The sequence below is a fragment of the Lynx canadensis genome, chromosome A3 (genome assembly GCF_007474595.2).
Source record: "Lynx canadensis isolate LIC74 chromosome A3, mLynCan4.pri.v2, whole genome shotgun sequence".
NCBI lineage: Eukaryota > Metazoa > Chordata > Mammalia > Carnivora > Felidae > Lynx > Lynx canadensis.
Window position 1 is genome coordinate 96,663,137 of NC_044305.1, and position 72,089 is coordinate 96,735,225.

The window sequence follows — 72,089 nt, forward strand, 5'->3', positions numbered from 1 at the left end:
AATGAAGCAACAGAAAGCAAATAAAGAAACTGATCCCATTCACAATTGCACCAAGAAGCATAAAATACCTAGGAATAAATCTAACCAAAGATGTAAAAGATCTGTATGCTGAAAACTATAGAAAGCTTATGAAGGTAATTGAATAAGATATAAAGAAATGGAAAGACATTCCCTGCTCATGGATTGGGAGAATAAATATTGTAAAAATGTCAATACTACCCAAAGCTATCTACACATTCAATGCAATCCCAATCAAAATTGCACCAGCATTCTTCTCAAAACTAGAACAAGCAATTCTAAAATTCATATGGAACCACAAAAGGCCCCGAATAGCCAAAGGAATTTTGAAGAAGAAGACCAAAGCAGGAGGCATCACAATCCCAGACTTTAGCCTCTACTACAAAGCTGTCATCATCAAGAGAGCGTGGTATTGGCACAAAAACAGACACACAGACCAATGGAATAGAATAGAAACCCCAGAACTAGACCCACAAACGTATGGCCAACTATTCTTTGACATAGCAGGAAAGAACATCCAATGGAAAAAAAGACAGTCTCTTTAACAAATGGTGCTGGGAGAACTGGACAGCAACATGCAGAAGGTTGAAACTAGACCACTTTCTCACACCATTCACAAAAATAAATTCAAAATGGATAAAGGACCTGAATGTGAGACAGGAAACCATCAAAACCCTAGAGGAGAAAGCAGGAAAACACCTCTCTGACCTCAGCCGTAGCAATCTCTTACTCGACACATCCCCAAAAGCAAGGGAATTAAAAGCAAAAATTAATTACTGGGACCTTATGAAGATAAACAGCTTTCTGCACAGCAAAGGAAACAACCAACAAAACTAAAAGGCAACCAACAGAATGGGAAAAGATATTTGCAACTGACATATCGGACAAAGGGCTAGTATCCAAAATCTATAAAGAGCTCACCAAACTTCGCACCTGAAAAACAAATAACCCAGTGAAGAAATGGGCAGAAAACATGAATAGACACTTCTCTAAAGAAGACATCCGGATGGCCAACAGTCACATGAAAAGATGCTCAACGTTGCTCCTTATCAGGGAAATACAAATCAAAACCACACTCAGATATCACCTCACCCCGGTCAGAGTGGCCAAAATGAAATCAGGAGACTATAGATGCTGGAGATGATGTGGAGAAACGGGAACCCTCTTGCACTGTTGGTGGGAATGCAAACTGGTGCAGCCACTCTGGAAAACAGTGTGGAGGTTCCTCAGAAAATTAAAAATAGACCTACCCTATGACCCAGCAATAACACTGCTAGGAATTTACCCAAGGGACACAGGAGTAGTGATGCATAGGGGCACTTGTACCCCAATGTTTATAGCAGCACTCTCAACAATAGCCAAATTGTGGAAAGAGCCTAAATGTCCATCAACTGATGAATGGATAAAGAAATTGTGGTTTATATACACAATGGAGTACTACGTGGCAATGAGAAAGAATGAAATATGGCCCTTTGTAGCAACGTGGATGGAACTGGAGAATGTGATGCTAAGTGAAATAAGCCATACAGAGAAAGACAGATACCATATGTTTTCACTCTTATGTGGATCCTGAGAAACTTAACAGAAACCCATGGGGGAGGGGAAGGGAAAAAAAAAAAAGAGGTAAGAGTGGGAGAGAGCCAAAGCATAAGAGACTCTTAAAAACTGAGAACAAACTGAGGGTTGATGGGGGGTGGGAGGGAGGTGAGGGTGGGTGATGGGTATTGAGGAGGGCACCTTTTGGGATGAGCACTGGGTGTAGTATGGAAACCAATTTGACAATAAATTTCATATATTGAAAAAAAATAAATAAAATCATTTATAATGCCATCATTGCCAATTTCTGTATCTCTCTTTCTCCTACTCTTTCTTCAAAAGATTCTAATAACAAGTATCCTTGGTTCTATTCTCCCTTCTACTCTTACCAAATCCATGCTTATAAAATAATCTGTAACTAAATACATAAATAACAGTCTTTGATAATATTTACACTTTACCCAAGATGAAAGTTTGACATGAAATTAAGATAATGTGATGCTGGCATTGTTCACTGAGATTAGAACTATTAGAGGAGCTCAAATGCCTAGAAGTAAGGCTTAGGGCATGTTAATAATGGAAATGCAATTCTAATTTTAACACATTTGTTGCCAGTGAAATTGTATCCATCCATGTGAAGGCATGCTTGCATCCTCCTTCCTTAACACAGGAGCAGGGAGCACACACGTACATCCCATTCTCTCATTATTTTCATCTAGCACACAGTTACTAAAAAATCAAAAATAATATCATGGCCAGAAATGCCTGTTTAAACCTCTAAATCTCAGGGATTCTGAAGAATCAGTATATAGTACTAATCCAGATCTCTTGACTAACAAATGCATGAGTAATGTAAGAACCCTCCCTGTACCCAAATTTAAAATGTGTCATTCACCTTCAGATATTGTTGCTTCTGGAAAGCCTTATATGTAATAATTTGTTTCCTTTGATTTTGTGGTGATGTGACACATAATGTGATTTTGTTTCCAGGAAATCGAGTATCAGGGCAGTGGTGTAGAAAACGGTTCATTTATGTGAAGTAGTTTTTGGCCTTCTTAAATTTTTTTTTTTCAACGATTTTTTATTTATTTTTGGGACAGAGAGAGACAGAGCATGAACGGGGGAGGGGCAGAGAGAGAGGGAGACACAGAATCGGAAACAGGCTCCAGGCTCCGAGCCATCAGCCCAGAGCCTGACGCAGGGCTCGAACTCACAGACCGCGAGATCGTGACCTGGCTGAAGTCGGACGCTTAACCGACTGCGCCACCCAGGCGCCCCTTGGCCTTCTTTATCTAACTCTATTTTCCAGTGTTAAATGCTGACATTATACTTTTGCTTAATGGGCCTCAGAATACCATCCTGGAAGTGATAAGGGACCAAATTTAGCAGGAGAAGGAACTAATGTGAGCTTTGAGGGTGGGGGCGGAGTAAAGTAGTTCCTAAATACTTAAAAAAAATGTCATATCCAAATAAGCATTTAGATAACTTGAACCTAGAGAGAAACCCAAATCCAATAGGCATCCAATCTAGGGACAAGAAAAAAAAATACAGCCTTTGGAGTATAAAAAGTTAGTGGGAGAATCAAGGTCCAACTAAAGAAAACCCTTAGAAAAAAAAGCTCATATAATAAATATAGAGTCTATAGAAAAGAAAAGTCCTACATATTTGGCTGGGTGTAGAGGAGAGCTTCTCCACAATGCTGGGTTACACAATGGAGGGAAACAGGTAAAATAACCTTACTCTCTAAGACACAAGGTTAAAAAGAGCAAGTGGTAAGATTTGGCTTCAGCATGGGATACCCAGGAAAGCCCTCTAGCAGACATTTCTTAAAGTGTTTAATACAGCTGCCCAGGAGTATTTCTAACCAAATACTGCCATACTATGGGCTAATTATCACCCCCTGGTTCCTGAAGTGGAAGGTTAGTCTGCAGGTGCCTGGGTGCCCATTAGACAGGAGAAGGATGAATCTACACTAAGAAAAGAATTTATGCTGACATAGATTTTTCCCCGCACAATCCTTATAAACTAATTTTCTTTACATACCTATTATTATAAAGCATATTTTTGCTCTGTGTAATGAGGGTAACTTAGCTTTAATTAGTGTGTTGAATTTGTAGCTTTTATAATCAGCCTCACATAATTTCACATGGGAGAAAGTTCAAGCATTGCCAGAAGCCTCCCTATATGTTCATCAGGTCAACTAGACTAGACGGACAAGAAGGAAGTTTTGGTTGGCCAACTGCTTCCCTTCCTTTGACAGTGAAGTTCCAGCTACTCAATGGCTAAGAATCATTTCATTTTCATATGGTCACAAAATCACTGGAACATAGAGTTCATTTTTTTTTTTCCTTAAGACTGTAAAGAACATTGCCATTGTTATCTTTGTCATGTCTTAAAGCACTAAATTACCATCTGTTCAAAATGAATTATGGTCAAGAGTGTATAACCCTTAATTTTTCAGGATACACTGATATAACACATTTGGAGAGGAAAATTTTAAGATCGGAGTCACAAAATCTGGGAATATAAAAGATTAAAAGTGGATAGTAAAAAAAGGAAAAAAAACCAGAAATACTGGATTAGATTTGGGGAAAAAGTCTTTTATTAACTTTCTTAGTGGCCATTACTTTGGTTCCAAAACAGTCACTTAGAAGCATAATTTTGTTGGCCTATTGTGAGCCTCTGTTCCCAAATAGTGTGAGTCCAGTGCTCCCTATGGGGAGAGGTGGACCTGAAAAGGAGATGATGAAAAGGTGAATGAAAACAATCTTCTTCACATTTTTAAATTGTTAGTTCTTGCCAGGAGATGGTTTAGGGAGCAGGAATCACTGTGGTTATCATGCCTGAAAATGCTGCTTTCTCTTCCTTCCCCCAGAAACCATATTTATGACCATCTTAATATCTTCTTGCTCCCCTCTCCTCATGTCAGCAAGTTGTATTTTTTGTTCTCCTTCTATAGCACCTCCCATGTATATAAATATATAAATATATATATGTACATATACTACACTCTACAGTAAATAATAGAAATAATAATAATGCAATCTTGTTAACTATTGAACACTTGTTAAATGCCAGGCGCCTTAAGTAATTCACATGCATTATCTTAATCAATTATCACAGAAATACTGGAGTTCTCCATGTTACCAGAAAGGAGAATGAGGCTCAGAACAGTTAAACAATATTGCTCCAAGTCACACAGCAAGAAAGTAGACTGAGGATTTGAACGGAGAAAAACCTGAGCTTTTGAGCACTGCTCAACACCTCTTCTCTCCACGTCACACTTTCTGCAGACACTAGTCCTAGTTTAAACTTTCCTGAAGACTGCCACCTGAACCATGTCAGGTTTCCTTCTCATGGATTGTTCCCACCTACTGAAGGGAGCATAGTAGTGATCTGTATTCTGGGCTCTAGTAGCTGACTGTCTGAGTTTAACATTTTATTAAAGTATATCAAATCTTCTAATGTCCCCTTTACAGGATTTTAAGAGTAACACTGAGTCTTCTTATTGATCCACATATCTGCGATAGATCGTGGTTCATAGTCTTACACACAGTACTCACTGTACAAATATTTATAGGATGAGCTTACCTGAAAAAAGTGAATTTTTTTAAAGATAATTTTGTTTACAAAAACAAGTCTAAGGTTGCCACATTTTTTAATAGTGATGGCATTACTGAGACAAGAGAACTAAACTCTTTGTTAAATGATGTAGAAGAATACAAGTAACAGAGAATGATGTAGTGGAATGATCAAAAAGACATAAAGCAAGGTCTATCTCTACTTTTCTGTGAAGGAATATGCTGTGGTGGAGAACTCAGTAAACCCCCTGTGTTGTAGTAAGTCATCACTCAAACTAGATAGTCTCTGTTGGACTGTCCTATCCTCTCTCACTCTCATTCTAGAGTCTGTACTCATTCGGTCTAGTAAAGGCTTCCAGGATCTTCTAAATCATAAAACCTGTTTTAGGTTTTCCACCTATTTTTTGGGGTTCAGCTGGTAAAGGAGGAATTCTCTTCTCCCATGCTTCCAACCAAACCAGAAATTCTATTCAAGGACCAGGAATCATGGACACAGCCTTGCCTCACAGATGTGTCATGCTGGGCCACCACTGAAATTTTAGACTGAGGAATCCCACATGTACAATCTTGATAATTTACCTCTCTCAACGTGTAAGACAAAAGATTTCTTAAAAAATCTACTTTATAGGCAAGAATGTGTACTTATTACAGGATTATCACAGATAATTGAAAGTATATTAATCTGCAAGGGTAAGTCTGTGGATGTATTTCTAGGGTACGTAAGTCCAGGGTACTGAACTGCCTCAGCTAAAATCACCAGCTACCATTCACAGTCTATATGATACTCAAAACACATTTAATTTCTCTGTTCCTCCATCTGTAATATGAAACAGTAGCACTCATGTGATAAAATTGATTTGAAGATTCATGAGAAATTACTTGTGAGCAACATCTCCAAACATATAAGTAAGCAATAGAATAAGTATCAGATGTTAAGTTTGTTACTATAAAGTACTACCATGTAATTAATCTAAGTGTGGCTCTACACAGACAGAATGAGGCTAAGACACTGCTTCTCATAGTATTTTTTTCTTTTGAAGGATATGAAAAAAACAAAAACAAAAACCCTCTGCCTCCTGTAACTGGTGCTGGTGTAATACACTTGCTAGTTTAAGACTTGTAGAAGAAGGATTAGGAAGAAAGAAAAGATCTAGCTCACAGAGCAGACCCAGGGTGAAATGTGATAGGGGAGAATTTTTTTTTAAGTAATCTCCATGCCCAATGTGGGTCTTGAACTCACAACCTTGAGATCAAGACTCACATGCTCTACTGACTGAGACAGCAGCCAGGTACCCCAGAAAAAATCTTTCATTAAAAAATATTAAGCATTTAAAATGTGCCAGGCTCTATGCAAGATGCTGTGGGATTGTATATTGTATATTGATAACTAAGCCATTCATGCCAGCACGCTCAAGGTACATATTTTCCCTTCTTACAGAAAGACAAGCAAGAAAGTAATCACAACACAATGGTATAAGTACTCTAACATAGGTAAATGCAAGATCTGTAGAAAATGAAGTGCCTAATACTTTCAGGGAAAGTGAGAATGCTTTATAGGTAAGGTGACACTGTCTGTACAAAATGTTAGTCAGGTTGTCAGGCAGACAAAAGAAACCAGCATGTGCAGAGACAACAGGAAGAAAAGGCAAGAGATTGTTATAGATTCAAAAGTAATTTGGTATAACTAATATAAAGTATATGGTGGATGGAATCTAAGGGCTTTTGTAGGAAGAGAGGCTGGAACTTAAAGCTGGGATTTATTATTAGAGATCTTACATGGGAAGCAGTTTGTTTTTAATTATACCTGCAAATTGCAAGAGGCTGCTGTCCTCAGAATTCAGAATTTACTTCTGACAGTGAAGCGTAAGGCATATGAGTGAGGGAAGAGAACAGAGACTGGAGTTCTAGAGCAGCCCTTGTCCAAATGTTGTCCCTCGACCAGAAGTATCCACATCACCTGAAAACTTGTCAGGAATGCATATTCTGGGGCACCTGGGTGGCTCAGTATGTTGAGCGTTGGGCTTCAGCTCAGGTCATGATCTCTCTGTTCCTGGCTTTGAACCTTGCGTTGGGCTCTGTGCTGATAGCTCAGAGCCTGGAGACTGCTTCAGATTCCATGTCTCTCCCTCTCTCTCTCTCTCTCTCTCTCTGCCCCTCCCTGCTCGTGCTCTCTGTCTCTCAAAAATAAATGTTTAAAATTCAAATTCTCAGTCTCTACCCCCAGAAATCCTGAATCAGAAACTCTGGAGTGCAGCCCAGCCACAGGTGTTTGAGCAAGCTCTCTAAAGAATTCAGACATTCACTAGTGTTTGGGAACTATGGTCCTAGATGGATTTGCTGAGAATCATATGCTATTTCCCATAAGCAGAAGCAGTGCAGATGGAGTTTGAGAAATAGTCCTGAGGTTAAAGTGGGTCATAATTGAGTAAGAGCGAGATGTAAGAACAAATTTGGTAGGTAGGGTCAATCAAGTCTATAAAGCTTATTAAGGAGATAGGAATATAGAGTGATGCAATTTGAAGGGACAGGGAAGGAGTCTGAGACACCATACTAGTAAAATATTACAATCAGCATCTTGAGTGTCTGGCAGAAATACCTAACATGAGGGTGTGGGGAGAAACAAGAAAAATAGCTTTATTTACATCCTCGATTTCATCTTATTTTATCTGCATCCCTCATGAGCTTCAGTGAGTTTTGGTATTGGTCTGTATGAAAATAATGATTGTTTTTTTTTAATAGGTAGGGCCAAAGCTGGGGAGAAATTTGTGGAGATACATTATATTCCTTGAAATCTTGGTATATAATAAATATAATTTCCATTCTCTTCCCTACAACACTGCTAAAAACATCCCATCCTCCACCAATTTACACAAGCCCAGATGTTCATGAACTCCACATATTTCATATGGAAGCTCTTTGTTTCTGCCTCTTAAGCCCTTGCCAATTCTCAGTTTGACAGTGTTCTTTTTCCAAGCAATTTGAACCAATTTTATATGTGAAACTTCATGAGACACTTCATCAAATTCGTTGCTTCAGCCCAAATATATAGCATTCAGTGCACACTCTCAGCCACTAATCTTATAATTCTATCTCAGTGAGTTTGACTGGCATGGAGTGCCTTCTCCTCCAGGTCACTTAAACATCCTATGAAACCCTGGGCTCAGGAATAGTGGGTCTCTAAGGTGGGGTCAGGGAAGAAGAGTAGGGTCAGAAACTGGGGACACAGGGGAACCCAGAGTAGTTATAAGGGGAAATAATCCTACTGAAGGCATTTACGGAGTGGAGAGGGACGGAAGAACTCAACATTGCATCCGCAAGGTGGATACAAACAAAGGAAGTGTTTTTATATAGTCAGCCCTAAGTATTATAATAGAAAGCTAATCTCTTGTTTTTATCATTCTCCCTTAAGCTACAAGAAGGCAAGAGACATTTTTTTCCTCCTTCACCATTCTACCCTAAACGGCCAATGAAAATCTTATCACAAATTAGACACTCCTAAGTAATTTGTTTCAATGTATGAATGAATCCACCTCACAGATTACCAGCTCCATCTCCTTCTAGCACTGACATGGTACCTCATATCCATAACATCACTCTGATAAATATATGTCACCTGCTGGATACTTCTGATGACCCACTACCTCACCTGAGGCTGGAAATCTTGCCATTGCATTTGAAAGGTAGAATGAGACAGTTTGTTAAATTTCAAAATATAAGGTGTTCAGCTATCTTCAAATGATATGAGAGAGAACAATAAAGTCTAGAGGATGCCAAGGATATCACATTTCTCCAAAGGGACAGAGAGTAAATGGTTTAATTTTTGCAGTCCATAAGTCTCTGTTGCAACTATGCCATTATGCAATTATAGCACAAAGTATCCATAGATAATATATTTGAAAATGGGCATGGCTGTGCCCCAATAAAATTTTATGTACAAAAACATGTTGGGGGCAGATTTAGCCCCAGGGCTATACTTGGCCTTCTTCAACAAGGATAGTCAAAGTCTTTGTTGCCTAGTCTTTGTTGAGCAGTTCTAACAGTGTAGTAAGATCTGTTGTCAAAATATTGATATCCATGTTCCAAATGAACATCCAAACAAGCAGACTCTTTGAGGCTAAAGTATCAATTGCAAAAATATGAATTCGAAAGCCATACTGCTAGACTTTTACTGTATGTTCTTGGCCAATAGACATACTTTCTTTAGCCTCTGTTTTCCTGTCCTCGAAATACAGAAATACCATGTGCTTTTATTTTAAGGCTCTTATGAAAATAATCCATGTGAAACATGACAGAGACTGGAATAGAGTAAGAACACAGGGCAAGGAGAACTGGAAAAGAAACTGAAACTCAAGATCAAGTGATTTGCTCCAAGTTCCAACACCTTTTTAAAAACATTTTTTTAATGTTTATTTATTTTTGAGAGAGAGAGAGAGAGAGAGAGAAAGAGTGTGAGTGAGGGAGGGGCAGAGAGAGGGAGACACAGAATCTGAAGCAGGCTCCAGGTTCTGGGCTGTCAGCACAGAACCCAGTGTGGGGCTTGAACCCACGAACCACAAGATCATGACCTGAGCGAAGTCAGAAGCTTAACTGACTGAGTCACCCAGGTGCCCCAAGTTCCAATAGCTTTTGACAGATGATGATATTCCACATATCCACCATCATGCTTTTCTATCAAGATATGGTCCTTTCCATACTAGGCAACAATGTCCTGCGGTTTCAGACGTCAGAGAAATGAGTTTACCCTTCTTATGTGACATGTACCAGTACAACTGAATCTATTCCAAAAATACAGCATGCCAATTGATGAAGATACAGATTTAATCACTGAGAACAATGTGCTAGGATAACTGTGCTGTCTTTCTAGCTAATGATCAATGTCAGGCAGCATATTCTTTTGCTTTGTTAACATCTGCTTACATACCGATTAAGAACGTATTTCTGGGTTTCAATCATTTCATGAAAAAAGTTAATGGAACATGAGTGAGGACAAACAAAATTGCTGTCTCACTGCAGCATACAAAGTGCATACATTATTCTGTTCCCGGCATCCTGAGGAGTCAGCATTCACTATTTAGTTCCTTACTAACCCGACTTTCTATGATCTCCTGACAGAGAGGAACTCCAGATTGACATGTGGAAACAGCCCCATGTTGCAGTGTTTACATGGTCATATCATAAAAGGTAAAGTGCAAGTAAATCAGATAGAGCTGCCAATTTGTTGCCAGAGGCAGTTATTACGCTACATGCAAGATTGGAATTAGGGAGAAAAGTCTTGCTGACAAAATGGAAGAAAAGCAACTCTTTTACATAAATTCTTATTAAAACTTTTTAAAAAGTTCTATATAGAATCATCAACTGTTAGAGTTAACAGATATCTGGCCTTAAAGATAACTGCAAAGCAGAAACAAACCGAGAACACAGGTCATATACCTCTAGTCTTATTTCTTTTTCCATTAAAACTATGCTATCACATACATCATACACATCTAGTACACTTGAATATTTGGTGATAAGAATAATTTCAAATATTATTTTCTTTCCACTGAATTATATCCATAAAAACTAAGTAAGTGAATTAAGATTATTTTTTATATGCACAAAATTGTTCAGTATTAAAAAACAAAACAAAACAAAACAAAACACTGTGACTCTAAACATTGCTCTTCATTTCACAACTGAGTTATGTCATGTTCTCTCAGAGCCTTCTACTCCAAGGCTGAGGTATCAGCCTGGACAGAAGATGGAAATTTCCTGCATAGCAAAGAGGTTACTATTAAATTGACTTCTTTGACTGCTTTTAGGTAAATGATAGTTGTGTGTATTTCTTTCTTTATGTCAGCCCTTTATGGTAAGAGAGAGAATACTTAACTTGCAATCTACTTAATGTCACAAAAACCAGGCCATATTTGGCCTCGGTGTTTGTGTCTGCCAGAAGGGAGAAGACCCAAGAAAGGACCTGGAGTGTATGAAGAATCTGCCCTTTTTAGGTCAGAGATTCTGAGGTAAGAAGAAAGGGGGGCTGGCATATATAATGGGATATGTCCTCCTCTCCCTTTTTCCCTTACGTGGTGGGAAAGATGGCTGTGGGAAGTCAGATCCCTGCAGACCAAAGCGCTCAAGTCTTAAAAGAAATCCTGCAAGTAATTACTTCTAAAGAGTTGAGGAGCAGTGGTGAATGCCCTAGGAATGAAATGTCTGCATAGATTAGTCAAACGCCTTATTCCTGGCTTCTCAGAGATCTATGGAGGGCTGGGCCCCAGGAGTTGCAGCTTGCTTTAATGAGTGCCCAGCATAAGGCTTAGCTTCTGGCCCCAGAGGCCAGGGTGCCTATTGTGTAGGGGAAAAAAAAGATTCTACTCTACCCTCTTTGGGTCTCTGGCTGGTCCTAAGAATTAAATTCATAAAAGACAGGTTAATAGGAAAAAAGCATACAAAGTATATAGAATTTTTACACATACATGGGAGTTTTCACAAGAGAATGAAAACCATAAGTGACCAAAGAAGGAAGCTTTTATACCTTTGGGAGAAGAAACAATACATTTGTAAAGAATTGATAAGACAAAGGGGTTTGGGCTACAGAAGTAAATGATGAAAATGCAAATAGGAAAATAAGGATGAGAGTAACAAGGTTTGTGTGTGTAGATTTCTTGGTCCCAAGAACCTCTTCTATTCTCTTGCTACAGGGGGGCATAACTTTCTTTCTTTTTTTTTTCTTTAATTTTTTTAATGTTTATTTCTTTTTGAGAGACAGAGAGAGGCCGGAGGAGTAGAGTGAGGGAGACAGGCTCCCTCTGCATTGACAGCAGAGCCTGACGCAGGGCTCGAACTCACAAACTGCAAAATCATGACCTCATCTGAAGTCTGGCACTTAGCCAACCGACCACCCAGGCGCCCAGGGGCATACCTTTCATGTGGGAGTTTTATCTGCTGCTTTCCGGAAGATGGAGGATCAGAATTTCCTTTTCACAGGTACTATTCTTAAGTGCCTTTGTTTTAAAATAATGAAAATGCCAAAGTGACATATTTTTGGGGTGACATGTTCTGAACTCCTTCAGTGGCACAGCAAACATGAGCAAGTGCTCAGACCAAGTACTCTGGCAATGGTTCCAGCACTTCACCTTGCAATGTTACCTCGACTATCACCTTTGAGAGAGGGCTCTCAACTAATTAGTCCATATGCAACAGATAACAATGAAGATTCACAAAACACTGCATTCAAGTAAGAGCCTCTTCTATTCACAAGCACAAAATGTTAAAAGTCCCTGTATATACCCAGGTCCCATGAAGGGGATTTAAAAAAAAAGGACAGAACTCAGGGATGAGTAAATGTTCTAAATACACTGAATCTTCTATAAGATTTTATTTAAGGTATTTATTATAAAAAATAGGGGTTTCAATATCTATAATTTTATTAAATATAATTAAATATTTGGAAATGTATAAGGCTAAATTATTACACTGAAATATTTTTTTAAATTTTTTGTTAACGTTTATTTATTTTTGAGACAGAGAGAGACATAGCATGAATGAGGGAGGGGCAGAGAGAGAGGCAGACACAGAATTGGAAACAGGCTCCAGGCTCTGAGCCATCAGCCCAGAGCCCGACGCGGGGCTCGAACTCACGGACCGCAAGATCGTGACCTGAGCTGAAGTCGGACGCCCAACCGACTGAGCCACCCAGGCGCCCCATATATTTTTTTTAAATAGGAAGAAATAAAATGTTTTTGACTGGGAAATATAACTGTCTCAACTAATCTGTGGGACAAGGGTCACAAGGAAAGGAAGATTAGCTACTTAAGTGAATGAAAAAAATATGGTTAGTTACTAGGTTTTAGTAACTAAAAGAAAACAGATGAGCTGGATATACCCATAAGATATAACTGGTTCCATAAACTAAGATAGTTTAATTTAGGGAAGGGTGAAAGTAATAAAGCTCATGACATCATTTCTATGAGACTGATACCATTAGTGTGTATTTTAAGTAATGAGGTTATCATTCCCATTTTATATATAAGGCCATTGAGGATCGAGGTCATTAAAAGATGTTGTTAGGACCACCTATTTGAGTTTTGACTTATTTGACTACCTGAGATAACTGCAGAATATTTGAGAGTATGAATCTCTAGAACCTCTCTGTAGTCTACAATTTTGGGGGGTGAGTCAAGTGCCCACAAACACTGAAATAATCAAATAAATGTATATCATACCTATATATCAAAATAAATTGGATTTTAGATGGTTTAATCTATCTGTATTAATATAAGGGAAGATATTTGTCAAACTATAATGCTATGTCAATTTCTGGAAAGATTCTTCACATTAAAAATGTGTTTCTTTCTGACTTTCTTTCTTTCTTTCTTTCTTTCTTTCTTTCTTTCTTCCTTTTCTTTCTTAATGCTCAAGAAAATGATAGGGATAAAAATGATAGAATTCATCAATCAGTCTCCAAATGTAGCTTCACAACCTCTGGGCTAACATGTCTTTCACAGACCTCAGAAGTTTGTTGATACTTCTTTTCCAAGAAAGTTCCAGGGATACTGAAAGGGGGAACCCAAGGCCAACAAACTTCTCTGCAAGCTTTCTGGAAGACACTAGAAGTAGAGAATACGATGAGGTGATGATGGCCAGCATCTTAGTTGCTTTAAACTTGGAGAAATTCTAGGGAAGAAAATAAACCTATTCTAGAATAGTAAGAGATAATCTATTGAACTTAAATGAAAGCACCACACTTTAGTTTATAAACTATTTCAAGTATCAAAACAGTAAGGGGTCTTTATTCAGTTCTTCTGTGTCTCTTCAAAATTAGATTTTATCTTCTGATGCCAGGAAATACCAATTTCTCTCACTCTCTCTCTCTTCCCCCAATTTCTCTTAATTTAATAATGTTTGTTCCTTTGAGGTGGGGCGGGGGGAGTTGGGGGACTACCTCAAGGCTAGTAATTTGGAATTTCTATATTTGGCTATTATAATTTTTGTTTCCTGACTTCTACAATAATACTCTCATATTCTACATATAAAGTTCCTAATGCAAGGTCAAATATCCAGAAAACCTGCCTTTTCATTTACTTTTATCTCTTTTATGAAATATTATTGACTACTTACTCCTTTTATTATGCTGACCTCTTTGAATCAATATTGTACCAGGCTATTGTCCTATCAGCTGGTATTTATAGTATAGAAGATGTCCAAAGGTAAGAGCAAAATCTTCTCTGGAAAACATGTAATTGAATACCACTCCTATAGAGAAAGAACCTATTAATTTCATAAAGAGTATCCAAATATATTAATAGGATTATAACTAATCCCATAATTATATCTTTTGGTAGAAGCAAGGAAAAATAGTCAATTCCATAGACACAAACAGAAAAAGGTCAATATCTAGTTTAATTTTCATGTTTTCAAGTTCATTGCCATTATAAATTGTTGAATTCTATCAATGCCTTAACTTTTCAAGATTTAAAAAGTGAATTCTCATCAATTCAGGGTTTTTTTAATTATACTTCAAAAAGTTAATATCCATCTATTAGATTATATATATATATATACATATATATATATATATATATATATATATATATATATATATATAGAAGACACATTAGGTTCTTCATCACATAACAGAAAATAAATATTTAAGAAAGAGAACACTCAGTTATATGCTTAATCAAGCAAGGAATGTGGAAAATGCAGTTCCCTATGGACAGAAGAGTTTACCTAGCCTCTGGAGTCTTAAGGCATGAATCAAAATAAATCATACTGTTTTATTTTTTTATTTTTAAATTATTTTTTAAACATTTATTCATTTTTGAGAGAGAGAGAGAGAGACAGAATGCTAGCAGGTGTGGGGCAGAGAGAGAGGTAGACACAGAATCTGAAGTAGGTTCCAAGCTCTGAGCTATCAGCACAGAGCTCAATGCAGGGTTCGAACTCATGAACCATGATGGTGACCTGAGCCGAAGTCAGATACTCAACCAACTGAGCCACCCAGGCACCCCAACCATACTGTTTTAAAGTTGAAATTTGAGTCAATCAAGCAAAAATGCAAAGGAAAAGCAGAGAAAAATACACAACATCTAGAAACAGGAATCATTTTATGGGCCTAACTTTTCTCCCTAAATAGCTTTATGATCTTAGATAATTTAATTAAGATCTCAGCTTTACCACTGGACAAAATTATAAAAGGATATACAATGTATTTTTCCAAAATATGTAACAAAAGGAAACAATGTAAACACCTGGTTAAAATGTTTTTCAGTTAGTTTTTAATTACCTTTATAGGAATTGCTTTATTATAATACCATACATGTTATTAAATTACATGGATTATATAGATTAGATTCCCAAAGAGTTTATAATCTCAGATTAGTTCACAAAAAAACATTTTACCCATCATCCACTTGTTCTGAGTTCTTTCTCTGTTTAGCACTTATCACCCCCTACATACTAAAATTTAAGATCCATTAGAGCAGGGACATAAGTGGTTTTTGCTCATTGTTTTTTCTTTTGCATAGATTTATGGATAAAATATTGTTATTGAGTGAAATGCATCATTTGGAATTCCCTAGATTATGCTCCAGTAACTAAAACCTACAAGTCTTTGTTAATCAACAGGCACAAAAATGTATTAAAATTTTGTTAATATTCCTTCAGTACTTTAGAATGCAACTGCATTTGGATAGGGCCTTTAAAGAGATAATCTCCCACCTTCAGAGTTTTTTTTTTTCCCATACACTAGCAATGAACAATCCAAAAAATGAAATTAAGAAACAAATTCCATGCACAATAGTATCAAAAAGAATAAAATGCTTACGTATACATTTAACAAAAAAAATGTAATACCTGTACACTGAATAATATAAAATATTACTAAAAGAAAATGAAGGTCTAATGGAAAAACATCCTGTATTCATGGATTGAAAGCTTTAATTTTTAGGATAATGTATTACCTAAGTTGATTCATGGATTCTGGGCAGTTCTATCAAAATACCAGCTGCCTTTTTGAAGAAATTTATAAGTAGATCCTAAAATTCATACAGATGCAAAAAAAAAAAAAAAAGGATCTAGAAGAGTCAAAACAATCTTGGAAAGAAGAAAATTGGAGGATTCATACTTCCCAATTCCAAAACTTACTAAAAAACTACAGTAATCAAAACAGTGTGATACTAGCATAGGGACAGACATATAGACCAATGGAACAAAACTGAAAGTCCAGAAATACATTCATAAATTTTGTTCAGTTTATGTCTGACAAGGTTTTCAAGATAATTTACTGCACACTGAATGTTTGTATTCCCATAAACTTTATATACTGAAACTTAATCCCCAAGGTGATAGTATTTGGAAGTGTGGCTTTTGGGAGGTGGTTAGACCACCAAGGCACAGACCTCATGAATGGAAGTAGTCCCCTTATAATAGACACCCCAGAGAGCTCCCTTGTTCTTTCTACCATATGAGGTTCCAGGGACAATGGCAGTCTACTAACCAAAAAGTAGACTGTCATCAAACAATGAATCTGCTAACACATTCGTCTTGGACCTCCCAGCCTCCAGCAACATAATGAAGTTTTGATGTTCATAAACCACCCTGTCTATGGTATTTTTATAGCTTCCCAAACAGACTGAGATACAATTTAATGGGGGAAAAATAGTTTTCATAGCAAATGGTGATGGGGCCACTAGATATCCCCATGCAAAAGAACAAAGTTAGATCCCAACCTCACAATACACACAAAATTTAAATAAAAATGGATCAAAGAGCTACATTTAAGAGATAAAACTATGAAACTTTTGAAATTTTTTTAATTTTTATTTATTTTGGGGGGAGAGAGAGTGCAAGCAGGGAAGGGGCAGAAAGAGAGGAAGACACAGAATTTGAAGCAGGCTCCAGTCTCTGAGCTGTCAGCACAGAGCTTGATGCGGGGCTTGAACTCATGGACTGCAAGATCATGACCTGAGCTGAAGTGGAATGCTTAACAGACTGAGCCACCCAGGAACCCCAAAACTATGAAACTTTTGGAAGAATACATATATATCTTCAAAAATTTGGATTATACAATTGCTTCTTAAATATGACATGAAAGAAACAAACAAAAAACATAAATTGGACATCATCAAAATTAAAACCTTTTGTTCTTCAAAAGACAATCTGAAACAAGTGAAAAGACAACTCCAAGAATCAAAGAAATATTTGCAAATCATACTTCTGATAAGGCTCTGACACAATATATAAAGAACTATCATAACTCAATGATAAAAAATAAGTAACCCAATTAAAATGGATTTGAGGGGCACCTGGGTGGCTCAGTCGGTTAGGCATCCAACTTCAGCTCAGGTCACGATCTCAGGGCCTGTGAGTTTGAGCCTCGCATCAGGCTCTGTGCTGACAGCTCAGATTCTGTGTCTCTTCCTCTCTGCCTCTTCCCCACTCATGCTCTGTCTCTCTCTCTCTCTCTCTCTCTCAAAAATAAACATTAAAAAATTTAAAAATGGATTTGAATAGCTATTTCTTCTTCACAAAAGATATACATGGCAAGTCAGCACATGAAAAATGCTTAATGCCATTAGTTATTAGGGAAATATAAATCAAAACCATAATGTAATACCATTTCACACACTAGGAGAGCTATTATCAAAAGGCAAACAATAATATATCTTGGATGTAGAGAAATTGACATCCATTTTAGATGTCATCCATTTTAGAATAAGATCCATTTTAGAAAATAGTCTGATAATTCCTCAAAAGATTAAACAGAGTTACCACATGATCTAGCAAATCTATTCCCAGGTACATAGCTGAGATTTGTAAAGATATGCCACAACACACACACATAAAACAAACAAGAAAAACCAACCAAACAAACAAAAAAACTTGTACATGAATATTCATAAGGGCATTACTTATGATAGCCAAAATGTAGAAACACCCCAAACTTCATCAAGTGCTAAAGGGCTAAACAAAATTCTGTATATCCATGTAATGGAATATTATTCAGCTATACAGAAAAAGAATAGGGTGCCTAGGTGGCTCAGTTGGTTAAGTGTCTGACTCTTGGTTTCAGCTCAGGTCATGATCTCACGGTTCGTGAGTTTGCGCTCCGCATCTGGCCCTGTGTTGATAGTGTGGAGCCTGCTTGGGATTCTCTCTCCCTCTTTCTCTACCACTTCCCCGCTTGCACATGATTGTTTTCTCTTTTTTTAATGTTTATTTTTTTCTGAGAGAGAGAGAGAGAGAGAGACCAATGACTCATACTACAACATGAAGAACCTTTAAAAAATCATGCACAGTGGAAGAAGCTGGACAAACAAGGCCATATATTGTATGGTTCCAATTATACAAAATATACAAAATAGGGATATCCATAGAAAGAGTTAATTATTTTCATATTGCCTTTCTATCATCAGAGAATGAGAAAATGATTAGTAATAGTCATTTTTAAAGGTTATGAACTAAGAAGTATCAGGGCGAAATGTTATACAAGTTGTTTTGTTTTTCATGTTGTATTATTCTATAGAAAACTGGAAATACAGAGGGAAGCATTTCAAATGGTGAAAATACTGCATTCAAAGAACACAAAAGGAACTGGATTAATAGGGATGCTCAGTTTTTAGTTAGCTGACTAGTTACCTCAGATATGGGAAGTTTTAAAAAATGCAGATACCTGGACCTAACTCAAGAGTTAATGACTTACACCTGACATAAGAAGTTATGATAGGAGGGTCCTGGAAATGTCCATCTCTGAAAATGTTTCTGGGTATTTCTAATATACCAGAATACATAGGAATCAGTTCTATAACCAGCCTGCTGGAGGGCAGGGACTTTCTTTACTCATATGTTTACCTTTCAAAACCAAGTCCAGAGCAGTTTTCCAATAGACGGTGAACTAAAACCCTCATTGTAACTGAATATAACTCACCCATAATTTAATTACCAGGGTCAAATTTCATCAAGGACTTTGGCCATGAATAACTCTTTAATACTCAAGTTACTAAACGGGCAGCCAATTGCAAACTTTCTAGTAATCCTATCAAATGACTCAATTTTTTTGTTGTTTTTTATGAGCAAACTATGTTGGTTTGGCTTTCTTTTTCAGATCTAAGTCTGAGCATCTGTATACCTTATTAATGCCATTACCTTCCATATTTCAATGCAAGACATTTTATGGGAACCTGCCATTAACAGTATAAAAACTAATTGCAAGTTGTATGCTACATTAATTCTCCCCATAAACAAACATCCAAGAAGTGAAACATATGCTAATAGAAAACTGATAATTTTATCCACATACCTGCCAAGACAGATGGAAGGCACCTCAGACAGAATTTTGATAAGTGGAAGATTACAAGCTAAAACACACTTTTGTAAGCTCTTGACAAGTTCCATGTGAACTGCTGTCACATTTACACCTTTAGGTGCCACTTTTCTACATTAGCTCACCTTTGTATTTGAACTCATATTGTATTTCCTGATGAACTATGGATATTTTAGGTAAAGGACATGCCTGTGTGATGACTGCAACCCATACCAAACACACAGCTTTGATTGTTACACTCCTGGGCTAATAGTTGACTGAAGACATCACCTGGTCCCTCCTCCAGTCTTTACATTGGTAAAAGTCTAGTTCAGCTGAGATAATTGGCTCTCTCTTCTCCTCCTTGGATACTTAAAATATACATTCTTTACCTGTTCTTTTAGATACTCTTGAGTATTCTCCAAAGATTAAATCCCATGTACAACCTGACTCAGATTAAGGGGCTTCCTGACAAGTAAGTGCCCTATAATTATTTTCTAGGCCATGTTAGAGCAAACAGAATGATAATCTCCTCTCAATGGAAAAGGAGAATAAGTTATTTATGTCACTGTTTCCCTTTTTATCATTAGAAACCTAAGGAAAGTAATATGAGGCTAAGTCTATTCATGTTTTTAGCTTGACAAATTTGTCTATTATTTCTCTTTCCAACAACTGTTAATAGTTTTGCCTGACTTTTTTCCCCCTTATAGGATTGAGTAATTTAGGCAAAATGGCTGAACTGGTTGTTGATAGACACATGAAGTTGCAAGGGTAAAAGGTAAAGGATAAATTAGGAATTTTACAAATGTCATTCAACCATTCTAAGCATAACAGCAATTGTAAAGGCAAAAATACCCAAACAGTGACTAATTATTGAGAGCTGGCTTGAATTAGTTGAATGTCATAGAATATACATATACCCATATGCTGCTTACCAAACAACACATGCTCTTCCTCCTTGCCCAGTCTTCTTGCAGTGGTGTCCATGTAACCAGCTCTTGCCAGTTGTTTCTGAAAGAAAGTGACAGGTCTCTCTTTTTCGTACTTAGTTTGCCACCACATGACTAACTCTGGTTAACAGAATGAGAACAATAATGGTCTGCATTCCTCATAGTCAAAGAAACAGTATTCCCTCTTCATCTCTTTTTTCCCCTGTCGCGAGGGTACAGAAGCCAAGTGTTCCAAGTGGTACGAACTTTTAAGACAGAGAATCATAGCCTGACCCACAATGGACTCTGAATGACTGAGAGAGAATGCTTTGTTACTTAATCCATTCAGGTTTTATGATTTATTTTTAACGTCATCATAGATTGGTCTATTTTCATTAATTAAATGGTCTTTTTTAACACCATGCTTTGATTCCTTAGTAACTACCATATTTTCTAGAGTGTAGCACTCACATGTGATCTGCAGACCTGTGCTGAAACAAAAGCTGAATGTCACAGCTAGTAATCACATAAATATAGAAACTGAGAGTAAGATTATAGATATAGCAACTGAATATTTCCATGGCATCTTAATGTGTGATCATGTTTCTAGAGATTTATTTTCATTGTATTTCACATAATTTATTGTATTATATTCAGTTGTATTGTTCCATGACTGATTTCAGGAATAACAAGGAAAGTGGCCTCTATAACCCATCAAGCACTTGAAAATGTTCAATGAAGGAATTAAAATGCTCGTGTTCTTTATATAGAAGACAGATAGTTTGACTTATTTTAAAATGAAATTTATCATTTTTGGTAAATGTGATGTATACTTAACTAATGTAAATAATATATTGGAAAACACACACAAGAAAACAAAAGTCACCAAAATTTCATTATCATTAACATTTTGGTGAATTCTAGATATCAACCTATATACAACTGCAGTCTTTCAAGAATATATATAATTATAGTAGACACATTTCTGCAATATTCCTTTTCAGTCAAATATATATCATGAACAAATTTACATGTCAATAACTTCAATTTTACTCATTATTGATGCATACCTACATTGTATACACATACCATAGTTGTTTTTTTTTTTTTTTATCCAGTCCCTCATCAACACAAATTTTGGTTATTCCAACCATTTGTTATCTGTGGCAAATGGCAAATTTCATACACATGCTTATGAATACATATGTTCACATACATAGGATGTTCCTTAGGGTAAATTGCACAGGATCCCTGAAAATGGGTATGCCTATCTCACAGATAGTACGGATTTATGATCTTTTGAACAAGGTCCATTTCTTGACCACTAAATCAAACTCAGTATTAAAAAAATAAAATCCTCACATTTTACATAGTAGGGATCCATTTTTTTTTCCTACTCATAGAAGTAACACAGTTCCTAAGGCCTGCGGAACCATTCTCCTGGACGGTTATAAGTATATGAATTGGATACTGGCTATTTTGTATCTCTCCCTCGGCCAGCAGGTGTAATGGGATGAGACTAAATGTTCCTTGGTGAGCCCATACTTTTATGATCCATCTGTTCAAGTAGGAAGGAATGAGGCAGGTGGGATTCTTCATGCTACAATAGGACCTAGATAGAGGCAAATGGAAACAATGATTTTCATAATCTTTGCAGAGCTATAACTCATAGTTTGTAATTCATATTAAAATTACGTTCCCACTGTCATGAAAGCTATGACTAAGGAAGGGTGAATTTTAAAACAAAATTCTTTACCTTTAATATATCACATTTTTCCGTGAACCTTTTCACCGGTGGCGGCTGGGGGCCCTGCGGAGGCCTACCTGGCGCAGCGGAGCACTAGGCGGGTGGGTCCGCACAGCGGCGCTACAGCTCCTGCTGGGAGATGTAGCTGGGCAGCCACGGCCGAAGACAGCCGGGTCCTCGTGGGGTCACGCACGTGCACCGCGACGCCGCGAGAACGTGGAACCTAACTGGCCTCAAGCCGCGCCACAGAACTCAGCGCAGCTGGAGGAGTGAAGCGCGCAGCACGAGGCGTGCGTCCTGCCGCACGAGCGGCCGGACCTGCGCATGAGCTGTGGCAACCCGAGCGCGCAGCTTTACCTGCACCTGGCGGGGCCCTGGCTCCAAAGCGGAAGGGCGGTAGGTTTTGCTGAGGAGCCCTATTATCCGTGGTTCGACATGGAGCTCTATGAAGGTGGAGACCAGTGCCAACAAAAGCTTCATGCTACGGGGCACAAGCACCACTGCATTCCGGCACAAAATCCATATCGTGCCCAGTAACCTAAAGCCAGGTGACATCGTCATCATAGAAACGCCTGGCACTCCCCATCCGTAAGGTAGCCGGTTTTGGACCACGCAAGGTCTGTACTGGCTGGCTCCCGCGAGGCAAAGAGGGCGATCAAGACAACAATAAGGTGAATGTACATGAATTCCACCTGTCCTCAGCCTACAGCTCAGACTTCTACAGGGCTCCTGAACTCTGGAACAGGCGCTAGACAGCCAAGGCCGACGTCTTTATCCTGGGCATTAACACCTGGGCAAAGATAGAATCACTTTTAATGCCTCTGAGACCAAGAAGGAGCTCTTGAGAACCTGTATCAAACAAGGGACCGAGATAGACCTTGTTGGTGAATTGCCACTTGAAAACCCAAAGATGGAGTTGCACATCTTTCACAACATAGGACTTGAATGTCTGAGGGAATCAAATAGCTTTTGAAAGGCATGTTAGCCGCTAACCCACAGGACAGGCCGGATGTCTTTGAACTTGAAACCAGAATGGACCAGGTCACGTGTGCTGCTCAAAATTCAGGACAAAGCATCTGGAATGTTTTTAAACTAGGTGAGTGTACTTTTTGTTCTGCACACACCTTTCCAGCACTGGATATTTAATCCTGGGCCCTGGAGTGGGCCGGGTGGAGCTGGGGAGAGACGCAGGGCTGGGAAGAACTAAGTGTTTGTTATCAGAGTTTCCCCCTAAATTTCCTTGAGATATGTGGGATAATTTAACTATGAATTGGAAGCTCTTCTGAAGCATTTTCTGAGTAGGGGTGGCATTTGAGGTGACTTTTTTAAGTTTCATAGAAACATTTTATCTTCAATTAATAAATGATTACTGTAGAATCTGCAAGAAAAATAATAATAAAGCCTGGTTAGTTCATTTGACTTGAAAAACAACTTTTAAGTTAAAATGTCAGGAATTAGGGGTGCCTAAGTTACTCCGTTAAGGGTTCCGACTTCGGTTCAGGTCAGGATCTTGCGGTTTGTGAGCTCCACATTGGGCTCTGTGCTGACAGCTCAGAGCCTGGAGCCTGCTTCAGATTCTGTGTCTCCCTCTCTCTCTTTGCCTCTCCCCTGCTCAAGCTTGCTCTCTCTCTCTCTCTCTCTCTTTCTTTCTCTCTCTCTCAGGAAAAAAAAATTAAAAACATGATCAGGAATTATTTTCCTCTTGAAATGGAAAAAGACATTTTTTTCCCCTTAAGTTGTATAGCTCTCTGGATTGTTTCCTTCACATTTCAGGGAGCTCTCTATAGCCTCTTTTTGTTACATACACACAAACATTCTACCAATCCTATTCTTTCAGTGGTATCTGGAAAAAAAATTAAAAAAGAAAAAGACCTGATAGGAAATGCTATAAAAAGGAAGTTAATTCCATAGGAAGGAAGTATCTTTTGGAGAAAAACCCATTTCAAAGTGTGAAAGTAATGACGGGAGGAATATATTTAAAGGAGGAAAGGAGGTTCTCAGTAGTTATCATTAGAAAGATGAACAGGTCTTATCTGGAACCTGGAATCTTATTGTGGGGCTACCTTTTAAACATTAATCAGAGACTACTTTGGTTCAACTTAATGGATGTCTGGGCAGCATGGACAAATGCCATCTAGCTCAAAAGTGTACATTCTAGATAAGGATTATCCAAGAAAGAAAATGACGCAATTTCTCATATAACAATTTCATTCCATTTCAAGCCTCATCTTAGTGTGTCTGTGCATGTAGGTGTGTAGTAATTCACATCTTTGGCATGGGGACCAGGACTGTATTGAAAGACTCTAGGATATCAGGGATTGGGCACATTTTTAGGAAAGGTGGAATTCAGCTTGCCACTGTGACCTTTATATATAATGCAGTGTTGTTTGTTCAGGAAAATCATTTTCTTTGGGCCAAACTGAAGTGGCTTATATAAATATTTAGGGCCTAGCTTTCTAGAAGATGATCTCATACCCTAATATTCCTTGAGTCAGTACAAAATCCATAGAAATATTTTTAGTTGATTCACCCTTTACAGGGACCCAGAAACCTCTTTTTTCTAACTGTAAAGAGATATAATTGGCATATACATTGTATAATTGTATAATTATATACAATGTATATAATGTATATACATTATACAATTATGTATAATTGACATATATATTGTATAAATTTAAAGTATACATCATGATTTGATACACAAGGAATTTGTGAAATAGTTACACAGTAAGGTTAGTTAACACCTCCATCATCTCATATAATTACCTTTTGTTTTACCATAGAACATTTAAGATTCACTCTCTAAGCTATTTTTTAATCTTTTTTTTAAAGTTTATTTGGGGGGGGGATGAGTGGGGGAGGGGCACAGAGAGAGGGAGAGAGAGAATTTCAAACAGGCTCCAAACTGTGCAAACCAATAGCTTCAAATCAATGAAAGCTATTCTTACTAGTTTGCTATATCAGCTTAAACTGCCTTTATGATAAATTTAAAGTATATAACAGCTGTTTGTTAGTAAAATCTTATCTTTTAAGCATTAAGAGACATGCATAACTTTCTCTGACTCCTTAAAACCTTTTTCAGACTTTAATGATGCTCTGTCCATACTCTTAATCTCCTTCATAATTGTGTACATTTTGATATTTCCTTTCCCAGAATGGAAGTTTTCAGACTGTATAAGAAAAAATCTGTCCTGTCTTCATCATTATAATAATTTTACTCCAACATTCTCCATTTTTTACTTTAGTCCTGGGTAGTCTGAGAATGACAGATCCAATGACAAGTGTCCTTAATACCTTCCTTGTCTTGAACAAAAAAGGAAAAAAAAGTTCACGGATTGAATCTATGCCATATCATGTAGTTGAAAAATGACTACACTTGAACTGAATTCTGAGGTTCTAGAAAGGTTTCCTTTCTCTTCCCTGCCTTCAATTGTTTGGAATTATGATCAAATCCCACTACGCATTAAAACCAGAGCATTCCAGGGATTCCAGCTCAATCCCAGCTTTCTGTTTTCCAGGTATAGCTTTTTTGAAGAAATGGTGCTCCTTTGGAATCTGTATCCAGATGGCACTGCAAAATGAGGAGAACTTGTCTGATAATCTCAGAATTTTCTAGAATGTTTGTTTTGAGTACTAAGAAATAAATTTGTCAGGCTGAACATGTGGTGGTGGAGAAGGCACAGGCAGCCTTTCTAAATTGATTCTCACTTGCATAAGAGAAAATTGTTTGCTATGTGACTTTTAAAACCATTCATTGATTTTATGAAACAAATATTTCTTTAACAAAGAGATTGCTTATCATGCTGTGACCCTGAGTATGTATTCTCCTCAAATTACTCTTGTGTTCCTGGATTTGGGGGTTAAGAACACAGACAGACATAATATATTAATTTAAAAGTCAATTTTGGAGGTACCTGGGTGGCTCAGTCAATTAAGCACAAGACCCTTGATTTCAGCTCAAGTCATGATTGGTGATGAGATTGAGCCCCATGTCGGGAGCCTGCTTAAGATTCTCTCTCAGGGGGCACCTGAGTGGCTCAGTAGGTTAAACGCCTTACTTTGGCTCAGGTCATGATCTCACGGTTTGTGAGTTCAAGCCCCACATCAGGCTCTGTGCTGACAGCTCAGAGCCTGGAGCTTCCTTTGGATTCTGTGTCTCCCTGTCTCTCTCTGCCCCTCCCCACTCATGCTCTGGCTGTCTGTCTGTCTGTCTGTCTCTCTTTCTCTCTCTCAAAAATAAATAAACATTAAAAAGTAAAAAAGATTCTCCCTCTCTCCCCCCTCCCCTGTGCACGTTCTTTCTCCACACACTTAGTCTCCCTCTCTCTCTCAATAAAGTCAGTTCTTAAAGGCCATAAATGGATAAGGCCCTATCCCACCTTTTGGTTTGAATAACACTGTACCTAGTATGGCACTGAAAAGATAGTATGACACTGAAAAGCCAATATCCTGCAAGATAAATGATCAGATTCTCAAATTTTATATACTCTATTCGATTAACATATACGGTGATGCTCTTTTGTAAAATGTGAGAGCAAACAGGTTTGATATCTAAATGGTGAAAAATATCATAGCATGTATTCTGACTTTAAATAATTACTCTACTTTAAGGTGAATCTATCCTCAACTCCACTTCTTTCCTTTTCTTCTTTTTTTTCTTTTTTAAGTTATAAGACTGAAGTCATTAGAGTCTTATCTCTCCAGGGATATCAACTTGTTTCTCCTTCAAATGTGTAGATGGGCAGTTAAGCTCAGCAAGTGGTGTACATTCTTTCTTTGAAAACAAATTATAATTATGATTTATTGGAACTGGACTTTCACACTCAAAGACCCCAACTAAATGCCATAAATACAGTAGGAGATTGGGTGAGTAGAGTCATGAAATCTTGGATTAGGAAAGAAATGGCATCCGTATGCAATATATACCTATAAGATTTGGTGATGGTGGGGTGTGTGTGTGTGTGTGTGTGTGTGTGTGCGTGCATGATTAGAAATGTTCATCACCTCTTGGTTGACCACAATAGAAGGTACTTTCCTTTGCCATTGATGCTGGGTTTTGCCAGTAACTTACTTTAGCCAGTGGAATGGAGAGCAAGCAGGAAGTTTAAAATGGCTGTCTGCTGTGCTTTCTTTTTCCTGCATTTCACCATATGAATTTGCTTCAAGTGAGGGTTGGTCTAATGAGGATACAAGTTACATAAAGCAGATCCTGATCTTAAAACCTAGCACAGTTGAGCTGTTTAAATCCGCCATACTTCAGCAGACCCATAGATACACAAGTAAAATGATTATTATGGTTTATTACTCAATTTTGTGGAGTTTTTATTACATAGCATTATTTAAAATAATGTGAAAATAATGTGAAAATATGATAATATGAAAATTATGTGTTTATTTTTAATATCCTTCTTCCAATCAGATGTTCTCACATTGATTATAGTAGCGATTGTGAACACTGTGAGGCAAATAACCTCAGATTCTTGCTCCCTGTTTAGTATTTCCTGTGGGACTTTGGAGGTTAACCTACATAAGCCATAGAGTTCAAATTCACAAATTCTGTAGTGATGTACCCTGTGGACTGTTAAGTAAGTATGGCAGTATATTCAACTGCAAACAAAATATTTAAAACATAGGATGCAATACATAATAGTCATTGTTATCATTTTAGTTGCTTACGTTTAGTGTATAAACATATGGAGATAAAATATATTTATTTTAATATAGCACTACACAACATGCCAAGTGTTCTGAACTCTCAGTTACCCATCTATGGAATGAGCCATTTGTGTTCATGTATATACAGTGTCAACCGATAGCTACTTCAGTTGCAAGAACAAGGCCTAGGAGGGGTTAATGTGCATTAAAGGACCACTTCTAGCAAATTCAGTTCATTTATATAGCAGCAGACGTGTTGGATCATGCCAATTATGCTATCAGAAAATGTAGACTCCAAGTCCCTTCCAGAGAGTAATAAATGACATCACCATCTCTCAAGCCTAAATGATGCATTGGAAGTGTATTCAAACTATGTATTTTCTTACTGGAAGAGGCAAATCAATCTTTAAATATTCTTCTTTTGGTATCTTGTTGACAACTGTTGGATGGATACTTTGTAGTATTTTGTTTCGTCTTACAGAGTTTCTAATTATAAATTCTTGAAGGAGTTTAAAGAGCAGGCAAACTAAAAATTTCAAATTAAGTAGATTTTGAAAATTCATCAAATCCTAGTTTCCAGTACTATTTTGCCTTCTTCTTGTTAAAACTTGTTACAGTATTTCATGAATTCATCACCATAATAGAACTCCTAGTGGAAATGGGAAGGAATGATGGCTAGGTAACTACCAGGTATTAGGTATGTATATGACAGAGCAGACAAAATTGGTGACAGCATGGAAATTGAAGCTGGAAGCAGGGGTGAGTATGGTGCAGTGATAACATGCCTAAGCAACAGGAATTTTCATTCTTCTTTTGTGAACGTTATCCTTCAGGCTACGCAAACAAAGTCATACAAAAATTGATCTGAAGATAATCAATTTATGCATAAAATTGATTTAGGCAGCTCTTAAAAATATTAAAAAAATATTTCTGCAACATAAGGTAGTAATTGTGATCTGTTGTGATTATTGGTCCGTGATTTTCTGTTGTGATTATTCATCTGTTGTGGTCAGTAAGTTTATTCTAAAACACATTTTTCTTTTTTAAGTTTTTAATAGGCTTTTTGAAGAGCAATTGAGGTTTCTATTAACATGTACAAAAATAGAGTTGCCATATACAGCTTCTCCTCACGTCCCCCCACAACAATTTCTCCGTTGTTATTAACATTTTGTAATAGTGTGATAGATACCTTTGTTACAATTGATAAGCCAATATTAATATATTATTATTAACTAAAGTACATTGCTTACATTAAAGTTTATTCTTTGTGTTGTAAAGTTCTGCGGCTTTTGATAAATGAATAATATTATTTGTCTACCATCATGGCATAATACAAAATAGTTTCATGGCCCTAAAAATGTCTTTGCTCTAGGTATTCATCTCTGTGCTCCTTGTTCTGAAACCCTGGACAGCACTGAACTTCAGTTTTGCCTTTTTCACAATGTCATATAGTTGGGATCATAAGGTTTATCACCTCCCATGTTGGTTTCTGCATTTAAGGATCATTCATATATTTTCTAAGCTTTAGAGTTCATTTCTTTTTTATCACTGAAAATGCTCCATTGTATGGGCATACCATTGTTTGCTTATCCATTCATCTGTTTAAAGAGGTCTTGGTTGTTTCCAAGTTTTGCCAATTATGAACAAAGCTACTATAAACATTCATGTATAGATATTTGTGTGGACAAAGGTTTTTAACTTATTTGGATAAATACTTAGGAGTGTTATTTGGGGATCATATTTTAATGCACTATTTAGCTTTATAAGAAACTGCCAAACTACAGTACGTTTTGGCATTCCCACCAGCAATGAATGAGTCTTCCCATTGCTCCCCATCACCACCATGTGGTGTTGTCAGTTTTTTTGAATTTTAGCTAATAGGTATGTGGTGGTATCTTAGTGATACTTTAATTTGCATTTCCCTAATTACATATGATATTGAACACATTTTTATATGCTCATTTGTCTTTTTTTTGTTTTTTTGGTGAGATGTCTGTTCAGTTCTGTTGCCTATTGTTTTAAGTGTTTTCTTATTGCTGAGTATAAAGAGCCTTGCATATTTTGAGTAAACTTGTTTACCAGATATGTATTTGGAAATATTATTTCCCTGTTTGTAGATAGTCTTTTTCTTCTCATAAGTTCTTTTGAGGAGCAGAAAGTTTTAATTTTAATGAAGAACAACTTACCAATTATTTTTGATGAATTGTGCTTTTAGTTTGTCTATTTAACTTATTGGTATGATGGGTTGCATTAATGGATTTATGAATGTTTAAAATCAGCCTTGTATATACTGTGAATGAATCACTTTTGGACATATTGCATAATGTTTCCACACATTGTTGGATGCAACTGCTAATATTTTATTGAGGATGTTTACATCTCCATTCATGAGAAATATAGGTCTATAATTTTTCTCCCTAAGAATGTTTTTTTTTTTTTTTTTTGGTTTTGATGTTAAAGTAATACTGACCTCATGGAACATGTTATTAAGTGTTCCCTCTACTTCTATTTTCTGAATGAGACTGTAGGAGAATTGGTATTTTTTTAAGTGTTTCATAGAATTCACAGTGAAACCATTGGGACTGGCATTTTCTGTTTTGGGAAGATTATTATTTGTTGCTTCAGTTTCTGTAATATATAAGCCTATCTGAATTATTTCTCCTTGTGTCCCTTTTGGTAGATCCTATATCTCAAGGAATTGATTTATTTAATCTAATTTATCAAATTTGGGGGTAGGGAGTTGTTCATAGTATTTCTTTATTATGATTTTAATGACCATGAGATCAGTTATGTTGGCCCTAATTTCATTCTAATATTAACAACTCCTGTTGTTGTTGTTGTCATTGTCTTTTTTTTTTTTTTTTCCTGTTTAGTTTGGTTAGTTTAGTTTAGTTTTTTTTTTTTTTTTTTTCCTGTAAAGTTTTATCAATTCTATTGATCTTTTCTAGGAATAGCTTTTGGTCTCCTTGATTCTATTAGTTTCCTGTTTTCAATTTCATTGATTTTGATTCTAATTTATTGTTGTTTCTTCTTTTCCTGCTTACTTGGATTCAGTTTGCTCAACATTTTCAAATTGCTTAATATTGAGGCTTAGACTATTAATTTTATATGTTCATCTTCTATAACATATGTATTTAACATAAATTTCTCTCTAAACACAACTTTTGCCACATCACATAGAATTTGAAGTTATATTTTCATTTTCATTTAGTTCCAAATAGTTTCTGTAATTTCCTTGCTACTTCTTCTTTTACCCATGTTACTACTCAAACTATGTTTTTTAAATATCCAAATATTGAAATGTTTTGGGATTTTCTAGCTTCTTTCTGTTATAGATATCTAGTTTAATTCTGTTGTCATCTGAGAATGTACCTTATGTGATTTTTATTCCATTAAATTTTATAAGATGTGTTTTATGAGCCAGGGTGCAGTCCATCTTGGGGAATGTTCTTTGTGAACTTAAGAAGAATATATATATTCGTGTTATTAGATGAAGTATTTTATAAATGTCAATTAGATTCAGTTAATTGATGGTACTGAACACTTCAATTATAGTGATTTTCTGTCTGCTAGATCTATCAATTACTGATATTAGGGCTTAAATTCTTCAACTATAGAAGTGAATTGGTCTCTTTCTCCTTTCAGTTATATCAGGTTTTACTCACTTATTTTGATGTACAGATGTTGGGTGTGTAGACATTAAGAATAGTATGCCTGCTTGAAGAATTGCCTCCTTTATATAATGCCCTCCTTGTATCTGATAATTTCCCTTGCATTAAAATCTTTGTATGTCTGAGACTAAAATAACTATTTCTAATTTCTTTTAGTTGGTGTTAGTATAGTATATTTTCTATCCCTTTAAATCTATCTTTGTTTATAATTAAAGTGTGTTTCTTATAGACAACATATGCTTTGGATTCTTATTTAACCCACTCGATAGTTTATGTATAGTTTAAGACCATTTACCTTTAAAATGATTTTTGATGGAGTTGCTTTAACATCTAGGATATCTCCATATCTGTTACTATTTTCTATTTATTGCCCTTGTCTTTTTTTGGTTTCGGTTTTTGCTTTTGGTGTTTTGTTTTGTTTTTCATTTTGCTTTTAATTGAGCATTTTATGTGATTTAATTTTCTTACCTCTCCTAGGATATTGATCATACTTTATTTTTTTTATTTTTAGTGGTTGTCTTATAGTTTGCAATATTAACAACTAATCTGAATCTACTTTCGAATAATAGCATACAACTTCATGGTTAATTCAAATACCTTATAGCTTGAATATTCCAAATTTCTCTCCCCCATACCTTATAAGATTGTTGTTACACATTTCACTTACTTCATTTCTCCCACCCAACCTGGCTTCTCCTAATTTTTCCTCTTTGTCTTTGGTATTCTGAAGTTTGACTAGGCAGTGCCTAGATTTAGTGTTTGTTTGTTTGTAGTTTTCTAGCTTGGTGTTCTCTGTGATTCCTAGTTTTGTGCCTACCAAAAATTTTAGAAAGTTCACAGCCACTATTACCTCAAATATTTCTTCTTTCATCTTTCTATATTCCCATTATGTGTGTGTTACACCTTTTATAATTGCTTCAGAATTCTTAGCTATTTTTTTTTCTGCATTTCACTTTGGGAAGTTTATGTTGTTACATACTCAAAATCATTGATTCTTTTCATGTCAGTATCCAAACTACTGATGACCCCGTGAAACACATTCTTTATTTTTGTTACAATGTTTTTATTGTTTTTATTGGTTTAATTTCTAACAGTTCCTTATGATATTCTTCTAGTTTCCATCTCTCTGCTTAAATTACCCATCTCTTACAAAATATATCCACTTTTTTTTTTTTCAGGAGAGCCTTTATCACATTAGTGTTGTTTTAAGTTTTTGGTCTGATAATTTGAAAATATTGGTCATAGCTGGCTCTGGTTCTTTTAGTATGACTTGTAATGTTTTTGTTGTTGTTGAAAGCCAGACATGATATATAATGTAAAGGAAACAAAGTAAATAGGCCTTTATTGTATGGTTTTATGTTTATCTGGCTGGGAGTTAAACTGTTTGTTGTTTGCTGTGGTAGTAGACGTCAGAGGCTAAAATTTCCTCTGGTGACCTAGTTTTTATTTCTTCTGCTGTCTTGGGTTTCTCTAAGAACTCCTTAAATGGGGTCTGAGCCTTGCAATTCAATTCACATGTAGTCTCCTGTTATTATACAGGAACCCTATTGTGATAGTAAGATGTAGGGGGTGAGGAAGCATTCTATAATCCTGTGATTAAATATCATGTTTTAAGGAGTCTCTTCACCTGTGCTGTGACCTAGGTGCTTGTCAGCTTTCTATTTCACACCTTAGATGAGACAGGATTACTAGAAGGGGCTAGAGTTGGGTATTTCCCCCCACACCCCATTGGTTGGGTACTAAAAAATAGTTTCTCTTGAGAGCAAGCATTCAATGAGGAGTAAAGAAAGCTGTAGGCTTGTTTCACAATGACTTCTTTTTGTATCTTCCTTCTGGAAACAGGAAGTAATTTTTCTCTAAAGTTTATAGTAAGAATCTGGTGGAGCTCCTGGGGGAAAAACTCATCGAGGTGTGGGGAAGCCCCCAAGGCAAGAATTCCAGGAGTTTTTGTTTCTCAAACTAGCCCATATTCAATCTCCAGCAGTCAACTATCCTTTAGGTATTCCTACTTGATGCTGGCTCCTAGCACACACATGTTCGCACCCCACCCCACACCAGCCCACCCCATGGGATATGTGTGATATTACTCAGGCATTCAAGGCTGCCCAAGGACAAAGGAAGGGACAGAAAACAAAGGGTTAAACTGATAAGAGTCTCCATCAGTTAAAAATATCTTAGTAAATTACATTAAAAAGGCAATCTTATCAATAACCTAATCTCCAGAAACATATAGATGCAGTTTCCTGAAACCCCAACATGACCCTTCCCTCCATAGTGATATGGGAAACAAAGCAAGAAGGAAATGATAGGTAAAGTTAAATTTCCTTATAACCTGCAGCCAATTGACAGATACTTGAGGCAAGCAGAATAAAATTTTCTCTGAGAACTCCCTACTGTCTTAATGTTAATGCTTTACCAGAGAGAAAGACAATCTTAGCTTGACAATAATCTGTGCCTCCCATAATCTGTGAGTCTTTAGCATATGAAAATTTCTTTGGAAACCTCCCTTTTGACTTCACCCTCCGCCCTGCCCCAGCCCCATAGTATATAATGAACCACTCTTCACAAACCCAGTGCAGCTCTTTCTGCCCATGGGTCCTGTCCCCATGCTTTAAAAAATCACCTTTTGACACCAAAGGTGTCTTCAAGAAATCTTTCCTGGCTATCAGCTCTGGACCCCACATTCACCCCCAAAACTTCATCACTATGACCCCAATTCTCTGATAGATCTCTAGAAGAGATATTGATTTTCAGTTTTTAAGCCTTTTTTGTTGTTAGGATAGAATTGATGTTTTTAAGGTTTTTTGTATGTCAGATTGGAAATAAGAAGTCCATTGTATTTAAATATAAAATGAAAACTCTCAAAATAAAAAAAGGAAGTGAAAAGAGTGTGAAACAACATATTAAAGAAGGAAACAAAAAACAACCCCTAAACCTATAAATTTTGTACCCAACAAATATGTCTTTTAAAAAGAAAGTGAAAGGTTAGGGAAGTTTTCCACTAGAATTTGCTCACATAAACCTTCTGCCCCTTTTTCTCCCTCTTCATCTTCTGTGACTTCTATGATACAAATGTTACTCCTCTTTAATAAGTCGCTGAGTTCTGTCAGTCTTGTATTGTGATGACTTGTATTGTTACCCTCTTTTTTTTCAGTTTGATTATTTTCCATAATTTTATCTGCCGTATCACTGATTCGCTGATCTGCTTTGTCCATCCTCACCATCATGGCAGCCATTTGAGATTGCATCTTGGTTATAGCATTTTTAATTTTGGCCTTAATAGATTTTAGGTCTTTTAACTCTGCAAAAAGGGATTCTCTAGTGTCTTCTGTGCTTTTTCAACCCCAGCTAATATTCTTTTAAACATAGTTTTAAATTCTAGTTCAGACATCTTACTTATGTCTGCGTTGATTAAATACCTGGCTGTCATTTTGTCATTTCTTTCTTTTGGGGTAAATTCCTCCATCTTGTTATTTTGGAGGAAGAAAAAAAATAAAATACAAAATTAAAATTAAAAAAATTAAAAACAAAGCAAAAATCAGTTAAAGGAAGCTAGATCCTAGGTGTGTTTGTGTCTGCTTGTTGAGAGAAGCCTGATAGAAAAAAAAAAAAGAGAGACAGAAAGAAAAGAAAAAAAAGTTAAAAAATTTTAAAAATTTAAAAATTAACAGAAAAATTTAAAAAAAATAAATAAGAAAATACAATAAGAAAATAACACCATAGACAATAATAATTCAAAATGGATGAAAGACCTAGGGGCACCTGGGTGGCTTAGTCTGTTAACTATCCAACTTCAGTTCAGGTCATGATCTCACAGTTTGTGAGTTCAAGGCCCACATTGGGCTCTGTGCTGACAGCTCAGAGCCTCAAGCCTGCTTTGGATTCTGTGTCTCCCCCTCTCTCTCTGCCTTCCCCCATTTGTGGTCTGTCTCTGTCTCTCAAAAATAAATAAAAAATTAAGAAAAAAGAAAAACAAATCAAAATGGATGAAAGACCTGTCTCTGGAGGCAAGGGAAACAAAAGCAAAAATGAACTATCAAGACCTCATCAAGGTAAAAAGCTTCTGTGCATTGAAGGAAACAGTCATGAAAACTAAAAGGCAACCTATGGAATGGGAGATGATATTTACAAATGACATATCAGATACAGGGTGAAGAAATGGGCAGAAGACATGAATAGACAGCTTACCAAAGAAAATATCCAGATGGCTAACAGACACATGAAAAAATGCTCAACATTACTCATCATTAGGGAAATATAATGAAAACCACAATGAGATACCACCTCACACCTGTCAGAATGGCTAAAATGAACAACTCGGGAAACAACAGACGTTGGCAAGGATGCAGAGAAAGAGGAACCCCGTTGCACTGTTAAGAATGCAGACTGGTGCAACCACTCTGGAAAACAGTATGGAGGTTCCTCAAAATGTTAAAAATAGGGGCGCCTGGGTGGCGCAGTCGGTTAAGCGTCCGACTTCAGCCAGGTCACGATCTCGCGGTCCGTGAGTTCGAGCCCCGCGTCGGGCTCTGGGCTGATGGCTCGGAGCCTGGAGCCTGTTTCCGATTCTGTGTCTCCCTCTCTCTCTGCCCCTCCCCCGTTCATGCTCTGTCTCTCTCTGTCCCAAAAATAAATAAAAAACGTTGAAAAAAAATTAAAAAAAAAATGTTAAAAATAGAACTACCCTATGACCCAGTAATTGCACTACTGGGTATTTATCTTATCCAAAGTATGAACAAATGCTGATTCGAAGGGGCACATGCACCCCAATGTTTATAGGAGCACCATCAATAATAGCCAAAGTATGGAAAGAGTCCAAATGTCCATCAACTGATGAATGGATGAGGATGTAGTATAAAGACATATACAATGGCATACTAGTCAGCAATCGGAAAGAATGAAATCTTGCCATTTGCAACAGCATGGATGGAACTAGAGTGTATTATTCTAAGTGAAATAAGTCAGAGAAAAGTATCATATGATTTCATTCATATGTGGAACTTAAGAAACTAAACAGCTGAACATAGGGGAAGGGAAGGAAAAATAAGATAAGAATAGAGGGAGACAAACCATGAGAGACTTTTAACTACATAGAATAAGCTGAGGGTTGGGCTAAATGAGTAATGGGCATTAAGAAGGGCATCTGTTGGGATGAGGACTGGGTGTTATAAGTAAGTGATGAATCACTAAATTTTTCTCCTGAAATACATACACATCATATGCTAACTAACTTTTTAAATTAAAAAAAAAAAAAGGAAAGCAAAAGAACATTTTCAGACATAACAAAAACTGAAAGTATTTGTCACCAGCAAATCCATATTTTAAAACTGATTAAAACAAGTCATTTAGGCAAAGAGAAACTGTCACCAGATTTTTAAAAATGGAATAAGTTGTAACAGGAAAGGTAACTGCTTGATTATATAACATTATTTTTCTTATTATCTTTGAAGTATAGCTGACTACTTAAAGGAAGATTGCTGTGGGTTTAGGTTTATAAAATATGTATAAATAAAGTGTATAAGAACAATACTTTAGGGGCTCCTGGTTGGCTCAGTCAGTTATCTGACTTCAGCTCAGGTCACGATCTTGTGCTTCATGAGTTCGAGGCCCGCATTGAGCTGTGTGCTGACAGTGTGGAGCCTGGAACCTGCTTTGGATTCTGTGTCTCCCTCTCTCTCTCTGCTCTTCCCCCACTTGAGCTCTGACTCTTTCTCTCTCTCTCTCTCTCTCTCAAAAATAAATAAAACATTTTAAAAATACTGTAAAAGCTAGAAGGTGAGGCATGGAAATGTATTTTTGTCTTGTTCTTAATTATGTTTATTTTATACAGTGTTATTAAAAGTTGGCTTTTGATAAGGTAAAGATGTATATTACAAACTCTAAAGCAACTATTAAAGTATAAAAAAAGTTGTAGTTAGTAGATTAACAGAAAGAAAAAAAACAAAATAATAAAAGACTCAATCCAGACAAAGGGTATATAAAGAAGAAAACAAAGGTTTAAAAATATAAAACAAAGAGTAAAGGGGCACCTGGGTGGCTCAGTTGGTTAAGCATCCAACTTCAGCTCAGGTCATGATCTTATAGTTGGTGGGTTTGAGCCCTCCATCAGGCTCTATGCTGACAGCTCAGCCTGGAGCCTACTTCAGATTCTGTGTCTCCCTCTTTCTCTGTCCCTCCCCTGTTCACGCTGTCTGTCTCTCTCTCTCAAAAATAAAACATAAAAAAAAAAATTAAAACAAAGAGTTAAATGATAGATTCAAACTAATGACATTATCATATTAAATTTAATTAACAATTATAAATTGGTTGAAGAAGCAAGGCCCAATTAATACTGCTTACATTGGAAAATAAGTTTTAATATAAAGACACAAATAGGTTAAAAGTAAAATAGTGAGGAATGATACATGCTAACACTAATAGAAAGCTTGAATATGGCCCTTTGTAGCAACATGGATGGAACTGGAGAGTGTTATGCTAATACAGAGAAATACAGATACAGCACAACTGGAGAGTGTTATGCTAATACAGAGAAATACAGCCATACAGAGAAAGACAGATACCATATGGTTTCACTCTTATGTGGATCCTGAGAAACTTAACAGAAACCCATGGAGGAGGGGGAGGGAAAAAAAAAGAGGTTAGAGTGGGAGAGAGCCAAAGCATAAGAGACTGTTAAAAACTGAGAACAAACTGAAGGTTGATGGGGGGTGGGAGGGAGGGGAGGGTGGGTGGTGGGTATTGAGGAGCGCACCTTTTGGGATGAGCACTGGGTGTTGTATGGAAACCAATTTGACAATAAATTTCATTTATTGGAAAAAAAAGCTTGAATGGCTATATTAATATCATACAAAAAATTTTGGACTAAGGAATATTATCTGAGATAAATGAAGTCATTTCACAGTCATAAAAGTGTTGGGTTATCAAGAGAGCACACAAATCCTAAATATTTATGCAATAATAATAGAGCTTCAATTGCCTGAAGCAGAATCTTACAGAACTGCAAGGAGAAAAAGGTGAAATCACCTGATATGATTTCAATATCTATCTCTGAAAAATTGATGGAATAAGTAGAAAATTAGGAAGGTATAGAAAACTAAAATAACAATTTTAGCCAACTTGACCTAATTGAAATTTATGGGATACATTGCACAGCAACAGTAGAATGGATATTCTTTTCAAGTCCGCATGGGACATTTACCAAGAGAGAGCATATTCTGAGCTACAACAAAAGTCTCAATAAATTTTAAATTGATTCATACAAAGTATGTTCTTTGACCATAATGGAATTAAACTGGTAATATTAACAAAAGATCTGTGAATTTTTTTTCTTATTTTTAAACTAAATACCACACTTTGAAATTTGTAAACTAAATACCACACTTTGAAATACGCTGTACTTCAAAAAAGGATTCATAAAGGAAAGTTAAAAGCTTTTTGTAGTAACTAAAAATGAAAATGGAACATATCAAAAATATGGGATGCCATTCATGCAGTATTCAGTTGGAAATTTATGGCCTATCAGAAAAGAAAAAAAAAGATATCATATCAATGACCTCAAATCCATGAACTAGAAAAAGTATGCAGAATAAAGGAAGAACATAGATAACAGCCAAAATTATTTAAACAGAACCCAGAGAAATACTAAAGAAAATGCATGAAACCGAAAACCTGTTGTTTGAGAAGAACAGTAAAATTGATAAATTTCCGTTCAGACTGACCGGTAAAAAATGAGTGAAGAAACAAGAATGACACCTGTAATTATATAGGAACATTGCTACAGAATGCTCAGATATTAAAAAGAAAATAAAGGTCTAATATAAATTAATTCATGCCAATAAATTCAGGTAAGTAGATAAAATGGACAAATTCCTTGAATGATACAACTACTGAAACTTAAGAAATAGCCTAAATTATTCTATAACTATTTTTAAAAATTCACTATTAGTAAAAAGCAAATAAACCAAAACTTCTTGCAAAAACTACTCCAGACCCAGATGGCTTCACTGATATATTCTACAAAATATTTAAGGAAGAAGTACTATTCTACAATATTATTTTTATAATAAATGTTACAGAAAAATTAAAGAAATTTTGCTATGAGATCAGAACATATGAACTGATCTAAATCTTTGTCAGCTCCCTCACTCACTTATGACATGTGACTCTGATCACTGATGGACAAGAACTCAGATCACATGGCTCACCTGTCAAGCTGGCATGACAGTCCAAATTTGTCACCTACAAAAGAATGCTGGTCTGCAAATTTACATAAAAGTCTCAGTTTGGAGGTATGTTTGTGACCAAAAGATTAAAAACAGAAGGTTAACATTGTGCATATGCAAAGAAGGTTTAATACCAAATGACTTCTGCATAAAATTAAATTGTTTTTCCTACCCATCTCATGTTCATAGGAATTAGAGACTGGGTTCTGGTTTAAATTCCTGAAGTTTGGTAATCTAAGCTGGTAATAGCTGGATAGGAATGAAGGGCAGAATGATTGAGACTTGACATAACTTCTAATCAAATAAGATATCCTACCTCAGTTGAATTTCTTTTCTACAATAGGAATTTAGATTTTTAGAATTTAGGGGTTTAATTAGATTGGGAATAGATTATTGAGGAGACTTGGAAGAACCAGGAAACAAAAAGGGTATGAATGCTGACCAAGCCAACTTTCAAATTGAAATCTATCCATCCAGCATACACACATACTACTTCATAAGGACTCCCCACACCTAGCTCAGTTCTAGGTAGTGTAATGATTTTGGAAAGCCATGTTAGCTTCAGGTGATGCTGCTACTCTCTACACATGGTTGTGCCAGTGGTGAATACATGACTCAAACTGAGGAAGGGATTTTTTTTCCTTAACTCAACATGACTGTATATTGTCATGCTGACCTACCATGCCAGCAACACAAAGCTAATTGTAGGTTTATGTTTTAGGAAGTGCTAATACGTCCCTGAAACAGACTTTGGTAGCCTATGGCCAACAGATAATAGTTTTCTCCTCTTCCCCCCGCCCTGATGTAAATATATATATAGTTATATGCAGAGCTAAAGAAACAGTGTTTTATTACTGTGTCTTTAGAGTAGAAGAACCTCACCATTTTAAACATTTATTTAGGTATAATTGACAAGCTATATAGTAAATGTATTTGAAATATATACATTTAGTTTACTGTAACTATAAAACATGTTATTTTTACATCTATTTATCTACTTGTCTATCAAGAAAGGAACTGGACATCATCCTAGTTCACCTCGGGACCCTTCTGTATTTTTGCTTACTGGCTTTCATGATATTTTGTTTTTATTCTTATAGTTCTTTGTGATAAATTAATCTATATGTAAGTTACCTGGACTGAATTTTGTTTTTTGCCACTAAGGATTTAGACTAAGACAGGAATGTTTTAACATTTAAATGCTAAAATAATTTACCATCACTAGAAACACAATTCAGGTTCACATGTACTATCTCTGATAGATGGCTGGTTAATTTCTTCTTCAATACTCCCAGGACCTAAAAGTTGAGGCTATGAAACCACTACATCAAGAATGAGTATGTTTAATGTTTAATTGATGTTTAATTAATGCAACCATATAATTGCTGAAAATACATTTTATTTTGAATTGAAATTCATCTCTGTGTAAATTTGACCCATCAGTCTCAACTCACATTGCCTTAGAATATCGCAAAACTTAGAGGGGGATTAAAGATGTGGACTCTGGATTCAGATCCAAGGTCAGCCATTTCCTTGTATTACAACCTTGGACAAGATATTGCACTTTGCTCTGCCATGGTTTCCAGATTGTTGTGAGGGTTGAAAGACATAATATAGGTAATTTACTTGAATCAGTCTGTTTACTAATCACTGCTCTCTGCTTCAGGCTGATAATTAGAAATGTTTGGGGATTTTTTGGTAAAGTTTTATTTTATTAACTATTTGATAGTTAGAAAAAACAATCCTGTTTTTTATTCCACAACAGAAGCTGAGAATATTCAAGATTTATTTGAAGCTTTTGATTTGCACCCCCAGAACAGATGCACTGAGTAAAACAACTTGAGAATTGTTTGTCCATGGTGGTGGTGGGAATTTGAGGCCAGATGGCTTCTAATTTGAAACTGTTGGTTCCTTTCCCCATTGTGGGACCTCTCCTACCTCTGTTTGTCCGCCAACAGGACTTTAACGGGACATTTATTTAGGAGGAAGGTGAGGCAGCCTGTAAAAGCTAAGGTACATGTTCACACTTGGAAGAGGCTTGCCTGACTTCCCTTCTAGATTGAACTCATTATCCTCCCAGTTACTAGGCACTTACTGGCAATTAGGAAGGATTTGACAGATGCACGAGTGAATGACTAACTAAATATAAGTCAGAGATTTGGGACAGCATAAAGAGCATTTTTGATAAAGAAGTAAGCCTGTGCCAAGCACTGCTTTTGAATTTTTATTATATTTTTTAAAAAAAATTTCAATCTCGATCAGTATGAGCCTTTTCTTTTAGAGCAGCAGAGTCATAACTGAAATATTGTTGAGTTTGCCTATAAAGACAGGCCAGTCAGCACAATTTACCAGTCAGAATAGTCAGAAGTAAGTATTTCAATGCTTACACCTACTCTAAACTTCACAAAGGAAGCTTGTCATTACTAAATGGATATGTTCATAGGAATTTTATTGAAAATTTTCCCATCAGCTTTCTTCTGTCATGAGGAGGTCTGTACTACTTTTCATTAACATTAGTTCATGGTAATTTTTGCTTTCTCGTGGCCAAACATCCACTTTATTGGTTGAACCATAATTCATTTTAATCCAGATATTCCAGTGGGTACTTTATAGACCTGTGATTATCACAGGGAATATTATCACTTGGCAGAGATTCTTCCAACTTTATAATATCTCAATGAAGATTTATTGTTTTATAAATAAGTGGTCAATTCTTTGCATAGAGTACCCTTGGCATGAAAGAGGTTGTTATTCATATTTTAATCTGTGTTTCTTATTGGTTTCATTCTTACCTTTATTTTATTTTATACTTATATTTAAGTCAATGCACTTTATCTACTCCATATTTAGTAATAAATGTAGCTCCAATTTGTTCCATTTACCACACCTAGAAATCTTTTTGCATTTTTTGAAGATCATAAAATGGATAATCTGCAGTGAAATAGTGTGTATCAGAACTTCAGCCATATACCATAATGGATGCATTGCTATGTAAGAGTTTAACCACAGAACAATTTCAAATTTTATTTACTGTCTTCCTGTCTTGATTCTGGCCTTAAAATTTTTTTCACTGCCTGAGCTAAAGATGGATGCTTTAGTAATTCACAGCACAATCATGAATGGACCAAGTTTGATGGAGGTCACTTATGTCATGCTCTTGTTATCTCTGAGCTTATATATGAGTATTTGGGCATTGATGGGCCTTTGTGTAATTGTCAGAGCTCTCTAGTGCTGCATACTTTCAAATAATCTTCAATTATATGAGTAAGTTCATATACTCCTTCTCTAAAGGTCAAGTTTTTACATCTTCAAGAATTCTATACTAGCTCTTATCTTCCTACCAAGACCTTTTGTTGTGTTTTACAGTATTCTACATACTCTGGTAGTATGTTCATTCACTGGATTCCTAACACATACCAGGTACTAGATATAGAGCAATGACAGGACAGATGAAATCATCGCCATCATTTGGCTTACATTCCATGTTATATTACATCTATAATATCATATCCAGAGATACTCTAATTTTGTAGAAAACTAGTCAAGATAACATACCTGGTCAAGTATGACATATCAGATCATGCAACTCTAAATTTTATGAGTCAGTACATTGGGTATGCAGCAGTGAAAACACCAGAAACTCCCATGAGTCAGAATCAAGAATGTTTAAAATAAGTGGTTATTAATTCATTCACTTATTCACTCATTACTCTGCAAGCAGCTGCAATCATTTAAAAAAAAGTTTCCTGTTGACATTAATAGAGGTAAAAGTAGGAGAACCTGAGATTTTCATTGTATATGATAAGCACAAACTATTAAGTGTGAAGAAAGGAAGAACACAGACTATGTCTTCAGATACATCAATACTGCTCTCAAGAAACTGAGTGAATTTTGAAGGGTGAAAGATTTTTTTACTGGAGGAAAAGAAGTTCTGGTCAGAGCTAATAGAATAGGTGAAATAAGTCCGAGAAAGACAGATATCACATGTTTTCACTCATATTGGATCTTGAGAGACGTAATAGAAGCCCGTGGGGAAAGGGAAGGGAGAAAATAGTTACAAACAGAGACAGAGGGAGGCAAACCATAAGAGGCTCTTAAATACAGAGAACAAACTGAGGGTTGATGGGGGGTGGGAGAGAGGGGAAAATGGGTGATGGGCATTGAGGAGGGCACTTGTTGGGATGAGCACTGGGTGTTGTATGTAAGCAATGAATCATGAGAATCTACCCCCCAAGCCAAAAGCACACTGTACACACTGTATGTTAGCCAATTTGGCAATAAATTATATAAAAAAAGAATATGGAAATCCACAATTCAAATATAGGTATTAGAGACAAGAGGCAAGCCTAAGTCCCAGGAATAAATGGGTAGAGGAATTAGAGAAGGAAATCCATATCCCATATGAAATTAAGCATGACACAGCTCAGACAGATTTTATAAAATGTTTGGCACTATCTTAGTTAAACTTGCTTTTTTGGCATCTTAAAAATCATTCTTCAAGATTTGACAGTTAAAGTGGTCTCATTCCTTCAGTGATTGTTAAAAACATTAGGGACAGCAGTAATAGGCAGTCCAATATTAAAATTTAACTCCTCTGCCTACACTCAGAGTGACTGTGTGAGTCCTGGCCCTCCAGGAAGCAAATGCCAAGATGAGATAAGATGTCTAAGAGAGATATTGGGGAAACACGTGTGACAGACAAGGGAGAGACGGTGCAGGTCTGTCACCTGTAAAAGAAAAGGAAGAAGGAACAAGGGTTGGGTAGGAAGAATTTCAGACTCTAAGAAGGGTTTGGCTAGGTCAATGGGGAGTCTTTGAGCCCAGCTGTCTGTTATGGGTCCTGTCCTCCCAGAATGGGCCAACATTAAAACTCCCACTGTGCAGCTAGAAGGAGCATGGCCTGGATGGCAACACAGTGGTGGATCAAGGAAATGACAAATGAGGCTGTCAGTCCATTTTGCTCCCCTTAGTGGGTGATCTGAGTGGTGAATTTTTATTTCTGCCAGAAATACTGTAGATGATATGTTTAACTCTTGTAAGGCCAGTTGCCTAGTGGACACAATAAAGATAATAGCACGGCTTTCTGGGACTGTAGGAAGGATCACTGAGTTAATGTTCATAAAATGATTAGCATAGTGCTTAGCATACAGGAATCATTGAGAGTATTCAATTCTCTAAAGTGCAATACACCTTTTTAACACAGAGATATCTTCATCTTTTTTATTTACCATGGTAACCATGGTTGATCTACCAGAGCACTGTGATTATACAACTCCTATAATAAATATTTAATGAATTAATTATCAATACCTACCTGTCAGTGACCACAGAGAACACCCTTAATAGCAAACAAAGCTGAGTTTATTATTTGCTGGTAAAAGGAAACTGAACGTGCTAAGGAAATGAGTGCTGTCTCAGAAGGTGCCAGGAGGGATTAGTTATGAAATTTGGGCCCATAATAGGTAATTTTGAGAAGGGATCAAAGAAACAGGTCTTTTCTTTGCTGTGAGTACTGTCAGAAAGTGTCTTTTTTGTCCTATACCATCACACTAGAGTTGCCTTGTCTGATACTGGTATTCTGTGAGTCATTTCTGTTGAGTAGTGAGAACCAGGGCTAAGATCTTTGGGGCCAGGGTAGCTACCAGCTGGCAGCTCTGTTGGTCAAATTAGAAGAAGCCACAATTCTCAGCTATGGAGCTGAGATTAAAGGAGAAAGCTAAGTCAGTCACATGGGCCAAAACAAGAAACACATAGTTTGGGAGATCTCCAGATGCCCAGGCAGATATTGATTCAACGAGAAATTCAATGTGTTCAAACAGTTTCAGTTTTGTAAATAATTAAGAATAGCACTTCTGGGATCTATTGGCAGATCTTTTTAATTAGCCAGTGCTACCTTTAGTAACTGAGTTGTCAAACTACTTATTCTGTGGTATGTAATCAAAGTCAGTTTTTCAGGGTGAGGAACGATCTTATCCTTAAAACATCCACGTATCTAGTCACTTCATTCAATTTCATTCTGGATCCAGATGATATCCACTATTCCAAACCTTAGGAAACAGAAAAAATAAAATACCTAGATGACAGATAAAGTATCAGTTTTCATTTACTTACTGGGTCTACCTCTGTGTAAAGTCAGTCCTGAAATTTTAATATCTCTGATAACATGCTTTTGGAAAATCTAATACAGATTGCCCTTTAAAAAGATTAGTGCAATATTCTCACTCTTTTTTGGTCTCAAAATGATGAAAGGTAAATAAATTGGTTGATGGTGCTTGAGTTTATAACTATTTGGCAACTAATTCAAAATGCAATCTGTGTCCATTACACTGTTCTAAATCCATTCACACCCTTCAAAATGTCACAACTAATCACACTGCATCTCCAGCCTCCGGAAAACAGAAACTTCACACCAGCTCTGTTTGTTCAGTCATAGTGCTTTGTACAGTCAAGCATATAATCAACCTTTTGTTAAATACTTTGAAAATTTCCATGCCACAACAAAAGAGTAACCCAGACAAATAAGTGATTTTTAAAAAGAATGAAGATTCTATTCAAATGCATTATCTCACTCTACAAAATCTTCCAACTTCACGCCTTCCCTTTCCCTAACTAAAAGACTGAAATTAGCACACATCCATTTTCAATTGTTTTCAGTGGCACCACTTCATCTACTGGATCAAGTTTGACAATAATGCCTGCCCAGGCTATGGTAGGATGGTACAAATGACAAGTAGTAATTGACAGATGACTTCAGCAGAGAGACAGTATGCATAAATATCAGACTATGTTCCTACTGAAGTCCAAAATAATAAATATTAACTAGTAGCACTTGTAATGTTTGTGTTTGAATTCTTGAAGTGCTTAATTTAATAGGATCTCAGCTCCTCAGGAAAAAAAATGTGTATTTATACCTTAATAATCTTCAGATTTAATAAATAGTCCACTAACACCAAATTCATTTCTGACATTTTAACTACAAATTATACTTCTTGTGACTTCAGCCTAATTAAGTAATTAGACCAATATAGGAGACCCTGTCTTAAGCCCTTAAAGAAGACTTCCCAGACTGTTACACTTTGATCGTTGCTATACTTTGCCAGTTCTTACATTTGGAGCTGTTTGTGTGTCACTCTTGATTTACCCCTATTTCCCCAGACAGAGTATGTGTAAATTATTGACTATCAGGGACACTATAATTTTATCTCAAAATATCCCATCAAAAACTCAACTAAACTTTGCCCACATGCAAAAATAATTTTGCTCAATGGCTAATATCAGAAAGAAATATCAACTTTGAATTGGGAGAACATATTGATGAAAGCAGTATTCATTCTTGATCATCGTGGTTGATCATTATTGATCACTTGATTTTTATAGGTAGTTGAGACAGAGAGTATGAAGATTAAAAGGATAGAGTTTGTGCCTTCCAGAAATGTAGAATCCACCAACAGAAAGATTAAAAGTATATTTAAGGACATAGGGAATTTTAAATGGCATAGGCAAGCGACAAATTCTATTCAAAAAAGAGATGCAAAGAAGAGCAGTCACATTGAATATGGGCACTCAGAACATTTTTAGTGAAAGATTGATATTTGAGATGAACTTTTGGGGATGGATAGAATTCGATATGTGGGTAGAAGTGATAAATGAAAATCCAGGTGGGTGGGGGAGCCTGAGCCAAAACATGAAGATGGAGATGTTAAATACCAAGGTGAAATGTTTTCATTTTCATTTTTGTTTTCAAGTAATTTGTCCTGGGAAGGATGAATTTGAATAGGAGAATAAATGAGAAGATAGGAAGTAATGAAAGCAGCTAAGAGAATATTCATTTACACAGGAAATATTAAAGGACAGACTGAGGATAGATATAAAAAGGAAAATAAAGAGGGGCAGCTGAGAAAAAGCTACAATGATTGACTAAATGACTTGTTAACTTGCTGGATGTGGGTGAATTGAAAAAAAATGTGTGTTGTTTTACTCTAGACTTTGAATTATGTTCTTCCGAAACGATTGGAAGGATGGTAGTACATAGATAATCGTATGGAAAATGATGACTCAGCTATGCACAAAGGTGTCAAGTGCATCCTCTGGTTTTGAGGGACATAATGAGTAGTTTGGGTAGGATTGGAACAAAAATTAGTCATTGGTACATTTGAGTGTGAAAGAAAGTCATCTTGCTAAAAACAAGTTTCTTGCTGAAAATCCAAGAATGACAGGATATAATGACTTTCTGTGTAGGACAGTTATAACATAAAACAAATACAAAAGCCAAAAGCTAGTTCTGGGAAATTCTAGGGCAATAATTTATTGTTAATCACTCATTTTCATCGATGAAGATAACGTCTCTGAATTTTTGTTTTCACTCTGAAAAAAACCTGGGGTTTGTGCTATGAATCTGATGCTCTCTTTTTGAAGGTTAAAGAGAAATCACTTTCTTTTATAAAGTTTCAAAAGAAATACTAATAGATATTAACCCATAATCCCTATATCTAATTCATATATCCTTGTTAAAATTCTAAGTAATTTTATTTATTTTTGTGAAACAGAGAAATTGTACATTTTTTAATCTGCCAAACATATTTGGTTTTAGAAAGCAGAGATGAAGAACTACAGATTAGTTTACTATTTTGAAAGTGTGAAGGGCAACAAGCCAAAGAACATTTTTATAAGACAGTATTTGTGGAGATTTTTAGGAAATTTCTGTGGCTTTAAAAAAAATTTTTTTTACAAAATCTGCCTAGTGTTATGCAATTTACATTTAAAATAATATTGCTAAATTACCTATTAAAATATATGTGTGTATTTTGTGAAAATTTCTGTATTACATGTCATTAAGAGCTTACTGTATATTAATTTATCAGATTAGTTGTATACTGTAACACATGTGAACCTTAATGGACTTGGAAAACTGAAATATTAATGCAGAAGTAAATGTATTAGTTGAGATGTTCTTGGTGCCATTAAAAAATGTATGTGAGGGGCTCAGTTGGTTAAGTGTCTGACCTCGGCTCAGGTCATGATCTCATAGTTCATGGGTTCAGGCCCCGCGCCAGGCTCTATGCTGACAGTTCAGGGCCTGGCGCCTGCTTCAGATTCTGTATCTCCCTCTCTCTCTGCCCCTCCCCTGCTCATGCTCCGTCTCTCTTGGTCTCTCAAAAATAAATAAACGTTTAAAAAATGTTTTTGAGTGTGTGTGAATATGTATATGTGTATATATATATGTATGTGTATATGTATTTCTCCAAATGCCTTAAGCAACAGAGAAAACTTACTGGTCCCTGAAATGGTAAAAAATTGAATCAGGTTGCCCTTTGTCTCATAGCTGGCTTTCCCCATGGTGATTCTTGCAGAATCTACGTATGTCACCATTCCTAGAGATATATATAGAGAGAGATCACTTCCTACCAACCTCTAAACAACCACTGCTACACTCTGCTCTGATCTCTACTTATGGCTAGGGGAATATCAATTTAGCAGCCACTATGCACCAGGCACCTTGTAAAGGAGATTGTTTGATTGACTTACCAAATCAAGGTTTTTGTAAAACTGGGTGGATGTGAAGATTAGGCTATAGTTGGAAGACGTGACATGGATACGGGAAGGGAACACCACATCTACTACATATATTATGAGTCTCTACAGAAGAAGGGGACTGAGAGAAGATGCTGGGGGGGGGTAGAAATGAAAGAAGTCAAAGCCCTGGTGAAACGAAAGAAGGCTTCTTATCTTGGTCTCTGGGCTGGAGGCTTGGGGACTCTGGAAGAAAAAAAGAAGGAAAGGAAAAGAAAAAGAAAGAAAGAAAGAAAAGAAAGAGAAAGAAAGAAAGAAAGAAAGAAAGAAAGAAAGAAAGAAAGAAAGAAAGAAAGAAAGAAAGAAAGAAAAAGATTGAATGGCTCTGAAAAGCAAGCAAAATTCCTTTTCATTTTAGTTTTGATTATAACTGGATCTTATTTGTCACTAAAAATGGGCAGCCTCAATATGTGAATCTGTCTTGGAAACACAACCCTGAGAACGTTGCAATCATCTTTAATGTGTTAGGAACAGGTGGCCTCACTATACACCAAACAGTTATTAAACCAAAAAACCCTCAATTTTTATAAACAGTTATTAAAAAGTAACTGTTATTTATTTATAAATAATTTTAACCTAACAAAACTATTCACCATTACAGTTATGAAGAGTTAGGATTATGGCAGGTATGATAGCTAGCATTTGTTGAGTGCTTAATGTGTGAAACACTACAATATTTTATGTGCATGATATTTCTTAGTCTTCATAACAACTTGATGAAGTAGGTGCTTCTATCATGTTTCTATTTCTCTTAAGTGTTTTGAGGTATAACTTACAAAGTCATCTTTTGTTAATGCACAGTTCTGTGAACTTTGATAGATGAATAATGTCATATAATCACACTCTAATCAACAGTCCTATTACCCACAAATTTTCCCTCATGCCCTTTGGAGTCAGTAGTCTCTCCTCATCTATAGCCATAGTAACCATTGATTTGGTTTGTGTCCTCATGCATTTGCCTTTCCATAATACCATGTAAATGAAATTATACAATATACAACCTTTTTCATTTTGTATAATGTATTTGAGATTCGTCCATGCTATGGCAAATATCCATGTGTTAATCAGTGGTTCATTCGTTCTTATTCTTGAGTAGTAGTATATGGATGTGCCACAGTTTGCCCATTCACAAGTTAATGGTTATTTGGGTTGATTTTTGGAGAGTATGAATTTTGGTGATCACACATAAAGCCACAATAAGTACTTGTGTTGGATTTTTTGGTATGGATATATATTTACTGAGACATGTTTTCATTTCTCTTGGGATATTAGCAGTGGGATTGCTGAGTTGAATAGAAGGTGTATGCTTCATTTAATAATGAGAAATCAAGCAATTAATAGGTTAAATAACCAGCCTCATTTTACATCGTAATTAGTAGAGCTAAGATTTGAACAGAAGCAATCTAACCCCAGATTACATGGCTTTAACCAATACCTTAACACATGTGATTTGTATCTTTGTAAGAAATTTTTAGTACAAATATGATTAACTGCTTTGTTTTTCTGGATTCACTACTCTTCTAGCTCTGATTATATGCTATAAACATGCTGTATGAAAGAAATGCTGTCAGGGATTCAGGGATTATGGTTAGCTTCTTTGCTACAGATCCTGCTTTAGTTGCTTTATTTTTAGAGTTAAGTACCTTAAATGTAAAAGGAATTTCTTGAAATTTTCTTTAAGTTATTTGCAGTTAAACATTGTTTATATATGATATCAACACCTCAAGGACAAAGTACACACATGTGTGCACACACACACACACAAACAAAACCTTGTCTGTGAAATATTCTTTGTGTCTCCTTGGCCACCTCAAATTTGGGAACTACTGCATACTGGAATAATAAAGACAAAAACATCCTTAGGTATCTTGAGTTCTAACTCCTTTGGCCTTACAGATAGGAAAAAAAAAGGAGTACATTTTGCAAAATACTGAGCAAGTCCATAACTGAAAATTTGCTTTCCTCTCAGATTCAGTATTCTCCAAATTTCTTTTATGGTTACTTTTCTTATTCAGCATAAGTAAACATAATGAATATTTATTAGTGTCTACTAATGTGACACTAATATTGGGCTATTTTGAAAAAAACTCATCATCACAATCATCACCATTCATCATAATCATCACCTGATAATTTGGAGTCAGTAACTCAATTAACAGTATTGCAACATTAGTTATTTATATTTTTCTGACCCTGTCATTTCTGAGGGCACTGTCAGCCTCATAGTAACTATCAAACTCTCTTAATCTCCTGATATACCTTCTTATTTCTTTCCTCTATCACAGTACCTCAGTCCAGCCAACTGTGGGATGGCCTTTCATTCTGGCCTTTCGTTTATTGGTGGTGTAGCAGACTACCCACGTAGAGTTGCTAAAAGTACTGCTTTTCAACTGCTTTTTTTCCAGCTTTATTGAGATATAGTTGACATATAATGTGTAACTTTAAGGCATACAACATTTTTTGCACATCTGAGGAAACATTTTGAAAAGGAAAAGATTACCATGACCAATTTCCAATTTCTCAGATTTTGTTTTTCAATAGTCCTTTCTTCTTTTCTGTTTTTTCCTGTTTTTATTCGAGAATATATCCATTACATCTGCAATCAGCTTTTGTTCATGGTCACTATTGAAAAATTAATCACTGTTCAGGTTTTACCCAATAAAAAGTTAATTGCTCACATTTCCCAACTCTAACAGGATTTTTGTATTATTTAAGAATCTTTAAACCAGGAAAAAAGGCTTAAAATTCCCCTAAGCATTAAAAACTAAATTAAATTTAGAAGTAAATTGTGGCTAGGCTTGGCAGATGTTCCCTGAGTAAAAATCCTCACATCATAAAGATAAGGGGATATTGGGCCGTTAAGGCTAGTTCTGTTCCTGTTCACCCTGGGTGTTTACCCATTTACAGAGTATTTCTGGAAGCATTTACACATCATTAGCTTATTTGCTTGTTTACCAGTATCCAAAGCTGTTTCTTCTCCTTCACATTAGTGCATTTTAAAGGATGTATTCTAGTGTTGTTCTTTTTGAATAACTTAGAGAATACATAAACTAAACCACCACTGGCTGGATGAGAGAGGGTATTTTTGATACTTCATATTTCTCTGTTTTTAAACTTCCATTTGTCCATGGTTCTGTTAAAAGCTGTTATAATAAAGCGACAGTAAATAAGCTTGTAACTCAAGTTTCAACAAATTAGCACAGTTTGTTTTGATTTCAGGTTCACTGATTATGTCAGTGGAAGTTTCTTCTAACTTCAGAAATGCTTTAATACCTTTTGTGGAGCAAATGCACTGCCCAGACTAAACTTATTTCTGTCCCTGGCCTTTATGTTCGTATCTGAAGCCCTTGGGAGCATTGGGTCTCCGGATCTCACTCTGGAGTGAGACTTTTCTCAGTTTAACTACTCATTTAGGGGTCAGTGCAGTGCACCTTAATTGGTAAAGGGTGGCAAATGTCTTGAGCAGATTAACGTTTGGCTTCTTTGGGCATTTGTTTTGCTACTGATATGTCCTGAATTTTACTTACTTTTTCCCCTGGACTCACAACTTCATATTTTGAATAAAGCATGGCTGCGTTCATTTTATTTATCTGCTTATCTCCATAACTAAATTACAAAGCAATAAATTACTGTATAAAATGCCTTCATGCTCAGCAATGAGAGAACCATGTTAGTAAGTGGCTTGCTAGCTAGCATGAAAGATAGTATGAACTTGCAGCAGATGAACACTGCACTAACAACTATCCTTTACATAATAAGCTTTCTAGATCTGGGATGATTTAGTGATTACAAAGCACTCACATGACTGCTGCTGCAGCTACTAACTACTACTATTTGTAATAACAGTAAATAATTAGAAAAATATTTAAATAATCTGTAAGTGTACCTGTTTAGTCACCATGCTAAATGATTTTCATGCATTGTATCATTTGATATTTACCAAAACCCTACATACAATCATTATGTAATGTTATTTATTAAAATAGAATCATAATGCACCAAAATATATTATTATTCTCCCCGACTGTAAATATGTGAAATTGATACTAAATAGAGGTTGAAAGTTTGTATAAAATTCACATAGTTAGTAATGGAGAGTGATGGAGAGAGGATATGGACCCAAGTCTCAGTGGATCTAAAGCCGTGCTTCGGAGCACAGATGTAGGTAGAGCACATGCTAAATATGGATGCAGCAACCCCACAGCCTCCTTCCTAAGACCTTCTGTGGAACTTACCAAGTGCCATAGTTGAAGGTATCATTGTATTTACTTACTGACTTATTTACTTACTTACTTACTTTTTGGTCTCCACATGAGAAGACATCTTAGTGGGGATAAAGATGTATCTGGTAAATAAAAACAGCTATTACAGAAATAATGATGTACTAGAGAACTCGGTTAGTCCTAGTTTTGCTCCCACCTGACCTTTTATGTAATTATCCTTATTTCCTCTTAGGCTTGTACAGTTTAAGTTTGGGACACACTAAGTCAGTCTTGGGGAATGCAGGGAAACTTGGTCTCCTTTCTCATCTATGGAAATTGTAGATCTATGGCTTGCCATTCGTTTTTCCCTTGACACCACTTTCATATTTTCTTGCCTAAATCATTGTGTTACTGGTCCCCACACCATCCTCAGGTTCAGTGATTTGCAAGAACTCAGAAAAGCTGCCATACTCATGGTTACAGTATATTACGTGAAGGATACAGGCTAACATCAGCAAAGGGAAAATTTGGATAAGGAAGAGTCCAGGAAGGACCAAGTTCAAGTTTCAGTTATCTTCTACAAGTGGAATTGTATGGACAGTGCTTAATTCTTCTAGTAGCAGTATGTGAACTTTCATCTCTTATGGGGGTTTGGTAGAAAATTTTGACATATGAATTCTTACATATTTGATTTTGTCTATTTTAGTTTATCTAGTTCTCAATCCCATGCCTGTTCTTTTCTTTTTAAATTTTTGACTGTGAGGTGGTAATTTTTCTTAGGATTTTGTTTATATGCATTCTTTTATGGTTTGATTTGAGAGAAGATCCTACAGAATATATATATATATATATATAATGTATATATATTATATATGTTATATATAATATGTGTATAATATATACATACATTATGTATATGTTATGTATAATATGCATGTATGTATATGTTTATATAATATATATATAATATATAAACATCTTTTGCAGGACCATATTTATGAAAATGAGATTTCTCCAATGACATGAATAGCATAAAAAAATCTTACTATAAATTTGCCTTTGGACTGGTTTGTTATTTTGAGTTCTCAATTTATTGTCCCAACCTTTCTTTTAGAGTTCCCTCCTTAGCCAGGTATTTGGATTCATCCCTTTATTCTTTGTGCAACATGCTACCATCAAGATAGAAGCTATAGTGTCTTTAATTCAGAAGAAATCTGCAAGGGTAGAAGCTGGCTTTGAGATGCTTTACTTTCAAACTGTATTGGAAATACATTTAAATATGTGATTATCTTTGTCATTTTCACAATGACGATTTGATTCTGTAACATCTTACAATGGTTTGTGTAATTGGTATATATGTTGTCATTATCATTATAAATCTATGGATTTTAACATATTTTATGTGATTCAATTCATTGCTACCATTTTCCTTACAGATGTCTGATTATCCCATAGTTGGCCCACAGTAATTTATTTAAGGTGACTCCTGGGTCTTAAACATGATCCTAGTAGTCTTTGGTAGTTTCCTTTCCTTCTGTTACCCCAAGATGTTCTCAGCTCATTTTATGTAATTTCTTCCCTAACTAAGAATCAGCCATTTCTCCAGAGGAACCATAAATCGTCATCTAGATACTACCGATTCCGTTTGCATCAAATAAGTCATTGGTTTTATTTTACTTTTATTTTTTTATTGTTTTTAGATATTACTATTTTGAATTTAATTTGTTTTAAAATTTTATAAATTATATGGTTATAAAAGCAAATCTAAAAAAACACAGGTATATTTTAAAAAGGCTAACTTCTAAATATGTTCTCTCCATCTATCTTGTTCATTCTCTTTCCTATTGGTTATACTCATTTTGTTTCATGTACAGACTTCTTTTGATTCTCTAATACATTTAAACATAAAACTACTTCTCTTTTTGATAAATTTTAGCCTTCCATACAAATTTTATACACTTAGCTTTTTTATCCAGCAACATATTCTGAATATACTCTACTACAATATATGGAGAGATTCCTCTTTTTTTCCCCTCTTTTTACCTACTACTTTGTGATATGCTTTTGCCATAATTTATGCAACTAGACCACCATTGATTAACATTGGGATAGTTAGGGGGTTTTACAAATGAAAAATTTCTCAGTAATACATGGATTTTTTGCATATTATGTGGCACTTTGTTTCATTTGATAGAATTATTCTGAGTACATAATCTACTCTAATGCAAGAAATAAGAGCTTAATTGTGGTAGTGATGAACACATCCATCATGCATCTGAGAAAACTCAGAGAAACTCAGAGAAACTTGTCTAAGGCTATACAGTTGGTGTTTAATTCTAGAACCAGAACCAATTATTTGTGGCTTCAAAATGCATTCAGTTAATTTTTAACATAATAGATGACATTTTGTAAAGAATAAGAACTGAATTGATATTCTACCAATCACACCATGACAGACAGCTGCAATTATAGCTGGCAATTCAGCTTAGACATTTGAATGCACATGCGTATATTTATTCCCATAGAAGTTGCTAAGACTAACATCAAAGCTCTGAGCTTTGTGTAGATCCCATTCATCTTGTCTTAGGACCCAGAAATTCTATCAAAACTATGCATCACAGGCACATGCAAAATCAGTAGGAAAGCAGATTTGGAGGGGAAGGGAAAAGCTTAGGGTTTTCTCTTGTCAAAAAGTGCTTGACTGATTTCAAGCTTCTTTGTAAAAACAACAACAACAGCAACAACAAAACTCTCAAGTGTTAACCTCTGATAATAGATCAGAATAATAGAAAATACACTTTGTGCTCTCTAACCTCAGTCTCTGTTCTCTCTTGAAAGAGTAAGATTAATTATGATCTACTTGGCGGTTTGTTTCCCTAAAATTTTGGCTCTCTTGGTCAGTTTACAGGGAAACATATTAACCTATGTAAAATGTCCTTCAAAGCTCTATCTGCCACGAGAAGGATTTTAGTTGAATAGAAACAGATAAACCAAGGAATAGAAAACATATATGTGACCTTTAGCTTATTTTCTATATACATTCCATTAGGTAGAAAGCAGAAATATTTGAAATAGATCTTCTTTTGAATCGTGGTATTTTACTGACTGGTGATTTTAATAACCTTGATATTGGTTTGCTTTTTTCTAGTATCATAGGATTATGGAGAGTTTGCAATGATCAGAAATTCTGATTCCTGCCACCAGGAATCTGTTTCCTCCTCTCTCTCATATTTTCTTCTATAAATACTTTTGTCGTTTGCTCCAAGTGATGATGAAGTCAGGTTTCCATTAAAGTGCTGTTGTTCATGCAGTTATTTTATCCACTGAAATTTATTTTACCTTAGCCATTGAATATTATTTTATTTCAATAGATAGTACCCAGATAGCAGCTTTGGATTATTATATTGTTTACATTCCCTGGAGGAATCATTCCTGCTAAAAGTTCTTTGTCTACTTGATAAAAAGTTCCATACGATATACAATATATCTATATCCCCAAATAATGGCAGATGGAAACTATTTGTTGATATGCACTATCAACTATTTGCTGATAAATATCTGTCAAGTACTCATCGGAATTCAGAGTTTTTCTTGTTCCATATCTTAACCTGTGGCTTTAGGCCTTGAACCATTTATTAGTCTCCATTCTCCAGCTCTGACCCTAATAATTGCATTTTTGAGCAAAAGATAGGATATAATCAATGGGGCACCATATTAAAGTGGCTATAATCATCATTATAAAGTTAATTTCAGAAGTATATCTGGCATAATAAATTCTACAGATCTTACAAATCTTCTCATTCCCTTATTTATTAGTTACTAATTGCTGTGGACTTAATTATGTACTTCCAAAATTCATGTATTGAAGCCCTAATGCCTAATGTGACAGTATTTGGAAATGGGGACTTTGAGAAATAATTAGGATTATATGAGGTCATGAAGATGGGGCTCTCATGATTGGATGGTGATCTTCTAAGGGACACCAGAGAACTTCTCCTCTATTCCCACCATGTGAGGACACAGTGAGAACGTGGCTGTCTACAAGTCAGAGAGCCTTCAGAACCCAACCATACTGGAACCTTGATTTCAGACTTCTAGCTTCCAGAACAGTGAGAAATAAATTTCTGTTGTTTAAACAACCCAGTCTATGGTATTTTGTTATGACAGCCCAAGGTGAGTAAGACACGTATTAAGCAGCTGTATTAAATGGTTCCTAGGTGCTTTGCGTTTGGTTATGTGTTGCAGATCTTGGTCCCTAGGCTTATATTATCACGTAGCTCATAATCTCAGTCCATCTCTTTCATAATCTTTCCAGAAAATATTGCAAGGTGATCTCTAATATTTTTATTTTTCTTTCTTGAGTCACACACTCCTCTCTCTAAGATGATATAATATTCTGATGATTTTTATCTAGTTTATGAGTTCACCTATGATTTGTTAGCATAGGAAGAGGATACACACACTCATAGTCCATAATGACTGAGAATGAAGGAGGTTGGTTTTTCTTATAAGTTAACTACAGGTAGTAAAAACAGAGCTCAACCTCTTATGGTGTGTTCTGTCTCTCTCTCTCTCTCTGTCTCTCTGTCTCTCTCTCTCTCTCTCTCTCTCTCCAATACACACACACACACACACACACACACACACACATGGAATGATATATTAAGCTATATAGCTTAGTTCCTGACTACTTTTCAGAAATGTAAAAGAAAATTTGCCTGAGGAGGTTAATTTTAATCTGGCATTGAATAGTAAATAAGATTTGGCCAAGTAAAATGAAAGAGGTGGCTTATGAGAAGCTAGAAGTTTCCAAATAACACTGGATTCTGACTATATCCACACATTCCCATATGTAGAAAACATATTCATCTCCATTGAAATATGATCTACCATGACTTAGGTCATAATTGCCCCATGAAATATAATTCTTCCGACAACTAACAGTGGCCATTCTATCAGCTAAAGATTTCCAATAAAAGATGATCTCTGCCCCTAGGACTTGTACTTAAGAGAATGATTCCTAACATTACCTCACGCTAAAAGTACCATTATGGTTCCATATGAATTTTAGGATTGCTTGTTCTAATTTCGAGAAGAATGCTGGTGCAATTTTGATTGGGATTGCATTGAATGTGTAGATAGCTTTGGGTAGTATTGACATTTTGACAATATTTATTTTTCCAATCCATGAGCAGGGAATGTCTTTCCATTTCTTTAAGTCTTCTTCAATTACCTTCATAAGCTTTCTATAGTTTTCAGCATACAGATCCTTTACATCTTTGGTTAGATTTATTCCTAGGTATTTTATGCTTCTTGGTGCAATTGTGAATGGGATCATTTTCTTTATTTGTCTTTCTGTTGCTTCATTGTTAGTGTATAAGAATGCAACTGATTTCTGTACATTGATTTTGTATCCTGCAACTTTGCTGAATTCATGTATCAGTTCTAGCAGACTTTTGGTGGAGTCTATCGGATTTTCCATGTATAATATCATGTCATCTGCAAAAAGCGAAAGCTTGACTTCATCTTTGCCAATTTTGATGCCTTTGATTTCCTTTTGTTGTCTGATTGCTGATGCTAGAACTTCCAGCACTATGTTAAACAACAGCGGTGAGAGTGGGCATCCCTGTCGTGTTCCTGATCTCAGGGAAAAAGCTCTCGGTTTTTCCCCGTTGAGGATGATGTTAGCTGTGGGCTTTTCATAAATGGCTTTTATGATCTTTAAGTATGTTCCTTCTATCCCGACTTTCTCAAGGGTTTTTATTAAGAAAGGGTGCTGGATTTTGTCAAAGGCCTTTTCTGCATCGATTGACAGGATCATATGGTTCTTCTCTTTTTTTTTGTTAATGTGATGGATCACGTTGATTGATTTGCGAATGTTGAACCAGCCCTGCATCCCAGGAATGAATCCCACTTGATCATGGTGAATAATTCTTTTTATATGCTGTTGAATTCGATTTGCTAGTATCTTATTGAGAATTTTTGCATCCATATTCATCAGGGATATTGGCCTGTAGTTCTCTTTTTTTACTGGGTCTCTGTCTGGTTTAGGAATCAAAGCAGAAAACATGAATAGACACTTCTCTAAAGAAGACATCCAGATGGCCAACAGGCACATGAAAAGATGTTCAGCGTCGCTCCTTATCAGGGAAATACAAATCAAAACCACACTCAGGTATCACCTCACGCCAGTCAGAGTGGCCAAAATGAACAAATCAGGAGACTATAGATGCTGGAGAGGATGTGGAGAAACGGGAACCCTCTTGCACTGTTGGTGGGAATGCAAATTGGTGCAGCCGCTCTGGAAAGCAGTGTGGAGGTTCCTCAGAAAATTAAAAATAGACCTACCCTATGACCCAGCAATAGCACTGCTAGGAATTTACCCAAGGGATACAGGAGTACTGATGCATAGGGGCACTTGTACCCCAATGTTCATAGCAGCACTCTCAACAATAGCCAAATTATGGAAAGAGCCTAAATGTCCATCAACTGATGAATGGATAAAGAAATTGTGGTTTATATACACAATGGAATACTATGTGGCAATGAGAAAAAATGAAATATGGCCCTTTGTAGCAACGTGGATGGAACTGGAGAGTGTAATGCTAAGTGAAATAAGCCATACAGAGAAAGACAGATACCATATGGTTTCACTCTTATGTGGATCCTGAGAAACTTAACAGGAACCCATGGGGGAGGGGAAGGAAAAAAAAAAAAGAGGTTAGAGTGGGAGAGAGCCAAAGCATAAGAGACTGTTAAAAACTGAGAACAAACTGAGGGTTGATGGGGGGTGGGAGGGAGGGGAGGGTGGGTGATGGGTATTGAGGAGGGCACCTTTTGGGATGAGCACTGGGTGTTGTATGGAAACCAATTTGTCAATAAATTTCATAAAAAAAAAAGAATAAATAAAAAAATAATACGACACGAAAAAAAAAATAAAAAAAAAATAAAAAATAAAAAATAAATAAAAGTACCATTATGGCCACACAACCATATCTGGTACTCAATGAGAACAAAATCACCCACCTTTAATAAATCAGAATCAGAAAATTCCATTCACACAGGTGATCTTATCTACTCAACAATTTGAATTTTGTTATTAGTCCATTTGGGCTGCTATAACAAAATACCACAGACAGGGTAGCTTGTAAACAACAGAAAATCATTTCTTATAGTCTGGTGGCTAGAGTCCAAAATTAGGATGTCAACTGGATTCGGTATCTAGTGAGGGGCTGCTATTTGGTTCATAGATGGCTCATAAGTGTAACTAACATCTGTCAACAAATTATTAACTTAAGTTTCTGGGGGTCAGAAATCCAGAGTTGGTTTTATAAAGGTACATTCAGAGCTCTTTGCTCTAAAAGTGCTAGGAGAGAATCAGTTTCCTGCCTTTTCTAGTTTCCATAGGCTACCTGCACTCCTTGCTTTGTAGCATTTACCTCCATTTTCAAAGAACATTACTCTAACTTTTGTATCCCTCTATCTCCTCTGTAATTCTGAGCTTCCTGTATTTTTCCTATAAGGACCTTTGTGGTTACATTGGAACTACCCAAATAATCTCTCCATCTCATGAACCTTAACTTGATCCATATACAAAATCTTTTTTGCCATGCAAGGTAATGTATTTGAGGGTTCTGTGGATTAGAATGTGGACATCTTTAGGGACCTATCATTCTGTCAAGCATAGTACCTTATCTTCTTTCCAGGTAAGCACAAATAATAGCTTTACCAAATGGCTGGTCTCATCATAACATGGAAAGTAGACCAGACTAGGCTAGAATATTGTTCTATACTTGAAACAGTTCACTGTCCTTATTCTGGGACTCAGGCTGATGAAGCACCTGCTATCTGAAATATTACCAATGGCATTGGCAGAGAAAAATAGAGCTCTAGGTAATTTTTTTACTAGAAACAAAGATCCCAGAAGGAATGCATGTTACTTTGATAAAAAATTTATTGACCATGATGTGTCTTCTAGCGCTAAAGTATGATCTTAACATGTATTCAGAAGGGAAAACCAAAAATAAATGTCAAACCTCAGTATCCACCATCCCACAGAAATACTTTATTCTTCAACAAATATGGTTCATTCTTAGTACACCTTTAAGATCACCTAATTTTCAGGTCATAGGCTTTTTTTCTATGTGTCTTTATAGAAAATTGTCTGGGACAAATATTTTCTGTGTATTTGCCTAAACATAAATGTTTTTATCTATTAGAAAAAAATACTAGATATAATATTTTCAGGATATAGTTCAAGCAAATATCTGTTCATTTTGTTAAATATCTTCTTCCTTCAGAAGAAGTTTTCATATCTGCTGTCAGCACTTATCTACTTTTTATTGATAAGCATGTGGAGAACAAAGGCATTAATGACTACACAAGAGATATGAACTCTTCTTGCTGACTCTTCACCTGAAACTCCTTACAATGCCTACTTTATTTCTGGTAGGCGAAGTTCCTCTAAGAATTTTTTTTAAAAAGTATTGCTTGCTAAAACCAACTAAGCCCAAATTACAATTCTTCCTTAAATCTTTTGGTGACTATAGCAGTTATCCTCAGCCATTCTCAACCTTAATTCCAGTCTTTTTTATGATCATTTTCAAAATGTTCAGTTCTTTATCCACTCACAAGAAAATACATTCTCTTCCCTCTTCACTGTTTCTAAAGGTAGAAACAGAGTCCTAAGCCTTCCTTCTATCCTGCCTGCCCCCTGCCTTGTCCTGCTGCACAGTGTGTTCAATATAACTAGACCACTCAGTTTCCACTGCATTAGACTTCCAACAACAACAATAAAGTAGTTATCATTTGTGTACAGTCAGAAAAAAACGAGGTTTATTCAGTACAAAGCAAATGCTTCATACAGTGAAGCACACATATCTTTTACCTAATATAAGACTTCTCAGTCTTAGCTAACATTTTGTTCCAGAAAACTCATGGTTGTGGGAGGCTGAACTGTGCCTTGTAGGATTTTTAGCAGCATACCTGCCTTCTACCCACTAGATGCCAGTAGCATCGTCCTGCTTGTGACATCATATCTTTAGACTTTGCCAAATAACCCTGCAGGAAGAGAGGCAAAATCACTTCTGATTGAGAGCCAGTGACCCAGTAGCTGTTGTGTCCTTTCCCATCCTGTTAAACAAGTCAGACTTCTAAAAAATACTGTATTGACCTCATTTGTAAATAAAAACACTCCTAACATTCTACCACTGCAACAATGCATTAAATTGAAATGTAACTAGCAAATCTTAGAGCATATGGGGAGGAGGTAAGCTTTAATTGAGTGCTTGCATATGGATGAAAAAATTAATTAAAACTGCAGTAGTGTGTCATTAAAAGCTCTCTGACATGTTAAATCACTGAGACTGTTCCTAAGGAAGGTGAAGGTAAGATGTCTTTGCTAATCCTTTGGTATATAAGGCCACGCTTAGAGATTTGCTTCGCTTCTTCCTCTGTTTCAGATTGTTTTCCTGGAGCTCATTAAACACTCTTCTGACTGCCTTCATAAACACTAGTCGGGTTATTTTATTTATTTTAATAATCAACTCATCCTGTTTTCCTTGAGCTCTCTCATGCTCAGCACCATATTAAGTTCTGTCTGCCCTCCTAATTTCCCCGTCAATTTCTGATAGATTTAGCATGCCTGCAATTTGTGAAGCTAAACATTTGGGAGAGTAAAAAAGGGAAGATGATCAAAACTGCATATATAAATATTTAGATATTGAACCTGCTTGGAAAAGCTGCAGCCGTCTTAAAAGGGCACAACCAAAGAAGCTAACATACAGAAGCTCCAGGCATGTGTGCCCTTATACAGACACATTAGACACGTGTATCCTGGAAGACCCTAGCCAACAGCTAGAATTCAGGATCTTAACTCCCCAGTTTAGCTTTAATTATTGTGGATTTCAGACTTGAAGTTATTCATGTTCCTCTTCTGGGAACATTGGTCATAATGTGGAGAGGGTGGAAAGAGTTAACAATAATAAGAAACACAGTGTTTGCCATTGAGATGTTTATACTTCAGATAGTATGAGAGATATTTAGCTTTTAATTTTCATTATCAGGACTAACACATCTACTTAATTTTAATTTGTGCTTCTGTTCAATCCATGCCCTACGACCTATTTGTGTCATTCTAACCAAGGACTTTAGGCATGTATATTATTTTATTATAGATTACCATTTTTGCAAGGTTCTTGTTTTCATCCAAAACGTATGTCTCCTTTCTTTTTTGCTCATAATTTCTATAGTAACCTCTAAAGGACAAAATTTAAATACCACTATGGAATTATCTTTCTCATCCATAGTTTTTATGGAGCCTGCTATATAGTTTGATGATCTTATTATGTTGATAGTGATAATAAATCTAAATATTACTAAGAATTGATTATTTACTATACACTTTTCTTTATACTTGTATGTATTAAAATTTTAATCCTTTAAAAAATTCTAGAAAGTAATAATTATTCCTCAAATACAAATGAAAAAAATTAGGCAAGGGAATGTTAAGTAATGTGTACAACAGTGAATAAGTGGTGGAGACAGGATTCAAATTCAGGCAGCCTAACTCCTGAGTCAGTGCTCCTGAGTTAGGAATAGAGTTGAGGTTGGGGAACCTGCTTGTCATCTGAGACCTTATTTTTGCATAATTGTGGAGGTATTTCTAATACCTAGATTATACATTCAGATTTAAGCCAGAATTTGGCAATACTTGGGATTAAGTAATTTTTTTTTTTTTTTTAATTGTGAGCTGGTAAGTTTGGCAGGATGTGAAGGAGCAGTTAAAGCAAGGCCAAGTTTATCAGGATGCAAAGTTTAGTGTTTTTAGGTACTTCATTACATTTGATTTGCATATTAGAGGAGAGGGGTATATACTTGAGGATGATAGAAATAGTGATAATAGGGGCGCCTGGGTGGCGCAGTCGGTTAAGCGTCCGACTTCAGCCAGGTCACGATCTCGCAGTCTGTGAGTTTGAGCCCCGTGTCGGGCTCTGGGCTGATGGCTCAGAGCCTGGAGCCTGTTTCCGATTCTGTGTCTCCCTCTCTCCCTGCCCCTCCCCCGTTCATGCTCTGTCTCTCTCTGTCCCAAAAATAAATAAACATTGAAAAAAAAAATTAAAAAAAAAAAAAAAAGAAATAGTGATAATAGCAAAACGTTATTAACATGTTTTACACTTTGCAGAACACTCACATATATAATCTTACTAAGCTTATTTTTGCTATACACTTGTGACACCTGTTTTAAAGGAAAAAAAAATTCAGACACCAGGTTTATGACTTCATTAAGATTCACAACTACGGAATTCTACCACATTATGTAATAATGGTGGGATTTTTTTATTCACTAATTTATGTTTATTTCCCTAAAATTCCTTCCCTCCTCAGACACATCTGCCCAACCCCCCCACACATGTACATGCTCACCTCTCCCCTCCACACATGTGCACATATTCACATCCCCCCACATGCCTATGCTCACCTCTCCCCTCCACACACGTGTACATATTCACATCCCCCACACACACGCGCACATGTTCACCTCTCCCCTCCACACACACGCACATATTCACATCCCCCCACGTGCCTATGCTCACCTCTCCTCTCCACACAGGTGAACATATTCACATCCCCCCCACATGCACATGTTCACCTCTCCCCTCCACACACATGCCCATATTCACATCCCCCCACATGCCTATGCTCACCTCTCCCCTCCACACACGTGTACATATTCACACCCCCCCACACATGCACATGCTCACATTTCACATACACAATTCCTGCTGGATACCTCTCTTTTCTCTTAGATTCCCAGCATTCGTAGAATACATTTATAGGTCTTCCTCAGCCAACAAACAAACATTTAGCTCCCCAATGATTCTGGCTCCTTTCTGTTTTACTCCCATAAGGCCTAGGCTAGGAAATTGCTGAAAATGAATGTTTGGGTAATAGATTCTTTAGTAGCAATATTCAAAGATAAGTTTAGTCAAAACAGTAGTCAAAATAATCTGGAAGTATATTGTGAAAATGTCTGAAACTTTCATACAGTCAATATATTGGCACTCTTTCCTTTTAAGACTCTTGGGGCAGGGGGCAGGGGAAGGGAACAGAAGAAAAGGGAAGGCGAGAGATTCCTATTATGGTAAATTGAAATGCCGCAGCTAACAACAACAACATGAAGTCTTAGCCCATTACCCTTTGGAACATGAAGTGCATTTTCTGGTGATTTTAAATGTCATTCTAGTAAGGGTTGCTTGATTAAAGTGAAGGGAAGTAAATCAGGGCCAGGCCAGGATGAAGACAGAACTACAAATCTGGAAGTAGAACCTCACAGAAGTCCATTCTTTTTCAAAACACAAAGACTATCTTCCAGGATCACCAAACCTTGAATTACAAATCATTTGTCCAGTTCCAGTGCTGTTATTAGTATCGTTATTATCAGTATCAAGTAAGATGCACTCACCTCTCTTGGCTATTCTGTACCCCTCAGAATTTACATATCACATTTTTCAATCAAATGGCTCAGGTGAAATGTTATTTGGTTGCACCTAGCCACTTTCTCTCCTTTACTTCTAGGACTCAGCACAGATTTGTTGCTGCCATGATGCCAAGAGCTACAAAGGGAGAGACTAATCCTACCCCATCTTTTCTATCCTGTTCACAGCTGGAGAGGCATCACCATGTCAGCTGCATTGGATTTCCAACACTCTTAAACCCTTCCCACAAAAACCTCTACACTCCAGAAATATTCCTGCATGCCATAATTCAATGTGTGAAAGTAGTCAAATTCAAGGAAATCTGAAATAGTACCTTGGCATCAAGAAATGTGGCTACTTTGCAATTTTGGAAGGTTTTTACAAATGCATTTGAATGAGACCTTGCATCAAGTTTGTCACATATACTATGCATTCACATTTAAAAACAAAAGAAATTACATTTGATAAGTTAAATACAGGAATATGCAGTGAAATTGTCCAGGCTTATAGAAGAGGCTCAGTCAGAAGTCAGATATCCAGAACTCAGAAAATAGAAGACCAGCTGAGTCTGGAGTCATCAGACTATCAAGATTTTGAATCAGACAAACCTAGTATTGAAGACTGCATGTTATGTGATGCAGTTTGAGATTATTACTTTTAGTTTTGGCAAACATAAAAATTAGTTCACATGGTCTGTAAAGAGAGAAATAGGACAAATACTAATTTTAGGAACTAAGTCCTCAGGCAGTTCTTTAAAATTTTTTTTCCTTTTTTTTTCAACGTTTTTATTTATTTTTGGGACAGAGAGAGACAGAGCATGAACGGGGGAGGGGCAGAGAGAGAGGGAGACACAGAATCGGAAACAGGCTCCAGGCTCCGAGCCATCAGCCCAGAGCCTGACGCAGGGCTCAAACTCACGGACCGCGAGATCGTGACCTGGCTGAAGTCGGACGCTTAACCGACTGCGCCACCCAGGCGCCCCAAGTCCTCAGGCAGTTCTAATGAGATGCAGCTTATATTATTGATTAGGTATAATAAGATTGTGAAAGAATATGGCTATGTCCTAAACCTTAATTTCAAAAAGTATATTCTTTAAAAATAATCTAGTGTCTTGTGAAAAACACATACCAGGGTCACTCAAGTTGGGGGATATTTGCTCTGGTAAATGATTAAAAATAATAGATTGTCTACTATTTTTTGTTCTCTCTCCCTTTCCTACCATTGCTGTCTGCTCTAGTCAGAGTCCTGATTTCAGAGCTCAGCAGGGAAAACAAGCCACAATTCCTATTGTCACAAAACTCCTAAATCCCTGTATTTGTGTGTGTGTGTGTGTGTTTATATTTGCCAACCTCCTGTCATTTTTTCAAGACTGGTGACCAGAGAGAATTCATTCTTTGTTGTTTCTTCTTCTTCTTCTTCTTCTTCTTCTTCTTCTTTCTTCTTTCTTCTTTCTTCTTTCTTCTTTCTTCTTTCTTCTTTCTTCTTCTTCTTTCTTCTTCTTTCTTCTTCTTTCTTCTTCTTCTTTCTTCTTTCTTCTTTCTTCTTCCTCTCCTTCCACTCCTTCTCCTCCCCCTTCTCCTCCCTCCTCCTCCTCCTTCTTCTTCTTCCCCAGCCAGTGAGGAAGATGTCCATGTCTCTATTTTTGCAAGCAACCCCCAGACTCTGAGCTATTCTTTTAGCAACCTTCACTCTCCTTGATTTGAGTATGCGAAAGCGTATCTTTCCCTATCTCTTCTCTTGGGAGAGGCAAAAGGCGAAAGAAGTATATAGTCCTATAAATTTCTTTCAAAGTAGTTTTCTTTTTTCACTTCATCTGGAGGTGTATCGGGTGATAGTCAAGCCACTAGTTACAGCTTTTCTTATGTACCATGAGACTTGAATGTATATTTATTTAGAATATACAGCATGCTGGTTTTAGCTCTGAAACATTAACTGAAAATTAGCTTTGAAAATTTATCTGAAACTCTAAGAGGAAAAAAAATCACAAAGTCTGGTTGCTTTAGTTTAAAATCATCCATCCATGTCCTAATATTTCCATTTACTTTAGATTTTCTGCTTCTGCATGATTGAGAGTTACTCCAATTAAGGTGCTTTTCATCTTCAGAGTCTTTTACAAACAGTCATTAATTACAGCTACGCATGTAGTCAGGTAATGATTTGGGATCTCTCAGGGGCTTCCTGATTTATGTTTCAAAGGACATGATGATTAGCAATCCTTCCTTCTAGGAGGAAGGCATAGAAGGTGACTCTTGCCTAAGACTGTGTGCCAGCGACAAATTAGCTTGTGTCAAATACATAGATTTAAAGACTTTTTTTCCTCTCTTCTTTCTATGCTTTCATCCATCCTCCTGTTCTTCATTCCTTCCTTCCTTCCTTCTTTTCTCTCTATTCTTAATTACACAGGATGCCAGAGAGTGGTTTGAGTTTCTCCTCTTCCAGGAGTAAAGTGAACATCTCTCAGATTTCGTAGCATGAACGTGAAAGTACAAGCAATTTGTGTCTCTTCTTACTCAGAGCCTACACTTGTGGGGCCAGAAAGGAAATGTAAGGACTTCAATAAAAGCAGCTGCTTTTACATCCAGATATTCCCTTAATCCTTATACGCCTGCTTCAGGATGTTATTACTTTTGCACCATGAATAGTTGTAGGAACCATTGTGCTATCTCAGTTTATAACTAGCTAATCACAAAGTCTCATATGGAACCCTTTAAATTTGTCCAAAGCAAAATACAGATAATTGATAATCCTAGTGGAGATTATTTCTTAAGAAATCTGATTTAATGTTTCTGGTGAATGTTTCAAAACTAGTATGGTCACCATGGAAAATTCAGGGGACACAACCAATTTAAAACAGCAGCCCCAGGGTGTGCCAACATAGAGGGCAGTCAACCATCATGACATAAAACCAAATATTTATGTAAATCACTCTGTAAATGTTTTATGAGAACTGTAGAGTATTGTCATTTGAATTTTAAATTACCATATCAAAAGTAAAGTGATCAAGTGATACAGTTGTTTATTTATTGCTTAGATCTGGGCATCTTGAACCTACAAAAACCTTCATCTTGGTGCCAATGAAACTAAAACAGATTTAGGAATACATTTGGCACCCCTTCTCTGACCATGACTCTCATCCCCAAGTCCTGCTTCTCTAGCCCCAGCCATCACAGCATTGCAAATCTACTAGTCTGATGTATGCACTTAGTAAGAATTAATTAAGAAATATTAAAGAACATTCAGGTTATTCAAGTAGGTATGAAATCACATTTCACCATCTTAAGATAGATACATGAAGGAATTTGACTATCCAAACTTGCAAATCCTAGCCCCCATCATTTATTTTACACACACACACACACACACACACACACACACACACACACACAGAGTCAGTGGAAATGATTTGACATTTCTCAATCCTGAATTTTCTTCTTTATAAAATGGGAATCACTATTTTATAGATTTGGAAATTAAATTGATAATGTAATTGACCTGTAACTACTGTAACTGACATGGTAGATATTATTTCAATAAAATTGTAGCAGATAGGGAATTTTCTTTCTAATTCAAGTTATAAAATATAGCTCTTTCTCCAGAATTATGATTTTAAATTGGGGTTTATAAGGAGAGTATTTATACACGTATCTATTTATTTAATGTGTTTTCAATTCACAATTTGGATCAGGCCAAAACACTGAAATATGAATGGCCAATACACATATTGTTGCAGGATTTTTTTTTTTTTTTACCTCAATAGCCTTGGTTTATTGTCTCACCATTTCAAAGGATGGAGAGGTGGACACAGAATAAAATGAGTAGCAGGCAAAAGTTTATTAGAGTATAAGATCAGAAAGTAAGAATAGTATGAAAGTTCTCTTTACAGAGAGGGGGCGTTGGAAAGTGAACACCCTTGGCTATAGGCAAAAGCCTTTTTTATAAGGTTTTGGTCAGTCCCCCCATCCCTTCTCCCTTGTTTCTTCTCAGGTCCTACCCTTATTGGCTAAGGTGCTGGGATGTTCATGTCTGACTGGCTCTCTTCCATTGTGGGAGGAGTCAGACTATGGTCATACTGTCCCTCCTATAACATACATTTTATGGTTTATGTATTGAAGTTAAGTATTTTGACTGTCAAATTCCTGAGGAAAACCTGAAGGGGAGCAGATGGTATCTGTTATATTCTTAAGAGGAATCTTAAGCCCAAGGAATCTTAATGCTGAGACACTCCCAGCATTGTTTTAAAATACATGTTTTTCCCATCCAGGGACATCAGGTCCTAACCTTTCTCTCTCTGCCTGTTTTATCCTATCTTTCCTTATCATAATATGAGAAAAAGTTCAAACATATTTGTGGTTAAATGCAAATTAACTACAAAGTGGATTTTATATTTATAAATATAGTATTTATTATTGGTTAATGTGTAAGAAATTGACAATCTCATTTTCTTCCTAGGCAGTGCAAGGTGGTAGTAGCTTCCAATAAGATAATTTGACTCTATTGAGTGCTTGAAAAATGCCCATTCCTTTTAATTCCCCATCTCTAGTAATTTATTCTTAGAAGAAAAATTGTGTCTGTACAAATATTTATATAAAACAATCAGAAATTATATGAACATCCAGTGATAGTGAATATTGACTGACTAACGGCTATATTCCAACAAAGCATAGAATACAAAATGATGTCATGGAATAATTTTTTGAGGTCCTGGAAAATAGGCCTTATATATTCTTAAATGGAAGAATGGCAGTTACAAAAATGCATGTACAATATGCACCATCTTATTACATATCTATATGTATGTGTTGTTCTTCAAATACTTTATATAAGAAAATATATTCTATCTTTCATAAGAGAAAAACAATGTAGCTATTTAAAAATATCAAAATATTCATTTCACTATTTACTCCTGTATAATTCTGTTCATTAACAAACTTCCTGCCATTATAATATTCTAGTCATGTACTTGTTTCCACATATATCTTGTTTGATGTAAAAAAAAAGAAAAAGTTACATGGTGGGGGGTGTTGCACCTGGGTGGCTCAGTCAGTTAAGCTTCTGACTTTGGCTAAGGTGATGATCTCATGGTTTGTGAGTTTGAGCTCAGTGTTGGGTTCTGTGCTGACAGCTGAGAGCCTGGAGCCTGCTTCAGATTCTATGTCTCCCTCTCTCTCTCTTTCTCTGCCCTTCCCCTACTCACAATCTGTCTCTGTCTCTCCCTCTCTCAAAAATAAATAAACATTAAAAAAAATACATGGGGTGCCTGAATGGCTCAGTTGGTTAAGCATCCAACTCTTGATTTCAGCTCAGATCATGATCTCTGCACTGACAGTGTGGAGTCTGCTTGGGATTCTCTCTCTCGTTCTCTCTCCCTGCCCCTCCCCCTCCCTCACTTGCTGGCTCTCTCTCTCTCTCAAAATATATAAATCAATGTAAAAAAAATTAATGTTTGTTGCCATCTCCTATTTGTGTATATTTTATACCTGTTAAATATATGATACAAAGATGAAGTTGGATTAGCCAACAATACTTTCCTTTTCCTAGCTTTCCATCTCCAGACATTTAGGTGACTACATCATTTTTGGTGGTCTCACCAACAAAGTCAAAGCCAAAAAGAATTTCAATTTTATCAAAAATGATTAGTTTCAGAAATGTTGATTTGAAGTGCTCATATTATTTAAGGGTGATGATGTCTATCTGGCATACTTAGGTACATTAAGTTGACATCGTTTAAGTTTATCCCAGACCCTGTGATCTTGAAAAATTGAGAACATTATGAAATCTCCCCATCTTCTGTGTTTCATGAAATGGCTTACTGAAAAGAACCACCCTGCTCCCAAATGATTTAGGTGAGACTCCCAGATGCCCCCTTGTTTACCTATGAGAAGTCCAGACACAGACCCTCTAAATTCCCATCCTTTGCCAGATAGATGATTAAACTTGCTTCTCCCTCCTTGGTCAGTACTAGATACTTAGTAACCACACTTTCCTTAAGACCCTTTCCTTCCCCAGGCCCATGGTTTTTGGATCACCCTCAGCCTAGGTGAGCTTACAGCCTGTCTCTAACAGCCTCTCCTGAGAATAGGATGGCCTCAGGATATATCATTCTCTAATCTACTGCTTAATCATGCCACTCCCATTCATCTCACTTCACCATACCTGGTTCTTTCCAGCCTTGATTTCCTCTGCCAGTAAAAG